Here is a 72,089-nt window from a genome sequence, read left to right on the forward strand (position 1 = left end):
CAAATTCCAAAACATGAGACATTTTTGTCTAAAAACGACTCTGAGAACCTAGAGAAGAGTGAGACCAAAATGCTTATATATCAGCCCAATGTGTATGGTCAGTTTGCCTGACTTTGCTGCAGCTCCCGATATGTTCTTCCCCAAGGCAGCACATTTTGTTTAGTATTCCTTTGCCAAAAGGGCATCTAGCCTCCTGGAACTCTTGTCAGCTACAGCCACCTGCCTCGCCCTGCTGGAGATTTTCAACTTTCAAAAAAGTGACTAAGTACGAACGTACAACTTTTCACTGAAACTTCTTCAGGTAGCTCCCCAATAACGATGCTCCCTCCTCGGATGCCGCTTACAGCTCTACTCCGCAGAACTCTACTTTCTCAGAACTTTTTTCAAAAATGTCCTTTAAGTCCTGACAAGGACCAATCCACTTGTTGTACCTGACCCATGCCCCATCATGGCCTGCCTTTTTTTTTCACTTTGACCCAGTCTTACCAAGCTAGATGTCCTTGGTTGGTACTTTGATCTTTTAGGTGCTAGTTTTTATATATTTAAAATCATAACTCCGGGTTCTACCGATTGGATTTTTGTTGTTTTGGTGTCAAATAATTTATTAAAATGTACTCTTTTTTCTAAATTGGTGGAGGATTGTTCTTGTGTTGTGTGTTGGCTTTATTTTTGTTTGTGTGCTGCACAAATACTTTACACATTGCCTATAAGTTAATCCTGACTGCTTTTTGTTATACTCACCGGGGGGTAGCTGTTCCTATAGAGAAGAGGATGGATCAACCTTTTAAGGTTGGGAAGGTGTGATTCTCTCAAGAAGGTTGGATTTTGGAAGAAGTGGGGTATTGCTCCTTTTGGACTTAGTGCCCTCACACACCCTTGCGAGTGCCATGCTTCATCATCGGACGTTGCTCCTCGTGGGGTGGCGCTGCTGTTGCCCACGGGGCCCGCAAGAGGGCTCTTTAGCGGATATCTTTTAAAGAGATGCTGCAGTTGTGCATGTGGGTGTGTGGCCCAGAAAGGTGAGGGGGTGGGTTAAAATTATCTTATCTTAGGGGTCCCGAAGGTAAGGTTAAAATATCTATAGGATGTGGAGATCCTCCTTCAAACAAATGTGGAGGAGGTTTGAGTATTCTACCACTGCTCTCGAATCCGTGAAGTAAAATGTGTGTGAAAAGTGGTGTTTAGGTCAACATGTTTTGCGCTATGGATGGTCCCTAATGGATCTTGGAGCGCTTTGTCAGGACCAGGTGCAAAAGTGACAATAGAGTGATAAAAAAAGTAGGAATCAGGGAAGAGGCGCCCTATACTCCTGTACCTACAATGTGGTCACAGTGCGTAATAGCACTGGCTCGAATAGAATCCTGTGTTCCAACCCCTATAATAAGGATGATCGGCGTTCAACGAGAGGTGCGCGTGAACATATTCATTCACTCCGCAGAGTGCCATGTGCCTACCCCTCCATCCTTGCCGCTTTTTGTGCCAAGGTTCCAAGTGTTAAGCAGAGATTATTAATAATATCTTGAGATCACAAATACAAATATTACAACCTGAAAATGATGATCAGATCATAAATCGAAGCCACAATCATCATCACATAGGCAAACAACTCACTAAAAAACAAAAATCCATCATCACAGACATTCAAACGCACACTTTCAAACTTTTTCTATTAATCATTACACTTTAATTCATTTAGAACCACACAGTAGCACAGCCTGTTACCCCACAGAAGAATCAAGCACAGGAAAAGTTAGCAAAACTCTTTAACACTCCTTTATCCTTAATTTTTGGTGCTTAAAGCACATCTTCCTCCAAAACTCTTTCGGTGACTCCTTAAAGAGGAGGTGCTCTAACACTAGCCATCCTCTGCTACAAAAATTGTGGAGCCGAGCCCCCATAATTGCCTGAGCCTCAATATTCGACCACCATCTATTTTTACTGAAAAAATTCATCTCTAGTGTTTCCAGTTGGTCTAACGGTTGGAGACTACATTCCTCATCAGCAAAACACAGGCAGCATTGCCTTTGAAGCTTCCCACCTTAGAATGCCATTCAGGCTTGGGGGAGGTGGAAAGCACCTCCCCCTAAAGCAAGCATTGTGTCCGGTCTCTGAGAGCGCAGGCTCTCACCCCAGACGGTCAGAAACATGGCTGGTGGTGGCAGACTGGCTAAGACTAGTCAGAGACAACAACAGTGTTTGGTAGGGTTTCAGGGGGCAACTCTAAGGTTCTCTTTGTGTGCATTTAATAATAAATCCAACTCTGGTGTCAATGTGGCTTTATTAAGAGGAGATGTTTGGGACCAAACATCTCTAGGTATGGGGGCGCTAGAGGGCGCACTGCGGAATGGCTGGCTAGTGTGTCAGCTCCGCCGGACGGACGCAAATATAGCGGCTTTTTCGTCCTTCCAAACCGCCGCTACTGTCGAGACACGACCAGCATCAGGCGTCGGAATACGAGGCCGACACAGACATGGCATTTATGTGACTGGATACGGGCTACAGATCGACATTGCGGCGAAAAGAAGTAGCGTAGCCGGAGAGGATCCAAAATGGCCGCGCCTGACGCTCACCGACATCAGGGTTGAATGCGTGCAGTTAAATGCCAGAGACGGAGCGGACTCAAGGTACCGGGTGCTTTACGGAGCTGACAGGCGGCGGGGGACTGAGGCTGCAACAAGAAACACACCGAATATCGCCGTGCGTTCCAGCGGCAACAAGATGGCGGACGCGCTGGAACGCATATGAATCACGGCGACGGCTGCCCTAGTAGCGGGACCCGCGGAGCCTCTCTACTCGACTCAGCGAATGCAGGCAACACTAACAAGGTACACGCAGGGCAGCGCACTTCATGGTGGGATCCAGGAGGGCTGACCAGAGATCCCCAGCACAGCGCGCCTAAGGCAACGAGCGCTCGAGGGGGGAGGAGATTCGCGCCCGCTATGGGGAGACGCATGTGACTGTTCCCGATAACACATGGGCATGCACTAACCACCGGCGACAGCCCACAACTAGCAACGCTTCACATGCCCGTCACCGAAGGGGCTATGCCTCTCCAAAGGCGCTACTCACATGGAAGACCCCAGTAAGCAGCAACCATTAGGACAATAGCGCTGTTGGCACGACTCCTAGCAGCTAAAGAGGCTGATGAATAGAGGAACCCCCGAAGTGGGGAGCCACAACACCAGCACACCGCACTGCCCCAACGGCCAACACTCCAACAGCTGGCAGCCCGAGGGCGAACTGACACGACTCGCCATTGAAACCCAGGGACATGGGGAAGCCAGAGAAACAGCAGACCAAGCTCCCATTTGAAACAAGGAAACAGCTTAAAAATACCGCAACCACCCCAGAAGTGGAAGGCGACCGGGAAATGGCGGAAGGGACGGGCATGGAGTCGGTGCTGCGAGCAATCCAGCAGTCTGCAGGAGATGAATGGCAAACTAGATAACGTGATGCAGAGGGTAGACAACATGGCGGCGAAGATAGAGAAACACTATGAGCGGATTGTTGAGGCAGAACAGAGGATTTCCAAGGTGGAAGACGACCACAAAACCACGTCGAAGGTATGCGGAGGTCTGGAGAAGACGGTGGAGACCCTGCGCGCTAAGGTGGAGGACCAAGAAGCCAGGTCCAGGCGCAACAACATCCGAATTTCGGGCCTGCCGGAATCCACCAACACAGGCAGAATGGAAACTTACATCGAAACGCTACTGCAGGAAATATTTGGAACTGACAAGCTGTCTTCTGTGTTTTTGCTCACTGGCACCCGTACCAAAACCTGGTGCTGCCCCGCGCATGATCATCGCCCGTGTGCTCAATTACAGAGACAGAGACACAATACTACGGCTCGCCAGGGAAATGGGCAAAATCGCTTACCAGGGAAACACCCTGGAATTCTACCCAGACCACACCATGGCGGTGCAACTGGCAAGGAAGGAATTCGCTCCGGTGAAGAAGAAATTGCGAGAACTTGGCCTGGAGTATGCCATGCTATATCCTGCAAAGCTCAAGATCACAAATGTGGGAAAACCAGTTATTCTGCAGACGGTGCAAGCAGCACAAGACTTTCTCAAAAAGCAAGGGAAGCGGCGAAAGGCTCAGGAACATGCTGAACCGACCAGTGATGTGGACTAACAGGATATACTGAGAACAATACTTGACTGCTCTACGAACGGTATGAGAGCGGAGTAGGCCTGAAGTTGCAGCAGCCTGCTACGAGGCCTAATATATGGCGCGAAGAAGGTGACTGGCCCGGACTAGAGACTGAAGGCAGCCTCAAAGGCACACCGCACAAACTGTCTTTAACAGTGGTAAGCCCCGGGAAGGGCATTCACGCAGTGAGTATCCAAAGGGCTAGCAATATACGGAGAGTGTGAGTCAGAACACAGGGCACGGGTGGTATACACTAAGCCTCTAGAAGACTCTGTTGTTTCATGTGTCCCTGAGCTAACAGTCCGACAGGACAGGCCAATTAGATAACACAGGCACGGACTGCTGCTAAACTATGTGACTGGGATATGGTGGGTCTGGCAGATCATGTTTGCTCTGTGTAATACTGTTATCTCTTTTTGGCGGTTGGTGAAAGGAGGGAGGATTGGTACGAACACAACATTGATGACGACAAAAGCGTCTGTCCACGTCCACTCCGTGGATGGAGATGTGTGACCCTGGCAACACCCCCAGGCGGGTGCGCCCCAACCTCAGTTTTCAACTACAGTTACAGGTTGTTGAGGGATAGCTTTGGCAAAGTTTGGGTGCTAAAGTGGGAGGGGGGAGGGCGGGGAACCGGGGTTTATTAAGCTACAAACTCTGAGTCTGAGAAGCATGGCGAACTCCTTAATCAAATACTACCGTGCAGATGTCTGATTCCTTTACTCCACATTATTGTTGTTTTTACAATGTACATTACTGTGTCCAGTAGACGCGTCTTACCTGATGCCAAGATTGCACCTAAAGAGAACTGATGTCATGATTACAACTGTAAATGTCAAGAATTAGTGAGTTGACCCTACTCACATGGAATGTAAGAGGTCTAGGTAACCCGAAAAAGATCAGGCAGATGTTTGCATATTTTGACCGACTACATGTAGACATAGTTTTTTTGCAAGAAACGCACATGGCAAGCACCGGCACATCCACGCTAGGCAATAGATGGGCAGAATCGGTAACCAGCTCGAACTACTCAACCTACTCTAGAGGGGTCAGTATTCTAATACGGAAGGGGACGCACTTTGAGATCGCACGCGTACACAGAGATACGGAGGGGAGAAGCGTTCTTGTAGCAGGTACGGTCAGGGGACGGAGGATCCTGTTGGTGAACATTTATGGCCCTAACATAGATGACCCGGGGTTCTTCAGAAAGGTGTGGCAGAGCATTGCGGATATGCAGATGGATCACGTACTGTGGGGTGGTGATTTTAACGTGACACTGCAGGACAAGCTAGACAGGGCAGCACACACCACGGAACAACATGGGAATGCAAGGTGCATGCTGGGGGACGCCATAGACGACCTCCACTTAGCAGACATATGGAGGGTTGGTAACCCGGGAGCGACAGCAGCGACACACATTAACGCAGCGAATAATAGTTGGTCCAGGCTGGACTACTGGCTGGGCACACAGGAGGTACTAACATGGGTTACGCATGTTAAACACATGCCGAGAACACTGTCCGATCACAACCCGGTGTTGCTACAGATTGCAATCCCACAATATGAGCCACCGCCCTTCACTTGGCGTTTCAACGCGACTGCACTACGGGACCCCTTATATGTCACAACCATACACACAGCAATAGTAGACTATTTTGCGCTGAACTGCTCGACAACTGACGACCCATGTCTTCTTTGGGAGGCTTTTAAGGCCACGATTAGGGGGGTGTGTATCAGTACTACCTCGGGTATCCTGAAGGATATAAGACAGCAAATACGCACACGAAAAGAGCCCATACATGACTTGGAACAGGTGTACACACACACATGGGAGACACTAAAGTACTGGGAGAAATTCAAACCCTTTTAGTAGAACATAGCAACTTTGCCTCTGACGAGCTTAATTATGTCTCTAAACGAGCGACCGCCCGGCATTATGGGGAGGGAGGTAGACCGGGCAAGGCACTGGCTGACAGAATATGCTCAGGGAAAGCGCCGCAAAATGTAACATCCATTTGTACGCCGACAGGGGAGGAGGTAGGAGACATTAAAAGGATCACAAAAGAATTTATGACATATTACGGCACCCTATATGCAGCGCGCCCGTCACCCTCGCAGGAAGAATTGCAATCCTATATGGCAGATGTAGAGATGGCATGGCTGGCTGATGGCCACAGGGAATATCTGGCTGGACAGGAAAAATTCATATCACAACTAACAGAAACGCAGTCAATATGTACTACGTGACCGCGGGATTTATGTACCAAAGCAAATTTATTTTCTTTTTTATCTAGTTTATCAAAATTTCAAAAGCACAGGGACAAACCAAAGACTGTCACGACAGTGAATTCATGAGTACAATATCTACAAATATACAAGTTTACAAATATACAATACTTACAAGGTGAATGACGCAGAACAAATAAGAACAAATAGGAATGACACACCAATAAACAATGAAATAATTCAGTATTCAAAAATCAATTGCATTTATATACAGTGCAAAATTCGTGCAAAAAGCAAAGGTACAACCAGTCCATGGGACTATGAAACCAAGCGACAGGCGGGGACAGATGGAATGGGACGCCTGCCTGCCTAACAGAACCTGTGGTTCAATGTTTGTATTGGGTTGCACGGCTAGGATCCAAAGTAGTGGAAAAATTATTTTCCTAGATGCACCCTTTTGAGTAACCACAGGGTGGAGGTGTTAGTTGTGATATGAATTTTTCCTGTCCAGCCACCTTGTTCTGTTTACTCTGTTGTTGAGATCCGGGATGGGCAGACGTAGGATCCAAAACCTTCACTGCTTCACAACACAGGGAATATCTGGCAAGGCCTATTACGGTGGAAGAGGTCACCGATACCATAAAGCGCCTACCCAACAACAAAGCGCCGGGGCCTGATGGTTTCGTGACAGAATTCTATAAAGTGTTTGCAGACCTGCTCGCTCCGCACTTAGTGAGGCTTTATGGGGCGGCACATGAGGCCCAGACACTGCCGGAATCTATGAGAGAAGCCATGCTCATTGCGCTCCTAAAGCCGGGCAAGGGAGAAGACAAATGCGACTCATATCGACCCCTATCTCTCTTAAACGTGGATACGAAGATAATTGCAAGTTTACTGGCAGACAGACTGAAACCGCTTATGCCCCTCTTAATAAGACCTGACCAATCCGGCTTCATACCTGATAGAGCCACCACACATAATACACGCACACTATTTGCCTTAGCACATTATCTAGATCCTGAAATGAAAGCTGTGGCAGTGTTACTAGATGCCGCTAAAGCGTTTGACACTATTGGGTGGTCCTTCATTCAAGAGGTTCTGGTCCGTATGGGGTTTCCCACCGATATTTCTGGGATGGATCTCCATGTTGTACACAAATTTGTCAGCACGCATTAGAATAAACAAGTATATTTCGGGACCCATTCAGATATGCCGAGGCACCAGGCAGGGATGTCCGCTCTTGCCGATGCTTTTCCCCTTAATCTTAGAACCGCTGGCTTGTAAAATCAGACAGCATCATCATTATTCTGCCCTTCAGATGCCTACACGCCCAATACACATCTCACTATACGCGGATGACATGGTGCTATATGTTAAGAATCCAGACCAACACTTGAATCTGCTATTAAAGGAGTACAAAAATTTTGGGCAACAATCGGGGTTACAGATCAACTGGGATAAATCTCTTATCCTATCATTAACGGACAGCACACGGCCAACACCCCTAGACTACCCACTAGAATGGCAAGAGGAACCAACGAAATACTTAGGAGTGTGGTTACATAGGGATCCTGAGTTGGTTATAGGCACTAATTATGGGCGAGTTATAGCGTCCCTCGAAGATAAAATCAAAAGATGGAATAAACTTCCTTTGTCCCTGGCAGACCGAGCCGCAATTGTGAAAATGGTACTCTTGCCCAAATTCCTGTACTTGTTCAACAACATACCGATAAAACCGCCCGCTGCAGTATTCCGCAATATCAACACACTGGTGCTTAGCTTGCTCTGGGCAGGGAAACAGGCGAGGATGGAGCTACACACCATGACGCTGCCATATGCTAGGGGAGGTTTCAAGGTGCCGGATTTCTATCTTTACTATTTATGCGCTCAAGCGCAATTTGCGCACTACTGGCACCACGAGATACCCTTCCTAACGCACGTAGCTGTGGAAGCGGGGGGCACAGAGCCGATCCCGCTGACTAGCATACTACCACACAAGCGCCCCAGACTACACGACCACGACATAAATCCTGTAAACACTACCACGGAGGCGTGGAGACTAATGGGAAAAGCGGCGGATGCTCTACCACTCTACGCACCTGCACTTCCACTAGCTCACCACCCAGCTATCTCGGTTACACAGGAACAGGTTGGCATGGATCTGTTAAAATGGGCAGGTATAGACACACTAGGCGACCTATATGTCAATGGGGTTTTTCAATCGCTAGACAAATTACAGTACATCAGCAATCCGTCCCTACTTTTCAGTTTCAACTACTATAGGTTACAAAGGGCACTTAAGGAGCATTATCCCACACACCCAGAGGAGCCAAAGCAACTTGCACCGTTACAACTTCTCCTCACCACGCCTACGGCCTCTCACCTGGTGTCCAAACTATACACAAGCTTACAAGGAGCTATAGGTAGTAACACAGACAAGGCTAAGGACAGGTGGAGTGCAGGTTTAGAAACACCGCTGACTGATGAAGAATGGGCTTCCACTTGTATGCTTACTGATATGTTAACACCTAATGGTAACTTGAGAATCATCCATTATAAGTACTTCATCAGGTGTACTATACACCTCAGAGACTACACAATTATGGTTTGAGAGAAGATTCACAGTGCAGCAGGTGTAAGCAAGACAACGCGGATTTCATGCATCTGGCTTGGCACTGTCGTAAGGTGGCGGGATATTGGGAGCAAGTAATACAGGAGCTGAATGAAATGCTTGGGACTTCCATGAGGTGCGAAGCGAAGGGCTGTCTGTTGGGTATAGTGCCGCATCTGAGAGCGCGGAAGCGCAAATTCTGTGCTGTTGTGCTATTATTGGCCAAACGGAGGGTGTCCCTACATTGGAACAGCAGGGAGGGCCCAGAGGTAAAAAACTGGTTAGAAGACATGACGTACTGTCATGACACACTGACCACATACGAGGAAGAGTTGCCGGTCAGATCTAGGCCCAAAGACTACTGGGGTTTCTTACGAGACTATTTACTAGAACATGGTGTGACGGAGGAGGTGACCGTTAATAATTAAAGTGTGGGCTTAAGGGTGAGCGTATACACTGTAAACATATACTGTGGAATGGTGGAAAAAAGGGGAAAAAAAACCAAAATGGAAAAAAAAGGAGGGAGGATGCTGTGACACGGAGTACTTGTAGCTGAAGGACACTAATAAGTTACTTTAAGTATTGTTATGGTTTAATTACCTTATGAAGAAAATGTGACAAAAAATAAGAACGTTAACCTGTATGTAAACGAGTATGGCACTTTCTGACAGATCTATGATTATCATGCACGATGCCGCCGGTCCGCTGGATGTCGGCTGGTGGGCTGTGTACAACAACGGCGAGCCTTATCGGAAGAGCAAGACTGTAGCCGGCCTGTTAAGGTTGTAGGCGAATCGAATGTAATATTTTTCGTATGTAATAAGTGCAATAAACTTCTTACACCAAAAAAAAACATCTCTAGGTACAATGAAGCCCTCACATTGCTGGGGAGCTCATGCTGACAAGTATCCAGCCAATGGTCACTTTATGGCTTCCCTGTGCACACACAATTTCCAAGAATGAACTTGGAGATTGCTGAGTCATATCCACTCAGGCAGACATGCCCACACATGGGATAAAGGGCACCCTGCCTTAGTGCTGTAAAGTCTTCTGTAGGGTTGGCTTACCTATATCTCATGCAGTGTCTGTGGGTATGGCAAACAGGGATGTGTGCCATGTTGACTCTTCAGTTTTTTCTGCACCAAGTAATGCACCCTGCACTGGCAGTGAGCATGAACTTGGTGAGGGGGTCTCAAGGGTGGCACAATACATACCGCAGCCCTAGTGGACCATCTTCAGTTCCAATGCCCCAGGCATCAGAGGTACCATTTACTAGGGCCTTACAAGGAGGCTGAAGTGTGGAACGAATTTAAGGACGGAACACTGGTACTTGGAACCTAATTAGAAGGAACACTGTACACCTAAGTCAAAGTTGTATTAAAAAACAGACAAAAAAGTGAGGGGTACTGCAACAAGAGCCCAGTTTCTCACACTAGGGGCCCGGATTATGATGGCATTGGGACCACCACCGTCAGGCCGTCAGTGGCAGTCCTACCGCCATCCAACCCATTAGATCTGACTGCCTCATTAGGATGCAGTCGATTGGAACTCGGCTGTTGGGGGAAAGACCACCGCATTCGACTGGATTAAGGATCTTGTCATGGCGGCAGTTGGACTCCTAGTCCCTGCGAAGATGGTGGTGCCTGCTCAGGCACTGCCGTAGGGATTAGGATGTCCCTTTCCACATGCCATTTCATGGCGGTTTACCCGCCATGAAAAGGAAGTCGGTAAGTGACTTTGAGGGCCCCTAGCAGGGCCCCTGTACCTCCTGGACCCTTACCCCTTGGCCATAGTGGACTATGAGGCCTGGAGGGCCCTCCCTAAACATCCCTGTATCATGTGTCAGGCACTGCATGGTGCCTGCGACAGAGTGCAGGAATGTTTCAAATGTGAATGATTTGTATTGGGGCTTGTTCTACAAGCCGCACGACTCGCCACAATGCTAAATATACACATTACAGCCACCGTGAAGGCGGTTGCAACATAATTCGGACAGCAAGACCGCCAACTTCTAGTCAGGCGGTCCTGCTTCGGCCACGGTGCCCAAACGAGAGTCCAACCAGCTTCGTAATCAGACCCAATGTCTCATTATCTACCCTTCTAAGTATCTTGGCAAATTCATTTTAAGGCAACATCATTAGTTTATTGGTTACAACTCTTTATTATTAAAGCATATTTATGACAAATCATTTGCACAAAAATGTGCAAATTTTTCATATTTTCGAAAAGGCTACCACACTAATCCCTAAATTGTGAAATTGCATGTACCACTGTCCTGGGGGCAAGTGTTTCTGCATTTCTGTATATGTATTTTCAGTTTCATCAGTCTCCGAATTAAGTGTTCTGTCTCCAGCATCCTCTTACTTAACTGAGAATAGCTTAAACGAGTTAGTTACCTGTGGTTATAAGAGGATGAAAATGGAAGTAAAACGCATAATAATTTCAACATTTAAATTTGACATATATTTTGAAGACAAACTGCAATTATATTGTCTTGTTACTTTTTTTGTCACCACGATGCTCACTTATACATTCATTTAACAACTTGTGAAATTAAACACTCAAATGGCCCCGAACTGCTTTTGCACCTAAAACTGTTGAAATCAACAGCAAGCTAGGAAAAAAAAAGGCTTTCGACAAAATTATGGGTAATTACCGTTTCCCGCCCTTCTTCTATCTGAAGGTTAATGAGGCATCGCTAATTAAACATTCACCATGTGTGGTCAGATGCCCCCGAGACAGTATCCTTTTTCGTGTACCCTTGGAGAGAAAAGCTTAGCTTGGAAAGATTTACTATCAGGGTCTCATTTCAGTATCTTTGTTCTGAGCAGACCTTCACTGAAATAAAATAGCTGAAAATGGCAGAGGCGACGGCCTCAAGAAAATGTCTTGGTTCTTCTGTATGAGGTACAGCACTGATTGTCTGTGATAAGGGGGTGCAGTGAGAGATGATGAGACTGGATGCGTTGAGTGGAACAACCCCGGCCTTTACCAGAATATACTTGTTCTCGCTGGAGTTAGTGTTTCTATTTACACATTGATAACACCGCTCACAGGAGCAATGGATTTTCCAAGTAGATAAGCAGGGGAATTTGACTTCCCAAATGTCAGATTGTTTCTTTTGTGAACAACAGTGCAAGCCTTTATAACAGAGAATATAGATATCTTTGTCAACAGTTACGAAATGCAAATTCGTCTTGTGATTTTCTACTTTGCACTCATTCGGGTAAATTCAGCTACAGAAGCCTAAAACAGTTCTGAATGAGCATGGTTGCTTTCTTATCATTTTCTGAAATTATGCCTCCCTGCAATTTGAACCTTACTTGAGATGGGCGGGGTCTCTTTATTTTACTTGCGTTTGTGCATGGTGCTACCATGCGAACACAATGAGAGCTTTGGGATGCTTTGGGCCTTATTTATGAAGGATTTGCGCCGCCGGTGCGTCACTTTTAACATGGGAAAAAGTGACGCACCGGCGGCGCAAGTCCTTCATAAATAAGGCCCTTTGTTTCTTGGGGGCAGTATCATGGGCGGAAGAATAGATTTAGCCACCGGAGTTCACACCTTGATGTATAGAGAGGAACAGATATTGGAGGAGAAAAACTGAGCCTATATCAGGGATTAAAACATAATAAAAAGTTGAAAAGATGTTTGGAGAGCATTTTTGTGGTGTAACGCCAAAGACACTAAATGGCTATTGTATTGAAAAATAAACATTAATACTCTTTTCTGAATAGAAACAATAAAGGATTTACACAAATTGAGGTTAATGACCACTGTTGTTCTTTTAATAATAATGGTATTTACAATAATATTAATGATGACATATTTCTACTTAGCAGTAGCACTCTGTACCACAACTGCCATGTTAAGCCGTGAACAAAACAGGCATTATTAGTACAAAATCAGCGATACTCATATTACCAGTCTAGGAAAGATGAAAATCTTAGTTGCCCTTCACAGAGTTCAGGAGGAAAGTCGGTGATTTGGACAACCTGCTTAGCCATGGAAAAATAACTTGATACAGAGATTAAACACTTTTTTTACAGAATGAACGGAAAACTAATTATAACTTAGGGGTATTATGATGGAACAACGCATGCCTAAACAATTCTTGCCTGAACCACACAGTCTTAACCACGACCGTATCTTTACCACGCATACCGTAATCAAGCATGCCTTCACCACGCATGCTCTTACCACGCAATTTCGTGGTAAAGACATGATTGATAAAGGGACATCATCACACTCCTTCCCCTCTGCCCTAAGCCCTAAAATGTGGCCCTCCTGTGTTCAGTTCTACCCACCCAGCCCTATAAACTTCCCCAACCTCCTATCCTGAACCTTAATACTCGAACCCCAAGCCTCTAAAAACTACTCCGACCACTGATGTCTCCCTGAGCACTAAAACAAACTCCCACCCCTAAAACCTACCCCTACTTATCCGATGACCCAGACCAATTGCCCCCTCAACCTGAATACTGCCCCTTTCCTGTGCCCTACCCTGAGCCCTAAAACACAGCCTCCTAAAAACTACTGACACCAACCTCCTTCCCTGAGCCCTAAAACCAGCCCCATCCCTAAAATCTACCCCTCACCTACCCCCTGACCCCTGCTTAATTGCCCCCATAGCCTGTAAACGGCCCCATTTCTGTCCTCTGTCCTGAGCCCTAAAACGCCCAAACGCCCCAGCCTCTAAAACTACCCCAAACCAAAGAAACTAACCCCCACCCCCATCCCTTGCCTGATCATAAAACTCCAGACCCTCTCCCAGCCCTAGAAAGTACCCCCACACCCTACAAACGACTCCCCAAATCCCCACTTACTTCACCGCCTCCTCCCAATCGTCCCTCTTCCTGCTCTTCCGCTGAGCTGTAGCCACCATCTAGACCACACATATACCTTAACCAGGCACCCTTTTACCCGCCAGTGCTACAGCTCCTCTATGCACTCAACACTGGCAGGACAACAACTGCTAGCTCTCTACACCTAGCGACACCCACAAACCCCTCTCCAGTCGACACTGGCCCCACTCCTTCGCCATGACCCAGGACCCACCGCCACCCTCCAGCAACAACTCCATGGCACCCCAAAATCTGTAATGCATACTCCCCAACGTCCGCTACCTCTACAGACATCCAGCGGAAATCTGGGACCTCCTAGACAGCACCATCATTGGTGTCGCCTTCCTTATCGAAACCTGGATGAACGCTGCTTCAGGATCTGACATAGAGATCGCCATCCCCGGAGTCTACTAGATCACCTGGAAGGACCACCCCAACCGCTCCAGAGGAGGCATTTCCATACCTCACACGTCCAACCTCTGGCTGATCACCTACCCCGACGGGCCCACAGACCTGGTGGAACACCTCCACTTCAAGATACAGACAACTTGACCACCACCCTTTATGGCAGCCTTATCTACAGACCCCCCAGACTCCCCCGCACCTTTTGCCGACTCCATCACCAACATCATTACCACGCAAGCCATCACCTCCAACAACTACACCTTGTTGGAAGACCTCACCTTTCACCTTCACAATCTTCAAGATCCCAACTCCACCTCACTCCAGGACAACCTCCTCAACAACAGACTCAAACAGATGGTACCAGAACCCACTCACTCAGCAGGACACACCCTCAACCCCATCTTCACAGCAGGAAACTCTATCACCTTCAGCCACACCTCCAAACTCCCATGAACGGACCATTGCTGCGTCCATTTCACCTTCAATACAAACATCACTCGCAAACGTCCACACCAGCTCCAGTGCAGGAAGTGAAAAAAGATCTCTGATGACCAGCTCCCCACCTTAGTCAGCAGCGCTGCTTCTACCACCACAGATGATGACCCGACCACCGCCGCCCGTACCCTACACAACTGGATCACTGGTTGCACTAACAGCATCGCCCCCTCAAGAAAACTACCAACCACACCCCAAGAAAGCCAGCTGGTTCTCCACTGAACTCTGAGAATCTAGATGAACCTGCACACACCTTGAAAAGCAATGGAGGACCTCCAAAACCACAGCACACCTTGACAATTTCAAAGCAGCCGCTGCCGCCCACCACAAGCTCATCAGACACTCAAGGAAGAAAGCACTTCAGGACAGCAAGGAGCTCTTCAGCACACCGGCATCCCACCCTCCCGGACCTCTGCGACAGACTCAGTTCCTTCTTCCATCACAAAATCAAGACCTTCTACGACAACTTTAACAACAACAACCTACACGTAGAACCCACATCCACCGTCCCCTGCACCATGTAGCCGACACTTGAAAGCTGGACCACAGTCACTATCGAAGGCACCCTGAAGACTATGAAATCAACACACTTCAGGGCCCCAACAGACCCCTGTCCCAGCACATGTACCACAGAGCAGTACACATCATCACAGCCGAGCTTTGAAGAATCATCAAATGCTCCTTCGAGACCGCCTCCTTCCCTAAAAACTGGAAACACGCTGAGGTAAACCCTCTCCTGAAAAATCCCTTGGTGGACCCCACCAACCTCAAGAACTTCAGACTGATCTCCTTACTCACGTACCCAGCGAAAGTCATTGAAAAAGCTGTCAACAGTCAACTCGCGAGAGACTGTGGCCCTCATCCTCCTGGACCTCTCTGCAGCCTTCAACACAGTCTCACACCGCACCCTATCCCACAGACTCCACGATAAAGGAATCCAGAAGAAAGCCCTCAACTGGATCTGTTCATTCCTCTCTGGCAGAACGAAGTGAGTCACACCCCCTCTGTTCCTCTCGGATCCCACGCCTACCACCTGTGGTGTCCCCCAAGGATCCTCCACCAGCCCCACCTTGTTCAATGTCTACATGACCTGCTTGCATCCATTGTCAGATCACACATACTCAACATCGTATCGTACGCAGATGACACCTAACTCATCCTCTCCCTATCCAACGAACCCAACATCTCTAAACACAACTTCCAGAAAGCAATGGAGGCTGTCGCCAGATGGATGAAAATCAGCTGCCTACAACTGAACATGGACAAAACCGAAGTACTCATCTTAGGCCCACACCTCGATGCCTGGAGCAACACCTGGTGGCTCCCTGCCCTCGGGATCCCTCCCACACCCACCCACCACACATACATCCTCGGAATCATCCTGGACTCTGAATTCAAGATGGACTGTCAAAAAAACGCTTTCACCTCCTTCTGTTTCCACACCCTCTGTCTCCTGTGAAAGACCTTCAACTGGATTCCCTTCGAACACAGGAAAAATGTCATCCACGCCCCCATCAGCAGCAGACTGGACTATGGCAATGCACTCTAAGCCGGGATCAACCAGAAACTGACCCACAAACTCTAGAACGTTCAGAACACCTCCGCCAGACTAGTCCTCAACCTACCGCACCACTGCCACATCTCCCAACACCTGCGTACACTGCACTGGGTCCCTGTCGAGAAGAGAATCACCTTAAAACTTCTCACCCATGCCCACAAAGCCCTCCACAATATCGGGCCCGCCCTACATGAACCAACACCTCTCGTTCCACGCACCCCAAAGATCCCTCTGCTCAGCCGAGCTCTCCGTGGAGAAGTGTGGCTCACTGGTTAGAAGCAGCAGACCTTGAAGCTGAGGTCAGCCCGGGACCAGGGTTCAATTCCCGACACGGCAGGGTCTTTGGTCAATGTCCGCGGACTCGATAATTCTCGCCTAGGTGCCTACGCTAACCATGGGTCCCACTCTGCAACTCTGGGCAATAGCTTGCTTAATCTCCACAACGGCCCTAGCAGCGCCGGGGATGCCTGGCTTCAGCTTGGGGGTGCCCTCTCACAGAGAAAGCCAGGACGGGTTCCCCAGCGGTATACAGCGCCAGGACGCCACGCAATGAGGTAACAGTGTGCTTTACAAGTATACATACATTACATTTTGCTAAGGTACCTCATATCAGGACGACAAGAACAGGAGATGGCATGGAACTCCCTTCCTTGCCACCCCCGACAGACACCAACACTCCCAAAATTCCTGAAGGACCTTAAGACCTTGGTCTTTGACGAATCACCAGGAACATCTAGGAGCTGTGTGCCCCCCTCAATGCTGTCAGTGCCTTGTGACCCTTCTGGGTGAGCAGCTGTGCTTTTCAAATGAGTGATTGATTGAGGCATATGCGTGGTTAAGGTATATGTGTGGTTAAGGCAAGCGTGGTTACGCCTGCTATGTCGGGTCACACGTGTCTGAGGCCGCAGTGCCCTGAGTGTTCTGACTTGGGCAGTTCTACACTAACACAGCACAGACCAAAGCCATGCATGGTCTGCTCCCCAGCTTAGGTGTTCAACTTGTGTCTGGCTAGTCTTCTTTTGCCATTCCCATGGAGTTGCCCTGAAAACGGGCATAGCATTGGGAACGCAAACACAGTTCCAGCACGGAATGGAGTGTGAAGTCAATGCTTTGCTGGAACTTGGGGAACATGCAAACAGGGGCCACATGTTGTGCCTCCCTGAATGCATCCCCAAGGTGGCAGGAGCCCTTTAGGGCCCCCTTTGTTTCCCCACCGCCAGCCTGGGCAGTCCTGACTTGCATGGTATATACCCCTATCCACTGCCCTACTGCCAAGGCACTGCAGTTCCTTGGCGCAAAAGTCGCAACAGTCAATATCTAAATGGCTTCCTCATAAGATGGCAGCCACAGGACTGCCATTGCTGCACCACCACAAGGAGACTTGTAATTTGGCCCTAAGTCCTATGTGTTGGCTAATGTGAAACAAGCATGTTGATGTGCGAGCAAATGCAGCTGCATCATGTCTTCTCAGTTCCCCTAAGATGTATATTTATTTGGGCACCAACAATTACTAAATAGTTGTCCTAATGAGACTAATTATGGCCTACCTGAAATATCTTTGATGTCATTTTACCGATTGGCTGAAAAAGGAGGGAGTTACCCCAGTGCTGAGCAAAGGGACGGGTTATACACAAGGAAAAAAACACATAAAAGTTCCTACACTTTGATATAAAGAGGGCAGACGCCTCACCATGGACCAAGTGTCTGTCTTAGTAAATTGCTAATCTAGCATAGGAAATATATAATAAACATTATCATTTTAGAGAGGAGAAATAATTTACTCTGAGTCAAGAGTCTATATAAGCCTACAACCAATCCAGCATGCGAAATATCCACCGCAAAAGTTACTATGAAATATGTATATATATATATATATATATATATATATATATATATATATATATATATATATAAAAAAAGGGAATTTATTAGGATAAAAAGTATATTTATAAACATACAAAATAAATCACATATTCATTCAATGGATGTAATACCTCTCCTCCCAACGGAGGTTACAATCTATATATGGACAATATTATATATTACTCATGCTAGATTAGCAATTTACTTAGACACTTGGTCCATGGTGAGGAATCTGCCCTCTTTATATCAAAGTGTAGGGACTATTGTGTGTTTTTTCCTTGTGTATCAATCATAGCATTTGTAAAGTGCACTCCATACCCGTGAGAGTCTCAAGGCGCTTGTTGGAGGGGGCACTGTTACTGTTTGAAGGACCAGGTCTTGAGGAGTCTCCTGAAGGTTAGGAGGTCTTCGGTCTGCCGTAGGCTGATGGGTAGGGTGTTCCACATCTTAGCGGCGAGGTGGGAGAATGATCTGCCGCCGGAGCTGGCGGCCGGGGGTGTAGAGGCTGAGTCGGCTGTTGAGGTATGTCCCTTTGCTCAGCACTAGGGTAACTCCCTCCTCTTTCGGTCTATTGTGTACAGCTTGTCAGCTGGGGAGCCTTTTCTATCTCCCCTATACAATAAGGGTTTAAAAAAAACAATCGATAATGGATGCACTTAAAACGTATGGTTTCTCGAAGAAAAATTTAACAAGATCATAAATGGTACTTCAAAAAATGTTTCCTCTATTACTTCTAACAATTGCGATGGGGAACAATGGAGAGATTTATGGAATGATAAGAAAAAGACCAATAGAACTGAATTACATGGCGAATTTTTGATCGAATATTGCAAGAAAGGGATAATACCCAGAGGACTGCAGGTTAAAAATGAACCAGGCATTTTTATAAAAAATGCCAGGTTCATTGAAAACTGGACATTCATTGACAACAGATGCAGTTGGGATTGGATGGTATTGATCATAGAAACGGTCCATGAGATACTAATTATTGAGAGAAAAGAGATTGAGGAAATGGAAGCTAAGCTAAAAGAAAGTGTAGGGATGTTTGAGTGTTTTTTTTCATTTTATAGATTGGTACATTCCAGGCAATAATGAAAAACAATCATTGGCAGAGGCAAAAGGTCTGGCCACAGTTGATAGCTTTTTGGCTTTTTCATTGCTTGTTTTGATATGCCATGGTTTTTGTAAAACTTTATTACTGGAGGAGCAGCTGGTGCCTCAACAATATAGATTAATTAAACATTGGCTAAAGCAAAAGTAAATTTTGTACTCAAAAAGGACACATTCAAACAGTAGCCCTTAGCACTGAATGAAAGTACATAGTGCTGAGATGTGCTTCTTGCAAAAATTTAGCCAACCATCACTCATACTGAAGCTAGCAAGTGGCTAAAGTGGTCTCCCCATTCTATATATTTATATTTATATATATATTTATATATATATATATATATATATATATATATATATATATATATATATATATATATATATATATATATATATATACATATATATAATTCTAGTAAAATCAAAAGGTGTTGGCGAACGCCAGACTTAAATTCTGTTGGGACACTTGGGATACTGAAAAAAACATATACTTTAACCTCTTGCCTACTGGCATATTGGCTCCAAGTTCGCCTTCTCGGACATCTGTGACAGGACAGTTCTAACTATTTTATATACAGATGTTGAAAGCTCGATATTCAATTGGAGAGCACTTCTCAGAGGGTAGTGTGTATGAATGGATATCAATGAGGAAAAAACAGACCTTCCACAAATTTACCGGTAATTAGTGTTTCACATTTCTCCTTCTAACTGAAAGCTGATGGGGCATCGCTAATTAAGCATTCGCCATGTGTGGTCAGCTGCCCTTGTGTATACGGTACAGCATTGATTGTCTGTGATTAGTGTGAGCAGTGAGACACTATGAGGCTGGATGCATTCAGAGAAACAACACCAGTCGCTAATTCAATGTACTTGTTTAAGTGGGAGTTTGTGTTTCTATCTCTATCAAATTGATAAAACCACATAGAGTAGGGAGCATAGGTAATGGATTTAGCAATGGATAGGCAGCAGATTTGGCTTTGAAAATGTCAGGTTGTCTCTGTTGCAACAGCTGGTACAAGTCATTTATACCCCAGGACCTTGTCTTGTTACTCCTGGGCTCAGGGATGAAGAAGGACGTGACAGGAACCTACAGTAAACTGACTTCTAGGATGTTCTTTACTTTCTAAACTTTCTCCTGCTTGGCTTTTCATAGGCACCTTACACAAACATTGACAAGTTTGGGTGGCACGAAGAATGAACATCAATTGTCATTTTGAGGTTAACCTTTGCAAAATTTCACAAAACATACCTATGGCATTTTCTCAATCAGTGAGTCTGTGCTTCATGAAAACCTGTTTCATTGTGAGCACCAGAAGACAGGACAATGTATCGAAAATACTAGCAAGTGCAGCAAGACCAACATTACCAAGGTATTTTACTAGACTAACGGGCCCAAATTTCATCTTAAAATGATCATGTTTCAAAAATTATTTTCAAACTTATCGACTCATTAAGTTAATAAGAGACAATTTGCACCCAGAGAAGCGATGCTAGTAAATCATATTTATATGTTTATTGACGCTCAAGGTACAAGTAACGTCTGTGGCAGAATTTCAGCAGACACGTGGCATCACAGAGCACCTCTTTTTTGACCATCAAGAAGCATGCTGAATGCAGTGTCATTCAACCTTAAGGAGACATGCTTCATCATGGGTATCTTCACATACCAATTATGTAACCTAGTGGTGTAGGCTACAACTCTTCAGCAAGTGAAGAGGGGCATTTTAGGAGGTGTGTGTGAGACATGGTCCTACGTGATTGGTTGAAAATGTGAGGGTGCATGGTGCAGAGTGTGATGTGGTGGAAGACAAAGTTAAACCTACCTCTAGTTGGATCCCCCTAAATTGATTTCTGTGCGCAAGGGATAGGTCTAAAGCTCACCGAACACCCATAAATAGTGTGATACAGCAATTACCAGGTCCAGCAATCTGCCACTAACCTCTTCCACTACTTTAAATCTTTGAAAGATTACACTCAGTTTTTCTCTGCTGGAGTACCATTGAATTGGCATATTCCTAAATGGTGTTTATAACTTACTAATAAGTCCCTAGTATACTGAACAAGATGTATCCAGGGCCTGGAAGTTAAATCTCACTAGTTAACAGTTGGCGTCATTGTGCAATCTACTACAGTGGCAGTTCAAACATGGCTTCAGCCCTACCACTGTAGCCTGACTGTGGCAGTTTAAATACTGCAATCTTACCTGTCAAAATAAACCCTTTTAAATATTAATACATCACCCTTTGTATGCCTTGTAGTTTACAAGGCAGGCCCCATGGTATTTAAAGGTATAACTGTGGAAATTAATGTTAACATATCCTTGCAGTGACTAGCACCCAAAAGCTGATTTTCACTGTGGAGGGCCTATGTAGAAAACCAGATTACAGATTAAATCCCTAATACACTATCACAGGAATTGGACTAGCTAAAAAAATAACTAGATATTTTTTAATATGTATTAAACATACGATTTAATGGTGAAGTCAACATTTTTAATATATATTAAGAAAAAGTAGCCTTTAGAAATGTCCCTTCTCCCAGCTTGAAGTTCCTGGAGGTTACATTTGTTTTTACTGTCTCACTTTTGGCAGCCAGTTAATTAGCATTTGAATAGGCATGAAAATGTGTTAAAATGCCTTCCTGGAACAATCAATAGCCTGACCTGAATGGGCAGACAGGACTTATCTGAACCTGTCAGAGCATACTGTGTGGGCATCCTTTTTAACATTACAGTGTCATATCTTACTTTAATTTGATATCCTGCATGACAGAGAGAGAGAGAAAACTCTGTTTATTTAGACCTTAGTCTTTAACCCCTTCCATGCGGCCGCGATTCCTCTGGTGTGCTGTAAACAACACGAACAGGGGCGGGCCTTGACGAACCCCAGCCGTCATCAGCACACGAGCACCGTAGTGCATGACGGCTGGGGTTCGTCATCAGCATGGAAGGGGTTAAACAGAATCGAATAAAATTCAGGACATTATACAAAATCAATTATTAATAAGACAATGCACAGCTTTTAAAATCTAGCGGTTTCTTCTATACACTCTACCTAGCTACTTAAAAAACATTTAAAATCTTTTAGACGTATAAAATCATTCTATAGATTCTAAGTAAAAACTAGGCTTCATAAGACTTTTAAAATGATGGCAGCTCTTTACATTATGCAATATTCCTTTCCCGTAAAAGATATTAAAACCCTTAGTGCTTGTTCTGCTATTTTACCCTTCATCTTTTACTAGATATAATGTAACGGGGGTTCCTCACTGCGCTTCCTTGAGCTTTTCCCTAATCAATTGATTAGCCCCTTTCAGATAGTAACTCAGTGCTATTGCTATTTCTAGGTGTTCCATTGTTAACAATAATTTAATTGCTTGGGCTCTCAGTCTTATGTCATATTTTATAAATATAGGTCGCAGAATCCGTTTTCTCCCTTCTACACACATGAGACAATCAAGTAGAATGTGCATTATATCACACTTAGTCCCCATACCATACTTGCATATACCATCAGGGTGCATCATTTCTGCCATGACTTTCCCCTTCACTCGCCAGGGGATGATGCCAATTTTCATTTTTAAGATATCCCACCTAAATCCATAGTTCGGGAGTGCTTCTAGGTAAGGATACCCTGGATCGGTTTTCCATACTTCTATCATGTTTTTCCCGATTTTGTTTGTTTCTAAAGTATCCTAAATCATGTATTCTGGAGTGCTCCCTTCCTTGTGCTCTGAGTGCCCCTTTTGTACAGCTTACATCTAAGGAATTTTGAGTTGCACCCACATGTAGGCAACAAATTATCTCCTTTATCTTCTTTTTTGCCTCAGTTGCCCATCTTAGGCTACTATGTCGGATTTCCTCACTACACCAATGTGACACCTTTTGGGCTTCCCCTTGGGATTGGCGTTTCCAAAATCTTGCCACCGCCATTATGGCCTGGGTATTCCACCCTATCAATCCTGTTTCAAGTCTGATTGCCTGTAACATGCCTGAGATTGGCATGGACAGAAGCGTTTTTACAGCCTTACCTTCCTCCCGATTCCAACCCCCTTTACCTCTAAAGATGAGCACCTCTGCACCATACACCATACAGTACTTGGGGGGATGGCTGTAAAAACTTTTATCACAAGTTTGTGTGACATATCTCCATAGTTCTTATTAAATGTTTTCAAACCGCAAATGGAGGAAGAGGCTTTTGCAATTTGGTTTTCTACATGTTTATCCCATTTTAAGGAGGATTCGAACCATAGGCCCCGATATTTATATTCTTTTACCATTTCTAATTTGGTTTTATCTAGATACCAGCAAAAGCTCTTTGTCTTTTTTCCAAAGCACATAACCTTTGTTTTATCCATATTTACTATTAGCAATTTACTCTTACAGTATTCATTAAAAGCATTTAATTTCCTCTGTAGCCATAGCTCTGTCTGGTCGGTAATGACAAGATCGTCTGCATACAATAAGCATGAGCCTTTCCTTCCACTCATTCTGGGACTAGCGCTTTTTTCCACCTCCAAAACTGCAGGCAAGTCTGCTAAAAAAATTGAAAAGAGAAGAGGGGCCAAGACACAACCCTGTCATAGCCCGTTACCTATAGCTATTTTCCTTGTAAGTGCCCCCTGGGTGTCTTTTATTACTTGGGCCCAGTTTCCTCTATGTAGTTCTTTTAGTATCACTAGTAGGTCAACTGGAATATCGTCTTTAGTCAGGCACTCCCAAAGTGTCCCACGGTCCACCGATTCGAAGGCTGCCCAGAAGTTGACAAAGCAACAGAACATATTTCCCCTTTGCTCTATCGACTTCCGGGCCAGTGCCCAGAGTGCATAACAGTGGTCCACCGTTGAGTGACCTTCCTTAAATACCCCTGTTCCACAGGGATAATTAGGTTTGCTTCTACCCAGTTTTTTAATTTGCCTAGCACTATTTTGGCAAAAATCTTCTCCCCAATGTAGATTAAATTGATTAGTCTATAATTTTTAGGACTATACATATCCCCTTTCTTGTGTATGGGCCGTATTATAGCCCCTTTCCAGGTGTCGGGGAGTCTCCCAGTTTCAAGAATTATTTGGAACATATCTGCAAAGAATTTTGCCCACCAGTCTGGTTGTGTTTTAATTATCTGTGCTGGGAGGTTATCTGGGCCTGACGCTCTTGTAAGGTTCAAACTATTTATTGTTTTTCTAACCTCAGAGACAGAAAAATCGGGTTTCATATCTACTACCAGACCGCTCCAGTCTATGTACCGATTCTCTTTCTGATCTGTTCCTGGGCTATACAGGTCCTGTAAATATTCCTCCCAAGCAGCTTCTTCAACAATACAATTCATTGCCCCTGGGTGGCAATCTGCTGCTAAATGCACTAGTTTCCAGAACTGGCATAGATTCTTTGTTTCAATCGACTCCAGAAGTTTTAACCAACAACCTTCTTTAAATTCTCTTTTTACCCTCCTAGTTAACATATTATACTCTCTTTTTAGGGCCACTAAAGCATTTCCACTATCCTGATCCCTATTTCGGGCCTTCCGGCGTGCATTTCTCCTGACTTCGCTTTCCTTCTCCTGACATTCCCTTGTAAACCAGCCTGTTAATTTCCCTAACTTTCTATTACTCACTTTGGTTATGTTTTGTCCCCATTTCAATCTCTCAATCCTTTACAGAGTGTTTGGACAACCTCCTCGATTTTTGTTACGTACCAGTCAAGAGTTTGGCCACTAACTGTCTCCAAATCTAAATTTTGTTGTAACCTTATTAATCTTGAAACATATTCTTCTGTTAGCCTAGTTGTGCAACATCTAGGATAATCCATCTGTTGTTCCATCACTTGTGGGCGGGGTTCTAACTGCGCTTCAGGGAACTCCAGGGATAGCACATTATGGTCACTCCCTTCTCTATTGATGATCCTAAACCCAGATATTAAATGGAAGTTCCAGGGTGCCCAAAAAACATAATCAATAGGTCAGCTTTGTGCACCCAACTTAAAGGTTCTTTTAGCGGGACACTCTAGGTGGCCTCTTCCATTTAGGCAAAAGAGATTTTTAGCTCCCAGGAAATTAACCAACTGTGTATCCTTTGCTCCTATTAAACATTCAGGGAATGTTGATTGTGGTATCTCATACGCCTCTAGTATTTCTTGGAAACAGCAATCTACATTCTTTGGATGTAGTTTATGATTAAAATCGCCAAGAAGTCAGGTTTTCAGGTCGGGTTTTAATGTCTTTATTTCGATGATAAAATCATAAAAGACAATTTTGACAAAACATTTAAAAACAGTTTCAAAATCTCCACATGTTACAAAATCTTATAAAAATAGTTATATCTAAGTGTTATCAACAAATATACAGTAGATCTAGAATCCACAGTTAAAAAGTTATTAAACCATTGTTGAAAAGAAACAAGACATTAAATATGGCAAATCTTAAAAATAAGTTTAACATTTGCTACAAAGCACTATACAGTTAACACATTTTTTAATCATGTGGCAGTTAAATTCCTTCTAGCTCTGATTGCCCATGCCCAACCTAAATATTTGGCCAAGCATATCACGGTAAAATCAGATGTGTTTGTTTTTAAAGCCCATATTGCGTCCGAGGATTTTTTACAATTCATGCGTTTGAAGATGGGTTTTAGCCATTTTGAACGACGTTCTCTATATTGAGGACAGGCGAACAAAAAATGGCCCTCGGTTTCCTTACATCCGGGGCAACGACTGCAAAGATTAGTAGAGTTATTGCCCCAAGATGAAGTAAAGGTATTAAGGGGTAATGAGCCCACCCGAAATTGATGGTACAATTTTTTGTCCATTGGCCTGGAGATAAGGTCCCAATATGTCTCACGAGCCGGATCCAATTTAAAGCTTAAAAAGCGCCCCGTCAAATCTTCAGAACTAGAGGCGTGTACCAGAGAAAGGCGAGTTGAGGCCCAAAATAAACCCTTAAATTCTTTTTTCGAGGGGAAGTTGTTAGTGCCTGGCGAGACCCACAGATGACTCAGGCCCATATCACACAGGCTCTTTTTCACCGAGCGAAGCCAGGGGATTCGCTCAGAACCCCCAATAGCCTTCACCTCGGTTAGCTCCTTTGCAAAAAGTGCCAAATCCTCCGAGGTCCATAAGCGCCTCCAAGTGGACACTACTCTGTATCTTGCCATGTCCGTTATTGGAAGGCAACCCATGTCGTGGCAAAGAGGGATCTGTGGAGTTGATTGGGGCAGCCCCACCAGGTTGCGAAGAAACCTACACTGGATTCTGTACAAGCTCGAGAGGTCCATGAATCCCCATAACTCTGCCCCATAGAGTGTCGCAGCATTAATTTTAACGTCATAAATTTGTAAGGCGGGGGCAACCCTTTTAGTGATAGATTTCTTTTGCTCACGCAAGAGACAACCGGTCAGTTGGGCCAGTTTTAACTGTTGGGTCTCTATTTGTGGTTTCCAGGACATTCGGCAATCCAGGGTGACCCCCAGGTACGTCATCGTGTCAACTTGTTCCAGGTTAACCCTGTTTAGTTGTACACTACTACGTATTGGTTTTTTTCTGGAGAAAACCATGAACTTAGTTTTCCCCACATTTATCTGAAGGTCATTTTGATTGCAATATTCCTCAAAGTGATTTAAAGCCCTCTGTAAACCACCCCTCGTCTTTGATAAGAGGAGGGTGTCGTCAGCAAAGATCAACATTGGGAATTTAGTCCCCGCCAGGGACGGTGCATCAGTGTTGGTAGACACAAAGAATTTCACTACCTGATCTATAAAGAGTAGGAATAGGGTGGGTGCGAGAACGCACCCCTGGCGGACTCCTCGTGAAACTGGAAATGAGTCCGTGAATTGCCCTTGTGCCCCCCATCTTACCCTAGCAAAGTTGTCTTCGTGTAGTCTAATAATCATTTCCACTAGTTCCCCCGGCATTCCTAGGTCCCTTAATACCTGCCATAATTTTCCCCTCGGCACCAAATCAAAAGCTGATTTCAAATCTATGAAAGCAGCGAAGATGGTGCCACCGCCAAGTATGACGACCTTCCAAAAGATCATACAGAACCTCAAGACCTGGTCAATGGTACTTGTACCAGATCTAAAGCCCGCCTGTAATGGGGACAGTATTCCTTCAAGTTCCATCCACCCATGAACCCTCGCCAGGATCATGCGAGCAAAAACTTTCTGAAAGCAGTCAATTAGGCTAATCGGGCGATAGTTCCCTGGGTTTGATCTATCTCCCTTTTTGTGTATGGGGAGGATCTCCGCCCCCTTCCATGTCTTAGGGATGCGGGCACCTCTCGCTATGGTATTAGCTATGCTTGTTATGTAAGGTACCCAAAGGCCTGTATTAGCTTGAATAGGTCTGCTGGGATTTGATCCAACCCAGGAGCTTTCCCCCTCTTTGTTAACCCTAAAGCAAGCTCCGTTTCCGCTTCAGTAAAAGACATGGTCGTATTGCCAGAGGGTATTGCCGACAACAGGGTCGATCCGGACATGGAGTCAACAACTACTGGGCAGAATTGAGTGGAGTAATGTTTTATCCAGTCTTCCGGGGAAACATGGTTGGACGGAGTACGAAACTCGCCATCCTTTCCACATTTAACAATATCCCAGAATTTGGTCTGGTTATTAGATTTACTGGCATCCAGAAGGTCTGCCCAAAAATCATCTTCCCATTCCTTCTTTGCCTCCCATTGAACTCTTTTATACCTTTGCCTGGCCACTTTTACTGCGCTCAAGTCTCTAGATTTAACCTTCTCTATAAGATAACTATGGGCCTCTCTGCACTCTTTGTTGTACCATTTTGCTCTTGGTGCTTTCAGGTGCCCAGTGTTAGACTTACATGGTTTTGATAGGATATTTTTAAGCTCGGAGAAACATTTATCATGTATGCCCATCATCTTATCTAACTCGCCCTGGCCCCTCTCAACAACAACAGACCTCATGTTATTTAGAGCATTCATCACCACGTTTTCAATGTTGGCCTGTATCGTTACATCATTTGATATAATTGACCATTTCAGTCTCCTCCGGTCGTTTGATATGGTTACAACCCCATGCCCCCTCGGATCTGGTTCCCCTAATCTTGTCAGGTCATACATTTTGAATTTCAGGGACAGGGGGTTATGGTCACTTTCTGGGCGCATTACAATTTCCATATCATCAATTACGCTCCAATATGCTATTTTTATAAAGATGTAATCAATACGACTCTTCCTCACACCATTGTCAAAAGTGGGGTTAGCTCCAATGTCTAATTTGGTGCGACCGTTCACGGCCCTTAATCCCCAAGTAAGGCAAAAAGCTGTCCAATTCAGAGCAGCCTCCGTTGCTTTGACTGGAATTTTATTGGAAAGTTCAGGGATTTTCCACGTGGCATCTTCTTCAAACCCCCAATTATCCTCCGGCAGATACAATGGCTCAATTGTACAGTTGATGTCACCTGCTAACATAATGAATGTGCCTTTATTCCAGCCCGTTAATAGTGTGTCTAGGGCACCTATCAACTTGGGGCATCGTCCGCCAGGGAGGCCTCTGGAGTATATGTTGATAATGAGCATATCCTGCCCCCCTGCTTTGCTCAACCTTATAGCCAATATATCAGGGTTATCCACATACAATTCAGAAACTGAGAAACACCAGGCCTGTTTTACCCATATGGTTAGTCCCCCTGACGCCCGCCCTTTTATACCTTTTATGGCTGGTTTGAAGAAGTTTATAAATCCAGCCATGTAAAACGGAGCTGTAGCCCAAGTTTCCTGCAGAAGCACAACCTCGTATTTGCCTATGAACTCCAACCAGTCCTCAGATACCAGGCGGGTCTTGGCTCCAGCAACATTCCAAGACACCATATGTGAAGTTAGTGGATCTATCTCTACATGGTTGTTGCTGACAGAGAGAGGGGATTGGGGACTCGGTAGGCAGGCATCTGTAAATCTGGTTTCTTCTATGTTGGAAATGGCAGCATTTACCCCCACAAGCCCCCTCTGTGTTCTGATTTTATTATGGGGCAAGGACAGTAGCTCCTTTGCTGGTTCTGAGGTGGGGGTGAATGGGATGTGCACTCCTTCACCTTCCACTATAGCTGGGTTTGGTGACTGAATCGGTGCACATAGTCAGTCAACCCATTCTAGGTCTGACAGTGCCTCAAAATGGTTATAGAGGGGAGGGTAATATGGAGGGTGGTGAGTTGTGGGCTCTCGAGGCCTCCCCCCTTTGACTTTCCATAGATTTGGGCGCATATAATTATTTGGGTATGTGTGGGGGTAGAAGTAACCAAGGTGTAAGGTCTGGACATCACCCAAACGAGCAAATCTGGCTTTCCTTTGGATTCTATCCACTACCCAGGGGTCTCTGAAAGAAATTAAAATTCAGTCCCCTTCCAGATACTTTTCGCCCTTTCCTACCCATTCCACTCTCCTCACATGGAGGATTTCGGTAGGGGATGACGGGGGGAGTGGGCGATGTTTATTCAACCAGAATATGACCTTGTTCCGCAAGTCCCCTTGAGATTCTTTAATACCCTCTCTTAGGGGGGCCACTCCTGTTAGTACGATGGTGTATTGTGACGCTTCTGGAGGTAGGTTAACCCTAGGAGGATGGCGTGTATTTCTGTTATCTGTCCTCTTGTTCCTGTCTGGATAAGGGGTTTTACTATCCCTACCCATTGTAGGTGTATGTGCTGGGGTGTTATTTAGTTGATTTAATGCACCATTCGCTAGATGTTTTTTCCCCTGGGCATTATTGGCTGCCAATGGATGTTTAGCCTTGGGTGTATCTTTAGTAAGGACTCTGTTGACAGTAGTCAACGTGGCAGATGTTATTTTTGCCCCTGTTAATGGTTTCTTATTTATATTAGTAGTTGATGTCCCTGCGGGGATGGTTGTGGTCGTCCCCCCTTTTTGGTTAGCTCCCCCTGTTGAATTAGGGCCCCTTGACTTGATGCCGGTAGCTGTTAGGTTTTGCAAGAGGTCCATATTAATATTGACCGCTGCTTCCAGGACATCTATTTTAGCGGACATTATCCTGGTACTTTCTAAGACCGGAAGCAATAAGGTTTTAAACATTGCTTCCATCTTTGCCAACAAGACGTCATCACTACTAAAACATGTTGGGCAAGGGTTAGAAGACCCAGAGTGGGCCAAAGATGGACAGTACACTATTGGGGGTGCTTGGATGGTCTGGGAGTGGGAGGAACTATTAACGTGATCTATTTTGGGTTGTTTTTGTACCTTGTCTCCCTGTGGGCTTGAAACATGTTTTCTTTTTCGGGAAACCTGGTTGGTAATTGCTGGTAGCAGAACGGGAGTACTGGGTAAGGTAGGAACATTTGATTGTGAGGTTCCAGGCGAACTACGCTTGTCGTCCTCAACGAATTGGCTATCCGCTTCTATACTGGTCAGGTTATTATCGGAGTTCAGTTCCATGTTTTCGTTAGTCGTGGGTGTTGTGGCTTCGACCCCATCCACATGGACTATTACATCGGCGTCTGATGTAGAAATACAGTTAAATGCTGCATTGGTTAAGGGGCTTTTAACACGGGCCAAGGCACCTATTGAGGAGCGTTTCCCAGTGACTAAGTCCAGGGACAATCTGTGCTCAACCAGTTCAATTTCTTTTTCTAATATTCCTGTGGCTCTAGTGATAAAGGCATCTAGGGGGCCTGAAACAACACCCTTTGAGGTTTGGATATGTACTAGATGCTGTTTACCAGATCTTAGGGCCATAATTAGGGGCTGGTGTTAGAGCCTCAAGATGTTAATAAGTGGGGTATAAAGTGTGACAAAATACCAAAATATGAAACGAACCAGGACTCTAGGCCCAACCCAACCTCGTCCGACCCCGGACGGCCACAGACGGTCCCGCCCTTGTCCCGGGCTTCTCCCGGCGCCCTCCCGCGCGCTCCCGCGCAGCGGGGATGATGCTTCCCTTTTGTTGCAGTGAGATTGGTCGAAAGGGGCGGAGCCGGCAGGGAGAGCAGCCCAGGTGGACACGGGCGCGCGGGGACTCCTGGAGCTTGGAGTCCACCGCTTCACGCTCGCAGCCCTGACGGTCTCAGAAGAGCAAACAAACCCCTTCCAAACTCCAGATGACCGCTCCTAGCCGCGAAGCGGGACCCGCAAAGCGGGTCCGGCGAGGCGTAGCGGCTGAAGCAGGCAGGCAACAACAGGCTCCCTCAGCTCCCTCCTCGGTTCTTCAATCCGTTAGTCCGTCGATATCAGGCAAGTGTTTTACAAGAAGTATAATCATGTCCTTACAGTACTTTTCGCACAAAAAAACCAAATCCTCTTTAAAAAGAAACATTTCCTCCGCATATTGCTTCATAGAGGCCCATTGTATATACACATTTATATATAAACAACAAAGGAGCGTCATAATTAAAGTAACTTTTAGGATAAAACCAGGTTAGTTTGTCAGCAAGTGTTCTGGTACAGAAGGAACCATGTAGGTTTCTATAGAAGGCCCTCACTCACCACTAGTTGGTGACATGCTTCATCATTGGGCCCCAGCGGGAGTGGCCGAATGCCACCCCAGTGTGCTACAACGCCAGAAATACTGCAGAGCTGGTTCGTGAAGGTGAAGTGAGAAATTTAAAATGTCACGATTAGGTAAAAAAAAGTATTTTATTAGTTTGCCAATTGGACAGTATAAAAACAGTGGAGGGTAAAGGACCACAATTATAAGTCCAGATTTACCCCTGAGTGTAGTGATTTAGGTCAACATGTTTCTGCCTATGTGATGTAATTTAATCAGGTATTCGTCAGGACCAGATGTGAGTGATTAAATAGTGTCTGAACCCTGGCGGGATGAGCGCGCTAAGGCCCACCCTGACCAAGGGTTACTAGTGTAAAAAATACAAAGAAAACATTTTTTGGTTTCAGAGATTCCAAAGTGTTAGAGTGGAACCGAGTTTATTATTGGGCGCTACAATTCTGAATGCCATCGGTCACATAGCGAAATGGCACACCGCCTCCTTAGCTAGGTACCCGTTATTGCACCTGCATACCCCTGCGCCGGACCCCGAGGATACATTTATAGTCAGAATTGTATCCAAATTTATGCACCCTGATAGCAGTATTCTACAGACGGATTGGTGTCACTACAACGCAGGTTATTACAGCGCCTGCTGTTACAACGCGATTTTTACATCGCATACCACTACAACGCATAGTGCTTTTAGGCGCTGGATAGTGAATTATTTAATTTACTATTCCAACTCCAGTCCCCGTGGATAGTAGGGAAGGTGTTGGATAGTAAATTAAATATATTCCCTATCCTAGAGCGCCCCCCAGCGCAATGCTTTGTAATGGTTTGCGTTGTAATGGTTGCGATGTAATGGTAGTGCGTTGTAATAAATGCGTTGTAAGTGATGTTCCCCCTACAGACTAGCAGCCATTTGCATTTTACAGTTATTTCAATTAATTTTTTCATACTTTTTGTAGACACCAAGGTCATTATTCCACCCGCGGGACGCCCAAATCTTTTCTTCTTGGCGGGTCGATTTAGCTGGCAGAATCCATCGAAAATTTGGGTCTTGCCACATAACCAAGTCTCCTGGATACACATGATCTCTATATTTTCTCCAAGTTCTCTTACATTTTTTGTTTCATCATCTCCTAACCCATTTATGTTCCAGGAGGCTAATCTTATGCCATGTGGCGTACCTTTTTCCTATTCAATGTCATCTACCCAACCTTCCTCCCCCTGCTCTGTTCCACAAATTTCTTTGAGGAGTCCGCCTGGCCTAACTCATTGCTCCAGTTTCCCCACCAATGATCAATATTTGAATTGTTTGCTATTATTTTGATGTTTCCTCGCGTCACTCCATCCTCTTCCTCGAGCTCACATAACCTGACCTGTCTCTTTCCTAAGCCTGCATGACATTTAAAAAAAATGTTTCCCTGCCATCCCTTCTCGTCTACGTCTGCCAGTACTTCGTTCTCCTCTAGCAGTCTAATTGCCTCCTTCTGTAACTCGTTTGCTGCTTTCTTGATTGTCTCTTTTACCAGATTGGAGTACAGTGTAATTCTTGTAATCTCCTTCCCTTCTCTTGCCTGTCTGAAACCCACTACCCTTAGGTCGTTTGTTCCTATTGCTTTCAGGTTCTGACATTTTGCAAATCCTTGCAGCAATTGTGACCTATTTAACGGCGGCCTCTTTCCTAGTTTCTTCCCCCCTTTTCTTATCTGGATTTCTTCAAAGTATAACCCCATTTTCTCATTCTTCTCTTTTCTTAACCTGCTTAGTGGCAGCATTTCTTTCATCTTGGCCTTTCCTACTTGTTCGTTCGGACTATTAAGTCGAACCTCCCTTGTAACCCAGGCCTGCAGATTTCCACCCAGTTGTCTCCCAGCCACCTTGGGCTATACTACGGGGTTGTTACTGTCTATGTTCTTCTGTGTATTCAAGATCTTAGGTGGAGGCACAGATTTTAACTGCCATTTTGATGTTTCCTTCTTTAGTACACTACTATGGTGAACGGATCCTTTTATATCCCTTCCCCGTGTACCTCCTTCCTTTACCATCCCTGGTTCCTCCTCAATGGTTTGGATAATTTTCCTTACAGTTTTTTTACCTGGGCCACTTGCTCTTCTAGTTACTCTACGTGTTTGTCCACATCCAGTTTGCTCTACTCTCCTTATTATCCTCATAGGCCACTTTGATATATATACCTGATGGCTCTCTTTAGGGTTGTTTATCATTTTGTAACTGACCTTTCCCCCGATTATCCGGGTCTGGAATTGGAATTTTATCTACCATCTTAGGCGTATGCTCACTTCGTATAGGAGGTTCATTACTTTCCTCTTGTGTCTGTATTTGTGGCTCATGGTCGGGGATTTGTCTTACCATATCTGGCATATGAGCCCTTATCCCCTGCAGCTCCCCCTCTATTTTGGCTAAATAAACTTTTTGATTTTTTAAAACCGTGTTATTAGACAGAGTTACTTCTAATAGACCTTGCAGAGTCCTTTGAAGAATCAAGATTAGATCCAACATAGAGGCAGCAGACAATTATGATAAGTCCCGATTTAATTCTGGATTTAGCTCAGGTGTTGTATTCAGTTCGTCGACCTGATTCAGGCTGTTATCTAGGGTTCCCAGCAGACTTTTATGATCCTTTCTTTTCTGGCTTGTCCTGCTGCTCAAGGAAATTTCTGGTACTCTCTCCTTCCCTTCCGTGGGAATCGGGCTGTCTTGTTTAATCAGGCTGTCCAGGGGGTCTCTCTCCAATTCGTAAGAGAAGAGGACCTGCGGTGAAGACGACAACCGTGGCGATGGTAGGCCCCCCTGATCCAATAATAACTGTAGAGAGTGATTGACCATGTTAAGGGAGTTGGTACTGTGCACCTCCACCGGTAGGAAGGCACATGCTTTCTCTCCCCTATCAGAGTTCCCATTCATGGGTGTTAGTTTACTTATTGTTTTTTCATGGTTTAGGTCTTGTTCATGTACTTGTGCAGGTTTAACAACTTTTTAAAAATGTCTCCCCACAAAATCCTTTATTGCTGTGTCTCTGCCTGGGGGGGTCAACCACTGCTTTGGTCATCTTTACCCCTTTTTTTCTTTTCCCTTTTGCTGGGGACAGCTCTATACCCCCCCTGCTCCCTTCCAGGGAACCCAGGCTTGCTGTGTTTGCTGCATTCAATTTTGACCTTAGGTTATGTTCTGCCACTTTTTTCCCTTTTTTTGAGACCATTTTGGTGATTTCCCCAGTACTGTTGTTACTCCCTGGGGCTAGTGTCTCTTTCTCGTTGTATAGGAGGGGTAGTATTATAGGTAGTATAATAGGATCCCCTAGCCTAGGTCAAGAGAGCCTTATTACTTAGGCTCTTCGTGTGCACTAGAGTTTTCCTCACTGGGGGTGCCAGTTCAACCACCAATTTGTGGCTGTATTGTCTTTACCTGGCCACCCGAACTCAAAGTCGCCCGTCTGTGCAGGCAGGGTGCCCACAATTGCACACGATTACAGGAGATTCACACTCCTCCTCTCCTCTCCACTCACTTACCTCTGCGTGTTTGACTCGCTTGAAATGCCTCATGCCTAGCCCGACTGCCTGCCGCTGTGCGCAGGGAGCCCTCTGCACCGCCATGTCTCCTCCGACTCTTAATATTGTGTTTGATGTAGCTTTCCTCACTTTCCTCGCGTTAGGTACTAGGTCCTGTCCTCGGTGCCGGTTAGCTTACTGCTCGCCCCCGCTGGTGGCTTCACTAAGCCTGCTCACGCTGTCACGCTGTCACGTCGGACGTACGGGGGGATGTCTGAGGCGGAGGCAGAGGTGGGCTACGACACGATCAATCAGCACCTGTGGAGTTCATGTTCCATGACAGGATTATTGGGTTTATATATAACACTTTGAGCTGCACCCGAAAGGAAGGAAAACATGATCCCCAGACAATTTATGTTTATCCATTGTCTGGTTGCTGGGAAATCCTACTTTTTTTCTCCCAGACTTCTGTCTCTGGATTTATTGTGGTACATTAATAACCCCAAAATGGATGTTAGTGCTAGATAGGGGAGGACACTAGGATTACAATAGTACACTTCATATATGCAACCCCCAGCCCTCATAGCCCACGATTAGTATAGCCGAAGACTTTTCCAACCTTGAAAATGCCCAAAGTATGTAGGGTTGTCCCTGGTAATTGTTATCGCAGTGTTTAGGTCATCCCAGGATTCATTCCACCCACTAGCTTGTGCCAGTCTTTAATGTGGCATCTGTAGTCACACACTTCAGAACTGTCCTGGACCTGAGAAACAACAGAAGTGGACTGGACCTGCTGTATGTGAACTAAGAGGAGCCAAAAAGGACTGAATCGGCTTCCTCTTGTACCCAGGACAAAGTAGGAGCCTCTAAGGGTCGGAAGGTTAACTTGCACTTCAAGCGACAATGATACAACAAGCTTCAAGAGGCCCTTGCTCCAATTACTCAACTGATCAGTGGCAATTGGACAAGGAATTGACATTGTCTGACCACTTATGATTTTCCAAGTGCCTCCTCTGGGGCCCTGGGGGCTTTAGAAATATACTCCTGGGGTGGATTGGGACATAAAAGACAAAAGGCATGATTCTGAGTTTGGTTGATGGATTTACTCTGTCAAGGCGACTGAGTAAAGTACTTCATCGCCCTAGGGAGGTACCCGCCTGCCAAATTTCGAGATGTCCTTCTGCCCAGCGGACATCTTTTGCAGGAGCTGCCATCATGGCGATTCCTGCCAATGCATTGAAAGATTGATGAATGGCTATGTCAACTGAAATAGCAATACAGCAAACTTTCAATGTTTTTTTTTTATTTTCAAAAACAAAATCCCAACATGGGATTTTGTTTTTAAAAACAAAACAATAAAGCAATGACAGTTTTCACTGCCCCCTATCACTAGGTTTTACCTGCTGGTGACGAACAGTTAAAAATTGCCATTTGTTTTTCCACTCTAAATAGGGCGGGCAAGTGGACAATTGGCAAAACCTCTGATGGCCTTTAGTAGGTGATCAAGTTAAATGTCAGCAGCAAAGATGGAGTAGTCGCTATCATCAACATAATAAAGGTCTGCCTGTATCTAAATGAGGCAGGCAGACCTTCAGTTTTGTGGAGAGTGTTCTACTTGGCTTTTTCAATGGGTTCACCCCCATACTTTTTGCTTTTTGACCTCCTGTTTTTGACCTTGTTTTTGCTGGTTTAAGGGCTCTGGGCACAGTACCACTGCTACTCAGTGCTAAGGTGCATATACTCTCCAAGTAAATTAAGTATTGATTGATGATTCATGATTGACTTATTTGGTTTACTATGAAGTCCCTAGTAATGTGCCCATGTGTGCCCAGGGCCTGTAGATCAAATGCTACTAGTGGGCCTGTAGCACTGATTGTGCGACTCACACAAGCAGCCTTTCAAAGGTGTCTCAGGCCTGCCACTGCAGTGTCTGCGTGCAGATCTTACTGCGTGTTGACCTGGTGAGTGCCCCCACTTGTGGTAGGCCCAAAGTACCCCGCTGGGCAGGGTGCAGGGTATTTGAAAGGTAGGGCATGCCCTGGTGTGTGTGACATGTCCTGATAGTGAAATAGTGACAATTTGGTACTTCACTATTGCAAGGCTATCTGTCCCATGGGCTAACATAGGAGTTCCTTTGTAACATTTTACCTTTTCATTGGGACAAGATAGAGAATGGACTTCAGGTGATCTGAACTCAGAATTTAATGACACATCTTTTTAAGGAGACGGTTTTTAAATTGTGTGTTTACAAATTACACTTTTAGAAAGTAGGCCTTTTTTACCATTCTGTGTGCCTCTGCTGGTTCGCGTATTGACTGTCTGGTTTTGGAGTGACAGGGGCTAGGGATGTGCCTTCACTGAGGATAGTCACAAAGGGGGATTGAGGTGTGTCCTGCATTTCTTGGGTGACACCTAGCAGGGCTAAATAGGCCTGTTCTGCATTTAGAGTGCTGGGAGAAGTTTTCACTAGCACCTGGATAGGCAGAGCCTCCTCTGCACAATGCTGTTTCCACCTCCTGTAGTGAAGCTGGGCCAAAGAGGGTAGAACCAGGCTGAGAGACCCTTTCCACAAAGAGACAATGTAGTATAAATAGTGGGGCTCAGACCCCAGAACTTTAGAACTCCTTTGGATCAAGGAACCTTCCAAGAAGAAGAGCTGGAAGAACTGTAAGGAAGAACTACCACTTTGCTGTGTGCTTTGATGGGTTGGCCTGAAGTTGTTGCTTCTGTCTTAGGCAGGGAAGAATTTGACTGTTCTTTTTGCATTCTAAGTGTCTTCAAGGTCTTGATATAGAGCTACCCTCCTGTTGGAAGTCTCAGGGAAATCAAAGACTTCAACATCTTCTGGGTACCTGCTTCATGTACTGGATGTTTCAGCTGCCACAGAGGAAAAAGGTAAACCGATGCCGTCAGTGACCTGAAGGCACTGCAGAGGGAACAACAACACCACAACCCTAGTCTCACAGAAGGTGCCATCGAATGCCACCACTGAGGTGCTGCTTGCATCATAGCCTGTGGGCATTGCACTCCGCACCGTTTTGCTTCACACCACATTCTTTGCTTCCCCAACAATGCTGTGACCCCATAACCGAAGCCACTGCACTGACCATGACCTGTGGACAGCACTCATGGCGAACACAGACTACCGTCCCACTTCGCACAACAGCCCTGGTGTCACCGACGATGCCGCTCCAAGCTGACATTGACGCTGCTGCCTGGACCATAGTTTGAGGGCACAGTTCGTAAGTTACATGATGCACTGCCCCATCCCACACCACAGCCTTGGCCCACCGATGCCTGTGCCATCAACTCCAGTTTGTCAACTAACACCCCTTCCTGCACCATGACCTGTGGGCCTCACACACTGCATTGCCCCATCTCGCACCGCAGCCTTTGGTCTCCCGAAGACAGCGCTTCAGCAACAACAACACCGCGGTTTGCACCATGAACTGTCAGCACAGCAACGAGCGCCGCCCCACTATGCACAGCAGCTGGACAACCATCACCGAGTCGCTGCCTGCACCACGACCTGAGGGCACCACACATCGCACCGTTCAGCTTCACACGCCAACCCTGAGGCCTGCTGATGCCGGTGCTCCTGACTTCAAACTCAAGGAATTTGTGTGACATCAAGGGACTGATGATTCCATCACTGACTCCTGGAACCGAAGCCTGTGAACACCACTCCACCAGGGCGCACCACAAGGTCCAACGCCCTATATCTCCAAAGGTACTGTATTACGAGTCTCTCCAATAACGTAGCTGGCCCGTGATGCCATGGTCGGCCTGAACTTTTTTTCAAGGAACTGTATATAGAGTTTATTTTTGATTTCATGATATTGTGGTTTACTGTATATTGGATTTTTATCATTTTGGTCTTGTGTTACACAGATAATATTGGATATTTTTCTAAAACTGGTGTGGCGTACTTTTGTGTATTACTGTTTTTTATATTCAAATGCTTTACACACTGCCTCTGATATAAGCCTGACTGCTCATGCCAAGCAACTAAGGGGATGAGCAGGGATTATTCTATATGTGTAATTTTCTTGTCCTGACTAGAGTGGTTGATTCTGTCTGGCTTAGGTACATATACCCCAGCTAACTAAGAAAAACCATTTCCAACAAGCTCCACCAAACTCTAATCGGGCCCTAAGTCAGAAGGTTAGTTCTTTAACTGGACCCATCCTGGTTGTGTATCCAAACTACACACCATCCCAGTCAGAGTTGAAAATGTGCCTTGGTCCTGATCAACCTCGACCTTTGACTATCATTTGCACCTTATGCTTCTTCCTACTTAAAACTTTAGAAATGTATATCTTCTGTTCCCCTAATTCGATTTTTATTATTTTCTTTATTAAATGTGACTCTATTTTTCTAATTTGAAATTTTTATTTTCCATTACAACTTTTTTTATTTTGGTACTGCATAAATTCTTTACATTCTGCCCTAAGTTAAACATGTCTGGTCTTTGACATGGCTACCAGGGAGTGGAGCTCAGGTTAATTTAGTAACTTTGAGGGTTCACTCTGACAAGGGTTGGATTATTCCTTCAAGTGGGTAGTCACCCATCCCAAATAACGATCCAGGCTCTGACCTGTGCCCTAGCCCTGTACTAACAATATATTCTCCACGACAGCGATAGGTTTGGCTGTTCCTTGAGGATTATGGGTGAAGGTTCTGGGAAAATCTCGACATTTTCCCAAGAAATATCTAGCAGGCTTTGGAAGCATCTCCTTGGGCAGTAGGCACCAGCATATTAACATGGCCAATGTGCTTTGAGAGTTCAGTATGAGCTTCAAGAAGCACTTGCCCTCAGAATACTTGCATTAGATCCTACTGAGTTTATCCTTTGATATGTCTAAATCCTGAGTTGGAGGTCAGACACCACATTCTGCCCCTGTTCCCCATCGAACATAAATAATGCAATTAAAAATATTCATCGTGATTCGACATTTAATTTCACCCGTTGTCTAACTGATTATGTATTAGGTGTTGTCATATATGTAGCCATGAACAGTGCATGGTGTAGAAGGGTGTAACAGTAACAATTTTCTAGCTACCTATTTACTATTATTTACAAAATTTAAAAATATTTTAGTTGTCATATAAACTGCATCACAATAATTCAGTATTTGTTTAGTAACACCATTCAACTGCATCCATCAAATGTGTACCTACATCTTAAATCATTTTTCAGTCAATTTGTATTTTTTTCAATAATACATCCTATTCCTGTGCCCACAGAACCAACTGAGCAGAACATTTTGGCATGTGCGGCAAGTTCTGATCTTAGTTTGAAATTCCACCATTCCTAGGACCCATGCTCATGATGCTCTTTCAGCGCTTCAAAGCCTTCGACTGTGCATATTGCCCACTGAATGTTTGGCACAGTTTTCTTCCATGTCAAGTTCCCTGGTCGTGTGCTTCCAAAGACATAGGGCATATAATCAAGAACGGCGATAAAATTATCGCCAATTTAGAGGCAGGAAACTGCCGCTAAAGCGGCGATAATGGGCTTGATAATGTGTCCTTGTGAATTCCCATAGCAGCCCAGGTTCTAGTGTTAACCTGGACTGCTATGGGAATTCACAAGGGCATATTATCAAGCACATTATCGCCATTTTAGCGACAGTTCCCTGCCGCTAAAGCGGCAATAATTTTATCACAGTTCTTGATAATATGCCCCTTAGACCTGATCTTCATGCATATACAGAGGTCAGTGGCAGCCGGAAGGGCCTTAGACACATCCTTGTCCTAATTTATGTGCCCATGCACTGACCTGAACAGTCGTCCAACAATACAGAAGTACAGAAGACACACCATTCCCCCAGTACTCATTGGGGACTGGGTGCAACAAATGACCTCTAACAATGCTATGCTCGCAATTTGCATTTCCCCAATCCTCAATGTGAACAGCTTTTAGCACAGTATAGCCGTTAAATGGTGCAGGACATTGGCTCTCGAGTTTAGTCCTCTTGCTCCAGTGTCCATTGTGCACAGCCTTTGTGCACACTTAGTAATGGTTGAAATGCGTGGCCCTTGGTCCGGCTCAAAGTCCAGTCCACAGGTTCCTGGATACAAAGCAGGTGGTTTTAGGCCATGTACTTAGGCTACTAAGCAAAGGGTACCCAGGAGGAATACACACAGCTTTTGACTATGTGTAGCAGCCATTTGGCTTGGGCCATGGCCCACACTCAGTACATGTGTCCTCCTCAACAAATGGGATCTCAACTCTACTGCATCCTCTCCAGTTCCAGTAGCTTTAATATCTCGAACCGACCTGGCATGCACCTGACTACGACCATGTACGGACGTCATTCGTAATGAATTAGTAAATTCATCGTAGCCTCTCACCAACGTTTGCCCTGCTAATTTCCAAGTTATATTGTTTTTGCGCAAGGGAGTACATTGTACAGCTACTTGTTATTTGTGTGAAAAGGAGGGTTATACTATTGTTGTTCTCTTTGTGTTTGTGTCCCCTTGTCCATGCTGTTTTCGTTTTGCATGTGTCAGTGAAATGTTTATTGTTGCTGTCCCTGCTTTACCTATCCTGTTCATGAGTGAAACTAAGATTCTTCTGCCCCTGCTGTTTCTTTGTCTCTGTGCTTTAGGTATAGGGGGGGTACGTTTGTGCTTTTGTGTGTAAAAATTGCACTCTATTGACAACATACACCTTATTTTTTTTGGAAGGGTGGTCTTGAAATGCTGTAGGTCGTGCTGTACTCATTCTGTATAAGAGAATGTAGCACAGTTGCTTCTTGTTTTGTTTGAATGAAGTTTTCCGTCATGTGGTTTCTGCTGTACATCGTTTTGAAGTAATTCTGTGTGTGCTATATCAATTATGTGGCTGCTTGTTGCCTGTCCAGGGAAGACATGACTTGGCAGTTCGGGCTGGACTGTTCCCATGAGACACAGGGTCAGACTGATTTGAATATGGCCATATCTAAACTGGGGTGGCTGAGTGAGCTAAAGAATGGTGATGGAATAAACCCAGATCAGTTGACTGGGGGTGAGTGTTTGTATTGTCAACGCTCCGTCCATCATCCCTTTGGTTTTTCTTTGTTCTCCCTAAGTTGGCAGGGTATGCGCAGACGTGAGTCCTTTGCTCACTTGGCCATTGCATTCAAGATAGCCTGGCTGATGAGGATTATGAATCCGAAACCGGTCCCAGGATGCTTGTTTCCGGTCCAGGGAAGACATGGTTTGGCAGTTCTGGCTGAACTGTTCCCATGAGGCACAGGGTCAGACTGATTTGCATATGGCCATGTCTGAACTAGGGTGGCTGAGTGAGCTAAAGAATGGCGATGGATTAAACCCAGATCAGTTGAATGGGGGTGAGTGTTTGTATTGTCAACGCTCCGTCCATCATCCCCTTTGGTTTTTCTTTGTTCGCTCTAAGTTGGCAGGGTATGCTCAGACGTGAGTCCCTTGCTCACTTGGCCACTGGTTTCAAGATAGCCTGGCTGATGAGGATTATGAATCCGAAACAGGTCCCAGGATGCTTGTTTCCGGTCCAGGGAAGATATGGCTTGGCAGTTCGGGCTGGACTGTTCCCATGAGGCACAGGGTCAGACTGATTCGCATATGGCCATGTCTGAACTGGGGTGGCTGAGTGAGCTAAAGAATGGTGATGGATTAAATCCAGATCAGTTGACTGGGGGTGAGTGTTTGTATTGTCAACGCTCCGTCCATCATCCCCTTTGGTTTTTCTTTGTTCGCCCTAAGTTGGCAGGGTATGCTCAGACGTGAGTCCTTTGCTCACTTGGCCATTGCATTCAAGATAGCCTGGCTGATGAGGATTATGAATTCGAAACCGGTCCCAGGATGCTTGTTTCCGGTCCAGGGAAGACATGGTTTGGCAGTTCGGGCTGAACTGTTCCCATGAGGCACAGGGTAAGACTGATTTGCGTATGGCCATGTCTAAACTAGGGTGGCTGAGTGAGCTAAAGAATGGCGATGGATTAAACACAGATCAGTTGAATGGGGGTGAGTGTTTGTATTGTCAACGCTCGTCCATCATCCCCTTTGGTTTTTCTTTGTTCGCCCTAAGTTGGCAGGGTATGCTCAGACGTGAGTCCCTTGCTCACTTGGCCACTGGATTCAAGATAGCCTGGCTGATGAGGATTATGAATCCGAAACCGGTCCCAGGATGCGTGTTTCCGGTCCAGGGAAGACATGGCTTGGCAGTTCAGGCTGGACTGTTCCCATGAGGCACAGGGTCTGACTGATTTGCATATGGCCATGTCTGATCTGGGGTGGCTGAGTGAGCTAAAGAATGGTGATTGATTAAACCCAGATCAGTTGACTGGGGGTGAGTGTTTGTATTGTCAATGCTCCGTCCATCATCGCCTTTGGTTTTTCTTTGTTCCCCTAAGTTGGCAGGGTATGCTCACACGTGAGTCCCTTGCTCACTTGGCCACTGGATTCAAGATAGCCTGGCTGATGAGGATTATAAATACGAAACCGGTCCCAGGATGCTTGTTTCCGGTCCAGGAAAGACATGGCTTGGCAGTTCGGGCTGGACTGTTCCCATGAGGCACAGGGTCAGACTGATTTGCATATGGCCATGTCTGAACTGGGGTGGCTGAGTGAGCTAAAGAATGGTGATGGATTAATCCCAGATCTGTTGACTGGGGGTGAGTGTTTGTATTGTCAACGCTCCGTCCATCATCCCCTTTGGTTTTTCCTTTTTCTTTGTTCGCCCTAAGTTGGCAGGGTATGCTCAGACGTGAGTCCCTTGCTCACTTGGCCACTGGATTCAAGATAGCCTGGCTGATGAGGATTATGAATCTGAAACCGGTCCCAGGATGCTTGTTTCCGGTCCAGAAAAGACATGGCATGGCAGTTCGGGCTGGACTGTTCCCATGAGGCACAGGGTCGGACTGATTTGCATATGGCAATGTCCGAACTGGGGTGGCTGAGTGAGCTAAAGAATAGTGAAGGATTAAACCCAGATCTGTTGACTGGGGGTGAGTGTTTGTATTGTCAACGCTCCGTCCATCACCCCCTTTGGTTTTTCTTTGTTCACCCTAAGTTGGCAGGGTATGCTAAGACGTGAGTCCCTTGCTCACTTGGCCACTGGATTCAAGATAGCCTGGCTGATGAGGATTTTGAATCTGAAACCGGTCCTAGGATGCTTGTTTCCGGGCCAGGGAAGACATGGCATGACTAAAACTGTCACTAATCCAATAGTGAATATCTCCAAATACAAGCTATCCGAAGAAGAACAAAAGGTGTTGAGCAAAGGACTTTCCTATGTTCCAACCACTCCCCTTAACAGGTTCCAATAGAAAACAGAACTATATAACTATTTCAGAAAGATCCCTTTGAGATACTTTTTCAGACATTCGACTGCCCAACTAAGATCATCTGTGACTGGATTGAGGGAACCTTCCACCTTCATTCCACCATCCTACGCCATGAGCAATAAAATCCTCGCTTTTGAAGATCTGGTCATCCAAGTTGTAGAAAATGCTGTTAATAAACCGAAATACTTCAGGTTTAACTTGAGTAAAAATCAAAAGATGGCGTTTAAAGGTTTGAAGGAGAATGCTGAAATAGTCATCAAGCCCGCCGATAAGGGCGGGGCAATTGTGATCCAGGATACTGCCTCCTATAAAAACAAAATGTACAGACAATTAAGAGATGGAATCAGCTACAAGCAAATCAATAGTGACCCTTCGAAAGACCTGGCCTCAGTGATTTTGCAAACAACACAAAAAGGTCTTGACAAAGGTTTTCTGTCTGAGCAAGAATTTAAATTCCTGAATCAGAGTCATCCTCGCCTTGCGACAATTTACACCTTGCCCAAGGTGCATAAAGGCCTAGACAACCCTCCCGGACGCCCAATTGTGTCAGGGTGTGGATCCATGCTGGAACCTCTCTGCCAGTATATTGATTTCTTTCTAAACCCCTTACCATTAAAACCAGGGGGTACCTCCGCGATACCACTCAAGTCATTAATTTGATTGATCAAAGAACATTTAATCCCAATACCCAGTTACTAGTAACGTGACATTGTGTCACTGTATACTAGCATCCCTCAAATGGACGCAATTGCGGTAATGAAAAAGGCCTTAGACACCAGGACTGCACCAGTTCCAGTTCCGACCTACTTCATTTTAGAACTTTTAAAAAATGCGAAGATGAGTAATTTCTTCATGTTCCAACAAGATTTTTTCCTCCAAACGAAAGGAGTAGCGATGGGGGCCACTTTTGCCCCCAATCTGGCAGTCCTATATATGGATGATTATGAGAACAAATTCATCTTCAATAATACCAATCCATTCGGACACCACATGGCTATGTGGGTCCGCTACATAGATGACGTGCTGTGCATTTGGGATGGCACTAAAGAAGACCTTACATCGTTCCACACTTGGCTCAACACCAACAGCACAGACATTCAGTTCACGCTGGAAGCCAGTAATGATAGGATTCCCTTTTTGGATATCACGATCTATGTCAATCCCAAGACTAACCTGTTGGAAACAACCTTATTTCGTAAACCATCAGAACGTAACTCCTTATTAGAGTACAATAGCCATCATCCGAGGGGATTGCGCGACAACCTTCCTGTTGGCCAATTCTTCAGAATCCGTCGCAATTGCTCCTGTAAAGAGAATTATATGACTGAGTCACAAGATCTCTCGAGTCGCCTATCAGCACGTGGGTATCCAGCACGTTTAGTTAAACGTGCACGGAAAAGGGTTTGGTATAGCCCCCGAGAAAGTCTTTTAAATTCTGAACCTAAAGAGAACTCAGCCATGGAACGCATTATATGTGTAACCACATTCTCTACTCGCAGTAATGACATCAAGAAAATTATCAATCATCACTGGAATTTAGTGGCAGATGACATTGGACAGAATGCCTTACCCTTGCACTCTTTTAAAAGAGCATGCAATATTGGAGATCAAGTGGTACAATCATTCCTACCCATACCAAAGAACCCTACAATTCAATCATTATGGCACCTCCCACCAATTGTGGGTCACACTAGATGTGGCTCTTGTGCAGCATGTGACACAAAGATCCAGACAAAAGATTTGACATATAGAGGCAGGACCTACACACTCAAATCCCATACCAACTGCAATACGTCTAAGGTAATTTATTGGATAAAATGCCCATGTGATTTGGCATATGTAGGCCAAACTCAACAAAAAGTTAAGGTCCGCATATTACAGCATGGCAGCCGGATTAGATGTGGAGTACAGGCGGCCCCCTTGGTAGATAATTGCACTAGGAAAGGCCACACTCCAGATACTTTGCAATGGTTAGTCCTAGAGAAGATTAACCTTGGACCCAGAGGGGGTGATATAACACAAATCCTCACCTTGAGAGAATCCAAATGGATGACCACTTTGGATACCATCCGTAATGGACTAAATGAGACTGAAAGTAGTCAATCACAGTTGGCCAGATTTGGCCGTTGAATATCTAACTGCAAGATCTTCACCCTCATGTTTGAGAGGTGCATCTTTAATAATCGGATTACTGTATTGTTGATTTTGGTAAACTTAGACCTAACCGTCAATAATACAACTTTAGGCAATGTGTCCTTGGTTACACTGAATATTTCCTCTCTTAATAGAAATTGTCCTTTTGAGTAATTTCTGATACGTCTGTAATGAGTAATTTCACAATTCTCTAAGTTGTTTTCCAATATGCAAACATTTTTATTAACATGATGTATACTGCTACCTCACCCTCCCGGGTAAGACTCAGACCTAACCATCTATAATACAACTTTAGGTAATGTGTCTTTTGTTACACTGACCATTTCCTCTCTTAATAAAAATTGTCCTTTTGAGTTATTTCTGATACGTCTGTAATGAGTAATTTCACAATTCTCTAGGTTTGTTTTCCAAATATGTTATTTAAATTTTTTTTAACATGACGTGTTCCGCTACCTCACCCTCCTGTGTGAGAGGTGTGTGGCGTCCTCCCCCTGTGAATGTCTGTACATATGATACAAGGATTGATGAAATCAGGATCACCAATATCAACATTATCTGTTGAACGCTGTTCTCTAAAATATCAAGAAGCCATACTTATCACGACATAATGGTTAGTTTTCAGTTAGATCGTATTAATCTATTATGAGGGTAAGCCTTTGATCATTTGATCGTTCATGTCATTTTGAAGTGGCCACATTGTTGTAGTAATGAGAACGCTGGACCAAATGAAAGTCCCCTCTATCTGCTCAAACGGACCTTACCAATGCTCTTAGAAACAACTCGGAACCAGGGCTATAGATACAATAAAAGTCAGCATTAATTGCCAAAACGGGCTTCACCGTTGCCCTTAGAAACGACCCAAAAGTATCCTACGGGTAGTCCCTTCTTTATATCGGCAGCACGCTTACTCGGCTTTGAACGCGAGCACAGAGAGGTTACTCCTCCCATTACGGAGAACTTTGTAGGAATTCCACACCGGTATTAGGTAAGAAACTATTTCAGAATACTATATCGTCTTTACTAAGGCCCGTGCTTCCTTAGCATTGATAGTCACCTTCCTGATTACAGATACCCCTGATGAGAGCGATTTGATCCAAATACGACGCATCCCAGTGCCCCAATTTGGTACGTGATTGTTCATATTGGGTGCCTAAATGATGGTAATGCTTAATGGTTTTAGACGATAAGACATGAGCAACACACCCCTTGTTTTCATTTTCCATGGGTCGGGGTTCTTCATTCATCCATCATTGTTTGGCAATACGCTAAGATTATTAGACGCCACTTGTGCTTTACCTTCAGATATGTCTTCTGATTATCTGACAAATGCCACATGAGAGGTTTATTAGTTCTTGATTCATTGCGATGTACGTCCACGATTATTAGAGACAGGAGGTTCCCGATCATTTTTAACCCACAGGGTCCGATGTACTTCCTGGTTTGAGCACCATTCAGTATGGAGTCAACCGCAGAGTAACACCTTCGGAAAGGCGTACTCATTATAGTTTTGTGCATTGCACTCTATTGTGGTTATATAATTTTTCCTATTCATTATGCCCTAAATATGACATTCATGATCATAAGTATTGGCTAAGATTGAATCTTGGTTTCTCCTGGTCCACGGAGGAGTGTGTGTATGTGTTTTTTAACGTTTGTAAGAGCAATCATGTATCATTTACTGATAGAGAGATGCTATATGATCTCATTTTCTTAATTAAGATATGATATAACAGCACTTAGCAAATGATTGTTCATTTTCTAGATTTTGATGAATAAAAAGTGGATTTCTTCAATTGATTACCGTATGAAAATACCTCTATGTACCATGGTGATTTTTGAATCAATTACTCTACCGTTCGCTACGGTCTCTGATATTTATTATCGCTTTTCCCCCAATTCAAATGGGATTTCTTACTTATATTATATTATTTACATTTCTACAGAAATTGTAGTGCACCCCGTTTACACCCTTGTCCTGATAAAAACCCCGATGTAAGGCGTGGGGTCGAAACGTCGACGGCTACCTCCTTTCTTCCTCAGTTGACACGGCCCGCATTTTTTGGATATTTACATACCAGTGTCAATATAGACAATTTTTATAAGTAATGGGATATGTTATGAACCCTTTCTTTGGCTCAGGGACCTGAAGCCGATTATTGTGTGTAAATCTCAAGAAATTGGATATACTTATTTGTCACAACTATTATCATTTCCCAATATTCTTTTCCTTTTTCACAGCATCACGCTATTTCACTTCCTTTCCTTTGGGGCACTGTTACCAAAATTTATAAATTGTATTATTTGCTCATTTTGATTAATTTACAGTGTGTTTACTGTCTTGTTACTATTGCTTTAATAAATGTGAATAATGTTTATACGGGTCACAGGGACCCTCATTTTGTGCACTACATAGCACCCAGGTCCCTTGTGGATTTTCTTGGGTATAACCCCCCCCCCCCTTTTATCAATCGGACTGTTCCCATGAGGCACAGGGTCAGACTGATTTGCATATGGCCATGTCCGAACTGGGGTGGCTGAGTGAGCTAAAGAATGGTGATGGATTAAACCCAGATCTGTTGACTGGGGGTGAGTGTTTGTATTGTCAACGCTCCGTCCATCACCCCCATTAGTTTTTCTTTGTTCGCCCTAAGTTGGCAGGGTATGCTAAGACGTGAGTCTCATGCTCACTTAGCCACTGGATTCAAGATAGCCTGGCTGATGACGATTTTGAATCTGAAACCGGTCCTAGGATGCTTGTTTCCGGGCCAGGGAGGACATGGCTTGGCAGTTCGGGCTGGACTGCTCCCATGAGGCACAGGGTCAGACTGATTTGCATATGGCCATGTCCGAACTGGGGTGGCTGAGTGAGCTAAAGAATGGTGATGGATTAAACCCAGATCAGTTGACTGGGGGTGAGTGTTTGTATTGTCAATGCTCCGTCCATCATCCCCTTTGGTTTTTCTTTGTACTGACATTTTTCAGTGATGTGGCTATTCTGTGTCAGTCAGAGAGGCTCCTTCCAAGCCACGCTTTTCTCCTCCTTAATCAAAGGGGACTTTATCTGGGGCTCAAGATCCTCACACCAGATAACCAGTCTTCCTTTGCCATCTGTCCATTGACATTTTAGTATATTTATCTCAAGTTTATGCATGATGTGTTCGAGCGAAAGACATAACTGGAAAGAAATTGTACCATGTTTTTGCATTAATATATACCATCGTTTGCAATGTTCATAAACTGCTAAAAAATAATCATATCATGTCAGAGGTGAACTGATGTTGCTTTGAATTTGTAGGCGGTTGCTAAAGCATGTAATAGAGCGACCACTGGAATCAATTCACACCATTCACCAAAGAGCTAAGATATTCAATAAGTCATTAACAAGATTAATGCGTTTAATAAATAAACGCAAGACCCTTTTCCATAATATGCTGAGTTCACGTTTGCTGAATATTGTGCTCTCTGAGTTTATGACCTTTGTTATTTCGTTTTCTTGAATAGCTCATTGTTTTTACATTAAAATCGTTTTGTGAATATGTTTCTCAGAAACAAATACTAAAGTTTTTCTGACGTGCAATTAATTTAGAAAGAAATCTACAATTCAAAAGGCGCTTATTCCCTAAAATGAAGTAATAGTTGGCAAACTGCTCCAAAAGAAAATTGGTCGGACACAGATGCTCCTGTAGCATACTGTTTAAGTGTGAACTGTCAAAGGAACATAGGATGGACATTTCCTTTTCCCTAAGTAAGTCCTCTATAAATGTAAATGTCTGATAACGATTTGCACTTACTGTGAAAGTAATTTTGAAATTGTTGTGAAATCTGTAAATCGAAAATACAGATGGGTGTCTTTTACCGTTGTCTGTGACAGAATTCTAATGCAAAATGATCGAATAAGTTGTGAATTCATAAATTTTGTATTCAACATGAAGGTTAAGAAAATGACTCTTATCAGAGTCAATAGAGCTACCAGAGTCCTCAAAGCAATGTGAATTTCTCGTTTCTTTGTGTATCCGCAGAATTTTGAGCACGGCCTCGTTGTTTAAGGAGGTCACTCGTATGGAAGAGGAAGAAGAGCTGTCAAAGTCTTCCATGAGCAACGATCCAGCTTTCCACATATCCAAAATTAGCTCTATAATGTAACCATGTGTCTTGCTAGGCTGAACCTCCTGTTTAATTTTGCAATTTGCATTGTGTTATGTAGTAAACAGCTAATCCGTATTAAAATAGAACCATGCAAAAGAAATTTGCAAAAAAGTAAAACTGCATTAGTGCAAAATTACGAAAAACCCATCAAGGGATCAAAAGTAAATGCCATACCCCCTTCCACGGATAATATACAAATATATTTTTGTTGTAAAACTTTTTATTAAAAAAGGCTTGGGGCTGTCACGGGGGTAAGATGGTGTCTGCATGGCCGGACGTGTGAGCTGGCTGCTCCCAGGTGCTCACACCCGCACGCCTCTGTAATCAGGGGCGGCTCTAGGCTCATGGCGGCCCTGGGCAGGGAGCGTAGGTAGGGGGCCCCGGAAGAGGGGGTCCGGGCGGGGTGGAGCACGGAGGTCAGAGAAGAGGTGGGGTCTGTAATAAAGTGGGATTTCCACAGGATGTGTTCATCAAGTAATATTTATTCAGCCCCAACCAACAGTCAGCTGGCAACAGACACATATGGAATTTACAAGGCTAGGAACATTGGTGTAACATGGTTCCAAGCTCTAGGTTCCAACATGGAACCAGCACACCCAGGAAGACAGGTCATTACACTTCTCCCTCTTAACCACCAAACAGGTTTACATGTCCAGCAACGCAATAGGCAACAAAAAGGAAAGGAAAAACAATGAAGAAATAACCTAGACATAATCACGCAAGTGAACAGGAGGCCTGCGTACTCTCACACTCTTATGAGAATATTTAGAGCTCAGGTCAGGAGCAATAACAAAGTCATCACATTTCTCTTTTCCCCCAAAGTGAGAAACACGACTATTGTTCCAGATACGACCATCCTCCGTCTTTACAGCATTTTTGAAAACTTTCACAATGGTTCTGGGAACAGAGAACTTCGACCAGTTTTGACAGCCCACAGGAGCCCTAATCTTTACTACCTCCCCCACCATGAACTTGGAATCTTTTGCAGAATTTCTCCTGTCTACATATATTTTCCTTTTCCTTTGTAGACTCAATTCCCTTTCTCTCCAAGCACCCAGATCATTATTTTTTACCCCCTTGTCTGCAACCATCCAAGCAGGACATAAATAAGTGTTAGGAGCTCTACCCTTTAAAAGCTCAAACGGAGTTTTTCCTGTGGTAGAGTGGGGAGAGAAACGATAAGCTGAAATTCTGTTCTGTAACTCCTTTCTCCAGTCCAAATTGTTAACCCTTGCCAACTGAATGCTCTCCTTCAAAGTTTTGTTGAGTCTTTCCAAAGCACCATTTGCCTCAGGATGATACAAAGAAATCTTCTTGTGAATTATGCCACACCTACTGAAATACTCCTCAACTTTCCCTGAACAAAATTGAGGCCCGTTGTCAGAAAGAATGGAGTTCGGTAAACTCTCCCGTTTAAACACAGACTCTAAAAAAGAAATAACAGACTCACTTGTAATCTCCCTTACCAAGCTAACCTCAACCCACCTAGAATACAAATCCAATAAAACCAACATAAATGGAGTTTGATGCTCACCATGTAAAGGTCCCACAATATCAACCGCAATTTCATCCCATGGGGACCTAGGCAATCTCCTGCAAACCATTGGAGAAAATCTTGTTCTCAAAACTTTATCACTGGCCTGACAAGAAGAGCAATCCCTAACGGTACGTTCCACCAACAAATCAATACCAGGCCACCAGAAGTCCATTCGTATACGTTCTTTCGTTTTTGAGATACCCAAGTGCCCCTCATGAGACATGTCCACCAAAACACTCCTGAGATTAGCAGGCGGAACTAGCCTAGTACCTCTCATGAGTAAACCATCCACCACTGCCAACTCATCAGCAATCAAAGACCAAGGTTTCTTTAATTTTCGAGACTCTCCACCTTCCAACAACTTAATGACTTCCTTTAAATCTTCATCCTTACTCAGCTCTTCTCTCCACGCATCCTCCTTCACCGCTCCCAAGGTAACCTCACACACCTTTAACTGAGCCTCCAAATCATCATCCAAAGTTTCTTCACCACTCTCTACAACATCCACCAGCCTAGACAAACAATCAGCCGAGACATTCGTTTTTCCTGGAATATACTCAAACTTGAACACAAACTCCTGCAAAGAAATTACCCATCTTCTAATTCTCGCTGAGATTGAGTCTAGCCCCTTCTTTTCAAACACCTCTTTTAGCGGCTTGTGATCAGATCTTACGGTAAAGAAGGAACCCCAAACAAACTTCCTGAATTTATTCACAGCCCAATATATACCCAGCGCCTCTTTCTCTATGACAGAGTAATTCAACTCCGCCCCCTTCAAGCACCTCGAAGCACAAGCTATTAGGACCTCTTTGTCTCTCCTCACCTGTAACAACAAAGCACCCAGACCCTTACAGCTAGCATCAGTTACAATAAACGTCGGATCCCCTGGAACAAACGCCTGCAGATTTGGTGCATTCCTCAGATCCATCTTCACCTGATCAAACTCTCTGCTACACTCCTCAGACCAATTGAATACAGAACCTTTACACATGATTTTCCTAAGATTAACGGTCTTATCAGCGAAATTTCTGACAAACTTATTATAGAATTCTGCCATCCCCAAAAATGATGACACCTCTTCCTTTGAACATGGCTCCTTCAACTTTTCAATTGTTTCAACAAGATCCTTCTTTGGACAAATGCCCTTCCTTGAAATGTGGTGGCCCAAATAATCCAGCTCATTTACTCCAAACTTGCACTTGCTCTGACGCAGAGTTAATCCAACATCCATCATCTTCTTCAACACCAGACAAACTCTCTCATCATGTTCCTGTTCATCCTTACCAGAGATAAGAACATCATCCTGATAACATCTTACTCCCGGTATTCCTTTGAACAGATCTTCCATGATTCTCTGGAATACCGAGGCTGCCGAGACCAGACCAAAGGGCATTCTTAAAAACTTGAATGCACCCATTGGTGTGATAAAACTAGTAAGCTCTTGGCACTCTTCTTTTAGCCGAACCTGGTGATAGGCTGAAGCCATATCCAAGGTGGTAAAATAGCATGCTCCATCTAGTGAAGAAACCAACTCCTCTATGTTTGGCAAAGGGTACTTGTCAACTATGACCTCTTTATTTAAGGCGCGGAGGTCAACACACAGCCGAATCTCATTATTAGGCTTCCTCGCGACCACAATTGGTGCGAGCCATTCAGTAGCTTCCACTGGTTGTATGACCCCAGCCGACAACAACTTTTCAATCTCTTTACCTACAGCATCCTTCACACATATTGGAATACGCCTTACTTTAGCAACAACAGGCACCGCACCCACCTTCAGTTTGATGTTGTGATTGTAGCCCTTTATACATCCTAGTTTTTCACTGAACAACTCTTTAAAATTCTTTACGAACTTGTTCTCACCATTGTCTACAGCCTGCACTTGAATAACTGGATGTGCATTAGGATTGAGACTCACACCCAATCTTGCCTGATGAGTCCAACTCAACAAGTTGTCACCTCTGTTTACCACATAAATTTTTGCTTCAGCATACCTCCCCTTATATTCAATGCAGTCAAAAAAATACCCCATTATTTTTATGGGATGTTCCTGATAACCTGTTGGTCTAATATCAGGTTTACACAAAGATTTTCTTTTCCCAAACACATTTTCAAATACATCGTTTGAAATGAAAGTAACATGTGAGCAAGAATCAAATTTCATCAACACCCTTTCTTCCCCAATTAACACAAAATCAGAAGGATGTTCTATCACACCATCATTAATCTGAAAACTAACCAACCTAGTCTCAGTCCTCGTATCTCTCCCAACTCTTGTTCTGCAATTTCTTCCAATGTGTCCTTTTCTACCACACACATTACAATTGAACTTAAGGGCAGGACACTCTCTCGCATTTGCCATATGCCCATATTTCCCACATCTATAACACGTTCCTTGAAAAGGTGTAGTGAATTTTTTACTTGACTGTGTTTTAGGAATACTACCTTCAACCTCCCCTTTCAACTTTTCACCCTCGCTCACTTCTTTTTTTTTTTTCTCTTCATCCCTCTTTACAGCCTGACACACCACCTCTTGTGTTGAAGAACAACCTGGCTTTTCTTCCTTTTTTTTCTTGCTCAGTTCTCCAACGCATTTTAACATGTGTTCAACTCTTTTAGCAATACCTACTACCTCTTCTAGAGCAGGTTCATCCTTTAGCCACAACTCTTCCCTTATTTTATCACTCACACATCTCAAAACAAACTGATCCCTAATTCGTTCTTCCACCAAACCCCCAAACTTGCAACTAGATGCCAACTTTCTTAGTGCAGTAATGTACTCTTCAACACTCTCTTCCTTGCCTTGCTCTCGTAACCCAAAATAATACCTTTCCATGATGGTACTCACTTTAGGAAGATAATGTAAATCCTTCTCCGCCCAAAAAATGCATCAATAAGGCATGTTTCCTCTCACCACTCAAATTCGCACCACACACTCTCGCGTAATTTTCGAAAATTTTCTTCCATTTTTTCCACCTAATAAGTGGTTCACCAGGTTCCATTAGAAAGAAAGGGGGTGCAGTTACATTTTGCATCTTGCTGCCCCTATACCACTTAACACACTAATTTTATTCACTTATGTTCCTTTTAAAACAATGTTCCACCTCCCTTCCCTCTTTAAGGTGTGCCCATCACCGTTGACAGGCTTCAAGATGTGAATGTAGGACTAAAAGAATCGAGTCCGATCCTCCTTTCCAGTCACTGCTTCAAGTGTGTGACACTTACTCTTCTCCATCAAGCTCCTCCGACATTGCTCTTCCTCCCATGTTCACTCGTTTTTTTTTTTGGGTAGAGCAGATCACACAGTTCTCTTTTACCTGAAGAATTGGAGTTCCTTCAATGTCAATTCCAAACCACCGCTTCACACGTTGTAGTCTTCTCGAAATCCAAAAAAAACGAAAGAAGAAAAAAAATCCAAGATGGCCGCCACTAATCCTTCACCAACATTCAGTCTTGTTTTCAAAGAAAATTGGGCTTCTTTTTTTTTTAACCAAGCCAAAATGGCCGCCCCGAAACCGAAGCACTTGTTTCTTTGGCAGGTTGAGCTTGTTTCCTTTTTCCCAACTCAAAATGGCCGCCAACAAACAATCGAGTCACTTTCTGTTGTCAATCTCGCTTGTTTTTTTCTTTTTGAAAACGCTCCCATTCAAAGATGTCAGCCAAGTTTTCTCCAAACAAAAGGTCTATTTTCTTAGGGAGATTGCCCTCGAAAATCGACGTCACTTTCACACTCCGTTTTTTCAATTCTCTTTCAAAAAAAAACCATTGAAAATGACTACCTTTGCCAATTTTCTTCGCGTTTTCGACTTTCTAGAGTCCCTTCACCGCGTTTCCTTCGCTGATCCACGGTTGACCCTTGAGGATGAGGATAAATCTCCCTACATCGAAACAGCAGTCATGTGAGTTCTTTTCTTTTCATTCAGCTAATCTCCTGTTGTTGAGGCTAGTCTGCACGAGTGGATCCCATCCTCCAACGTCGCCAGTGTAATAAAGTGGGATTTCCACAGGATGTGTTCATCAAGTAATATTTATTCAGCCCCAACCAACAGTCAGCTGGCAACAGACACATATGGAATTTACAAGGCTAGGAACATTGGTGTAACATGGTTCCAAGCTCTAGGTTCCAACATGGAACCAGCACACCCAGGAAGACAGGTCATTACAGGGTCAGGGTGTTTGGAAGTGGAACAGAGCCGGAGGCCGCCAAATCCCTGCCAGGGACCGCCAAGCAAATATGTATCCATCCTCAAAGGATTATTATATTAAGGATATATATTGGCGTGGTGGCCCCTGGGGTTTGGTGGCCCTGTGCAGGTGCACAGCTTGCACATGCCTAAGGCCGCCCCTGCTGTAATGAAGATATAATTGGAAGGAGAAGGGGAAGGAAACTGGAAGCTACTCACGGAACTCGACCTTTGATTTTTCTTCTTTGAGTGCCGATCCCTTTGGCATGCTGGGCATCGCGGCTGTGGTGATTTCGGCAATGCTGCTGCCTCATCTACACTTGCGCTTTGGAGACTTTCCTAGAGCCAGCTTTAGTGCTGTTGCTCGGCTCTGGCACGCTACAAAGGCCGCAGAGTGGAGGATTCTGATGTGTTAACAATGCCTCCCAAGGCAGCGAGAGGGAGGGCTCGCCCTAGAGTGGATACTGCCGGTACCGGATATAAGGGACCCAAGATCTCGGCTAACGTCGGCAGTGGCAGTAAAACTGCCAAAAATGACTCGGCTACAAAAGGAGAAAAGATAATGGAGAACATGGGTAAGTGCACTATCCCGCTTCTATAAGACAAGGGGAAAGGCACCCGGACCCCTCAGGGCACTCCATATGCGCTATCAACAGGAGGAAAGAAAACTATTGACTCTACTACAGAACAGGGAGGGAGAGAGAAAGATACTACCCTCAGTGACATTGGCAACTCTAATGCAGGACTTTCACATATATCTGCTCAAGTGATTGAATTGGTTGAAGACATAACTGGGGGGAGGGGGATTTCTTGATAGCTCATGTAGGACTCCTACCCCGGATAGTGCTTCCAACACCAACCCTCCGGAGACATGCTACACATCAAATGATTCAATGGCTGATAATCAGGTGCAAACTGGCATGGGTGCATAATCTGATGCTTCAAGCCTCAAATCTCTACTGAAGAAGTTAGAATCTAGGGACTACTTCTATTCACTTTCAGATCATTCAAATTCATCAAGCAATGACCTAGAGTCAATATTTAAGGCTTCTGCCATGACTGGTGCGCAAGGTGATGGCGGCAGTGATCTTAGTAGTGCACATCTAGAGGACACTGGTGATTCATCGGATGGTAGCCCTTGGACATTCCGTAAAAGATCAGATATTAGAGGTTTTGCCAATTTTACAGATGTGGCAATGGTAGCAATGCTTTACAGTTGGACTATTCTTGCTCAACTGATATAGGCACTGATAATAGGCGTAACCCTGGGACCGTTCTAGAAAGGCCAGCCAACCTATCTGAAGATATTAAGCTAGCCCTGATCTATCAAACTATCATGACCCACAGGGAGGAGACAGGGGCAGAGAGTCAGAGAGCGCAGGGATCATGCTGAAAATTACAGAATTCAGTAGAACGCATAGCTAAGACCTGTACAGAGTTTACATTCAGGTTGAATTAAGCAGAAGCTCAAATTTGTTGTCTCGAAGATGAATTGGTAGCACAGAAGACTAAGACTGAGTCTCTGCGAGCTTTAAAAGATGGTACACAATGGAAGATAGCCAACCTAGAAAATCGCTCCCGTAGGAACAATCTCAGAGTTTGCAGATTCCCGGGAGGATGGAAGGATAGAACCGTCGCAAGTTCATTATTGACTTGTTCACAGAAGACTTCCCTGAGTTGAAACAGTGAGATAGCAGCGATAAGTAGAGAGAGCACATTGCTTCCCATTTGCTCTCCGCCCTAGATCTGGTCAAACCCCAGACAGACCCAGAGCAATTTTGATATCTTTTAATAGCTTTTTCGCGCGGGAAGATGTGTATATGTTGGCACGTCCTGATAAAAAAAAAAAGGGCTGGGAATGGGGTGGAGTTCTTCGTTAGGCCTGACTTTTGTCATTAAACTGTTGAAAGGTGATGACATTTATGGGAGCTTATCGCACCTTTCAGGCCAAAGGGGCTCAAGTTTTATTACTAAACCCAGCAAAATTAAAAGTTATATAAAAAGATCATACCCGATTTTTTTACTTCTGAGGTGTTAGCAAAAGAGTTCCTACAATCTATGTAAATCATTTTTAACTGGCCCGGCTTCTGATACATGTGCCGGAATGTTTATAGCCAAGCCATTCTGCGGGTACAATTGTAACTATGTGCCTTTTCTTTCTTTTCTTCTTTCTCACCTCTCTGTATTAGAAGGACTGTGGGATCTATAACAGGGACATGCTACCTCCCTCTCTTTCCTTGTATTATCTCACCCTATGCAGAACTTTGGTTATACGCATATTTGGATATTGGTAACATATACTATGTCTATAGAATATATTGAATTATGTTTTGTCAAACTGTTGTTTTGTCCTGTGCATAGGGTGAGGGGTTTGTTGCGGAAGTAATCATCTGGGTGGCGGGAGCTTGCCATCACAAGGACCATCGGTCCTAAAGCCTCTTGAAAGGGTAGGGGTGGGGGGTGGGGGTGTTCTTGGGATGTAGGGGCGAAGGGGGGGCAGAGTGGGGTGGTCAAGCTGGGGTAGAACAAGAAAAATAATCCACAGTATTGTTAAGTTTTTGAGCCAGATAGATTTAATGTTTTTCTTTAGAGAATTAAGCAATGGTTCACTCCCCTATCTCTCTAATGGTTAGATTTGCACATCGATTGTGTTCTCTAAATGTATGTGGCTTAAACAACTATAACAAGAAACAAAGGGTTGCCGCTGACATCTGTCTGATTCAACCCGACTTGGGGCATATTATCAAGAACGGCATTAAAAATTATTGCAGGTTTAGCGGGAGAAAACTGCTGCTAAAGCGGCGATAATGGGCTTGATAATATGCCCTGGAGAATCCCAATAGAAGTCCATGTTCACACCACAACATGGACTTCTATTGCAATTCTCAAGGCCATGTTATCAAGCCCATTATCGCAGCTTTAGCTGCAGTTTTCAGCCGCTAAACCGGCGATAATTTTTAACGCCGTTCTTGATATTATGCCCCCAAGTTTGCATACAAGAAACTCATGTGCCTTGGGGAAAGCGGAAAATGTTATCCGAAATGGGTTTTGGTTTATTAGCCGCTTCACAACAATCCTCAATGACTCTGGGGGTCGCGGTCTTACCTAAACCTGCTGTACAAACCTCGGGACGGGTTTTAGCAGATAAGTTAGGGCGTTGGGTTATTTTGGAATGCATGATAGGGGAAGCAAAGTTTATGCTGTGTGCTGTTTATGGTTCCAATTTCGATGAAGCCACTGTTATGGAACAACTATATAGGGAACTTGCCCTTTGGCCTACTCCTCTGGTGCTGTGCGTGGATTTTAATATTAATTTGATTAATAAGGAACTCCAATTTAGTATACAAGACTATAAAGGAAGGAAACCCATGGTCTTCAAGGCACTATATCACTTACTGGTGGATCACGGCTTGGTCGATGTTTGGGATTTTCTATGCATGCCCGATCCTGAGTTCACGTTTTACTTCCACCCCCATCAGAAGTTAGTACGTCTCAGCTATTTTGTTGTATCTCCTCTATTATTCACTGAAGCCAAAAAATAAGTATTCCCAAGAATTACCTCTGATCAGGCACCAGTAGTTTTGGTAATCCCAGCATTGGATTCTTGTATTAACCCAAGAGCTTTTACCTTCCATAGGAAACTTCTTCTTGATCATACCTTTATAGATCATATGAAGATCTGAATTAAGGATTTCCTTCAAAATAATTGTGGATTACCCTTAAAGCTTGCTTCAGAGGGGAGGTCCTGAGCTATGGATTGTACCTACAAAAGAAAGCCAAACGTGTAGTACAGGAACTGTATACCAAACTTAAAACTACTGAAGAAGGCCTTGCACAGGGGATTTCGCCTAAGAACAATATTGTTGTAAGGCTAATATCAATTCATCTTGGAGTAAGAAAAATGCAGCTAAATATCTGGTATATAAAAAGGATTGTTATGAGTATGGGGAGGCTGTAGGGCGCTGCTTAGCTCAAAGGCTACGTTCTAAGGAGGCCACTCATAGAATAGCCGGCATGAAGAATGCTCTAGGTGAAATGGTATGTGATCCCCAAGAGATCTTTCAGATGTTTTTTCATTTCTATGAAGATCTGTACACGGAAAAGGAGCCGGGCAGAATAATAGGAACCTTGGGCTTCCACATTTAGTGGAGCGGGTAGATCAGGAGGAGGCAAAGATAATGGATTATCCCATCACTATGGAGGAGTTAGAGCTGGCTATTAATAGCATGACAATAGGCAAGGCTGCGGGTCCAGATAATCGCCCCTCGGAGGTTTATAGGACCTTTTTTCAAGATCTTAAAACAGATATGCTGGCCGTCTCCCAAGCAGCCCAAACTGGGGGTGCAACACAATCGTGGGATGAGGCTAATATTGTCATCTTTAGGAAGAAAGAAAAACCACCAAATCTGCCAGGGTCGTATCGCCCAATCTCTCTCGTCAACTGTGATGGGAAAAACGACACCAACATTTTGGCAAATCGATTGGTTAAAGTCATCTCTTCCCTGGCCTCCCTAAAATAACACGGTTTATCCCAGGCTGGGGGGACAGTGAGTCATACTAGAAGAATCATGACGTTATTCGATACCGCTCAGGTTAAGTCAAAGGATTTAGGATTGATTTTACTCGACGTCTAAAAGGCGTTTGATCGTGTTGGCAGGGACTTCCTTCGGGGGGTTATGCAGTGGATGGAGTTTGGTCAGGGTTTTTTTCCGGCTATACGGGTATTATATTGATCTCCCATGGCCAGGATTTGCTCTATGGACCTTGTATCGGACCCTATAAAGATTTCTAAAGGCACACGGCAGGGGTGTCCCTGTTTCCCCCTGCTGTTTCCCCGATACATTAACCACTTTTTAACTAAGCTGGAGAGAAGCACCCAGATCAAACCTTTTCTTGTTCAGAAAGATCATTTTTGCATCCTTGCATATGCCAACGATATAGCTATTGTAACATCGGCTCCTGTCATGGCTATGCCTGAAGTAGAACGTCTGGCTTATGAGGTTGGAACTGTCTGTGTTTATAAGCTGAATACATCCATAACTCAGACCCCGGTATGAATAATATCATGGCCAACTATTCTAGAGTGGTCAAGGAGGTCACGTATTTTGGAATTAAAATCTGGAATTGTTTGAAAGAGCTGGTTGCGGTCAACTGGGCGGATATCATTGGCAATGTGAGGCAATCATTAGAGAGATGGGACTGTCTATACCTGTCCTTGGTCGGTAGAGCCAACGTCTTTAAAATGAATATACTCCCCAAGGTTTAGTATTTTTTTCTATCAGTTCCTTTGCAAGTATCCCATGGTCAATTACAACATTTATAAATTCCTGTGGGCTCCGGGGAAACCACGTAGGGCTTCACGATTTATGACTCTTCCAAGAGAGAGGGGTGGGTGGTCGGTTCCCGATTTCACACTATATTAGTATGCATGCCTTTTATTTAGTATCAGATATTACTGACTGGAGCTATTAAAAAACGCACCTTAAAATCTTGAGGGCAGTTTTTAAGGTTTGCAGCACAGTCTGAAAAAACGTACAGATTCAGGCATTAACCTTTTATATACCTACCACTGCCTCAGTTATACTGCAGTAAATTGTTTGGGACCACTTGGTTGCTAGCTGGAGACGTAGGGGCATCCAACAAATTGTTTTTTTTTTTACGAGGCAGGGGGGTTATATTCTTCTTTTGCAGACTTAGCAGACAAATATCTTCTACCTAAGAATCAGTTCTTCAAATTTTTATAGATTCACGATTTTCTGGTTAAACAGCCCACCTCAATGACACCTCATAAATTAGTTAAAGCTCTTAGGCGCCAGGAAAAGATAGGGGTCCTCTATAAAATCATCTTAGCCTCTAAGATGGATGATTTGGATAAGCACAACCTCAAATGGGCACTTAAAGCGGGAGAACAAACTGTATCTTTAAAGAAAGCAATTGCTATTCTAGGGGAAATCTTTTTATCAGCGAATCTCAAAGCCCAGTATTTTAAAACAATATTTGATCTCTACCGGACTCCAGGTAAGATGATGAAATAGGGGGGTGGGAACGATGGTAAATGCTTTTGGTGTGGTATAGATAATGCTGATAGTCTCCGAATCTTTTATGTATGTGCTAAACTGGCACCATTTATAGAATATATTGAGAAGTTTTTGACAGAGGTTACCGGTGTCGTCATTAAAATCTCCGCTTCTATGGTGCTACTTGGGACTGGTGAAGATCTGGATCAACGGAGTCCGATGTATAAATTCTGGTATTTGCTCTTTATTGCTACAGCTGTAGCACGGTTATGTTTAGTGGTTTCAGGGCTACAGTCTGAAGTAACATCTTATGAAATGTAGCATGCCTGGTTTCACAATATATATAATCTGGAGTTCAGTTTTTATTCTGTTAACGGGCCAAGAAAACGTAAATGAAGTATTTATGTATGGGGGGCGATGATCAATCATACGAACTGCTAAAATATCATTTTGGTATAGTTGAATGAAATGAATTGTTATTATGCTTTGATACTAGATCTGTTTGTACTTATTGATGTTTTGACACTGTGGATTAAATAAATAATATAAAGAAAAAGGCTTTGCGCATGGTATGCAGAATAAATAAACCAATTGTCATCTTCACTGCACAATTCTAATCTAAGCATTTTGTTTATACTTTGGAAACACAAAGGCAGATTCCCCTGCCAGGCCTCAATGCGGTGCAGGCTCAACAGAGTGCAACTAATTGTCCATGGTCAAGGCTCTGGGTGGGCAAGTTTCAATATAGATCCCACTCTGTTCCCCCCAGCCTTTCCAAATCTTTAAGTATTTATGGGGAAACCCCTAGACTAGTGCATCAGGTGCTCCAGGCCTATGCAGACATCCATGCCTTTTGCCCATCCATCCCAGGTCGAGGCTCCTACATCTCTCCGCTCCCCTGCAAAGTCTTGCTTGGCCACGAGCAGTCCCAACAACAGCAGTGCCTTCCGATATCTGTTACCCTCAATATCATCTGCAATATGGAGCAAGACTAGTTTTGATTCCCTAGGAACCCTCCATCTCAGCCCCGTCCCCATTGCTCCCAGCACCCACTCCAGTTCCAGAATGTGTTTAATAGGTCTCCAGTAGCAATACCATAGGGCAGGCAGCCTCCAAACCCACCAGCACCATTCTCAATTGTCGTGCCCGATTGAGGTGCATGCAGTGTAGGATTTTGAATTGGATAAGATGGAACCGAGTGGCCTTCACCCCCTCTCTTGTGCTGGTAATGCTTTCCTCCAGTCCTCATCTTAGAGTTGGCCCACGTCGTGTGTCCACGCCTCCCTCACTGCCACCATAGGATTTGGTTTTAGGTTGTTTGATATAATAAACAACAGCTTGTGGGCTTTAATGTCAGTGAAGAGAATTCTGGCCTCTAGTGGTGAATAGGCTGGGATTTCAGTATCGACAGGCAAATAGGGGGTGAGAGCATGTTGTAGCTGCAGGTAACGTAAGAACTGGGAGAGATGACTTTGGTATTCCTTCCGTAGCTCTGAGAAAACCGTACAGATCCATTAGAGAGAACATCTCCCTGCGTTGTGATGCCAATGGCTTCTCACTAGGCAAAATCAAACCCTGTCCCCTTCCACAACGGAGTCTCCAATGTCAGTCAATCAGCCCATCTTGCGGCCTTCGTGGCCTCTTTCCATATGGTCAGTGCCACCCGTGTGGAGGTGATTGCAGTGTGTGGGAGGGCCCCACCATATAGCAAGTGTGGACGACTGTCACAACCCAAGACTCACCCCTCTACTGCAATATGCCTGGTCCTCAAATTCCTCGAACCACAAGCCGGTTAGAACCAGAAGATGTGCCACTCTATAATATTGGGTCAGGTCCAGGGTGACAATGCCTCCTTCAAGAGTAGGCCTACACCATTTTGTGAGGGTAATATGGGGCAATTATCCATTCCATAGGAGCCCCAGCAATAGGGCCTTGTCCTTGGGGAAGGAGGCTTTCTTCACTGGAATGGGGAGATTCTGGCATTAATACAACAGTCTTAGCAATCAGACCATCTTGAAGATGGCCGATCGACCAAGCAGAGATCATGGGAGGGAGTAACGAAATGTGATGTCACCAGCCAGTCTCTCCAGCTGAGAGTGGAGGTTACGCTCATAAGCCAAGGCTTTGTCCACAGTGATATAAACACATGGTATTTGAACCCCAGTGGTAGTACTCTCAAATCCGAGGCCCGCGACATGTCAGTCGGGCAAAGAGCTATGGAATAGATAGATGACTTTGCTTTGTTAATCCGCAGGCCTGAATAAGCCCCAAAGATGAATAAAATTGGTGGGCCGGCATTCCTAAGCTGTAGGATCATCCAGAAAAAGCAGGACATCATCTGTGTACAGGGCTATTCTGTCACTTACTGTTGGGACTACTCGAAGCCCCAGAGCAGAGCATCGACCCTCACCAATGCTGCCAGGGGGTCTATCGCTAGGGCAAAAAGCAGCGGAGAGAGCTTGCATCCCTGATGTGTGCCCCTCTTCACAGGGAACCAGGGGGAGAGGGCGGCACCAATCTGCACTCTGGCCTGAAGTTTGGTGTAGAGCAACTTAACATGTCCAATGAATTTGGGCCCAAACTGCAGATGCACCAACAGTGAGAAGAGGTATTCTCAGTCCATCAAATCAAATGCTTTCTGTAAGTCAACAATGAGTACAGGTTGATGGCCCTCTAGGCCGGCACTCAACTCTTCTAATGTTATGCTTAGTGGCCCACTGAGGCATAAACCCTGACTGACCAGGATATACTAGTCTTCTAATCACCCCGACAGTCTATTGGACAATACCTTAGCTAGAATCATAACTTTCATGTTTCATAGTGAGATCAGGGGATAGCCCTCACAGTGTGTTTCTGTGTGGTGCGGTTTCAGGATCACTACTAAGTCAGCCATTCAGAGGTACTGGTAAATAACACTTCTCAAGGGCCTGTTGTAATGTTTGCAGCAGAAGTGGACCCACCTGAAGCCATAAGAGTTTTCAAAACTGCATAGGATATCCATTGAGGCCCGGTGTCTTACCCAATTGAAGCTAGGACAGGACCTTCCCTAACTCCTCCATGATGACACCCGCCTCCAGCAATGCCCTGTCTGCAAGTCCCAGCGTTGACACCAGATGGTCTGCAACCAAACGCTTCAGATCTGTCCGCTGCCCCTCCCGGCTGACAAGATAGAGCTGTTGATAGTAAGTGGCAAAAGCACATGCTATATACTTACTGCTGTGACATGCACACTGTTCTCCTTTTCGGGGTTACCAGTAGCATGGGGTGTGCACAGCAAGTGACGAGTCTTTTCAGCTTTGTATGTCCACTGGGAGATCTCACTGTGTATAGCTAGCCACTGCAGGTGTTGCTGTTTCCGGATCCTCTGTGTGTGCAGAGAATCTCTTAGAATCACGTCCTTAGCCCCCCCCAAAGGTATTGCTGTTCCAGCTCGGCAATATGAGATTCCAGGTCTAAGTACTTTGTTGGGAGCTTCTCCTCTGGTTTTCATTAAAGGTAAATATTTTTCCTCTCAGGGCTGCTTTCAAGGCTTCCCAGAGAGGATGTATGTCACTACAATGCATACTATTACAACGGATGCTATTACAACGCATGTTTTACAATGCTAGTGCCATTACAACGAATGTTTTTACCACGCATACCATTACAACGCAAAATAGGAAAAAAAAGGAAAAGTACCAATACAACGAAAACAAATACAACGCATACTATTACAACGCATATTTCAATAAAAAAAAATTATTCTTTTGTAAAATAATGATGCAGGGAAAATAGGGGTTTTGGGTGGGGAAGTTTTTTAAAAAATTAGTAAAGTACTGAACGTATATTTAAAAAATGTGCATGTTTTTTAATTAATACTCGACCATTAAAAAAGGTACTCGGGTAATTAAATACGTACTCGAGTATTAATCAATTTTTAAATAATATGAAAATGTGTTGAAAATATTATCATTAATACCGAAAAAAATATTATTAATCGAAAGACTATGCACATTATTTAAGAAAACAGCAAAACAAACACATAGCCGCCATTTCGGAGATAATGCCAAAATTGAGTCCTACAACTATTTTCATGAAACAAACCCAGAAGCACAGTAAACAAAATGGTGGTCAAAACGAGACACTGCACACAAAACACACACTTTTTAAATAGCATTTTAAATCACACGTTTTCACTGCAAATCAATACTTTTAAAAAACCAATCCTAACGATACTTTTCTCGTAAATTATGATGAGAATCATAAAAACATATAAATACAAGTAATACTCCATTTTGAATTCAGTAGTAATTCTACTACCAGAGAGAGCAGTCGCGTCTTTCTGATCCTCTGACCTCTTGCCACAGTGAAGTACTCCTACTTAAAAGATACAACTCCTATCGTACAAACAAGTAAGTTTAAACAAAAACCCAAGTAAAGATCTGTAATTAAAAAATGAATTAATAACATAATAATAAAACAAAAACATTATTATGTTTTAGATTTTGACAAACATTTGCCATCACTATAAAAAAACTCTATTCATTTTTACAAAGTCAGAAGAGATGTAAGTACGTTTAGTATTTTAATAAAACATAATTTCAACAATTTTTTAAAGTGTCACATAATAAAAAGTTGTCGCTATGTATCTTTTAAACTACAACGTGATTAAAATAAATCCAAAATCAAATCTAATGTGTACAATCAAAAACATTAAAAATATTTAGTGAGGTTTATGTTGTTTAATTCAATTTTTTCAGCTTACTGAAATTTTCTATGAGGACAAAACATCGCCATCCTTAAAAGATTAAAAGAAAAACGAACAGATTCCAAAATTACTTCATAAACTAAGGTAACCAATTAAAAGTATTGGCAATGAAATGATTTTTTCCAAAAATGCTTATGCATGTCTCCAAAAAATAAAAAAAACTATGTTTAAAAAGAAATAAATATGTTGATTAATATTTCTCAATTTCTGACACAATTTTAAATAAGTTCATAATGTTTACAATAACTACAACATTTTTCACTCAAAATAGTAGGTTTTTTAAAGAACGAAAATAACCTCCATAAACTCATTTTTACCCCACACAGATAATACAAGTGTTTTATAACGTTCCAAAGAATAAAAAGGACCCTCATTTTCAAAGCATACAAAGACTCAACACACCAACATCAAAAACACTACTTGTAATAAGGTAACATTTTGGGAAAAAAGTACCTTAAACCTGCTTTTTATTAACAGCTTTTTAATCCACAAACAGTTTGCGAACGCTATTACACCACAGTAAAGTAAAAAAACTACAAATATATATATTTTTCAGATTGTGAAAACCCACCATTTGCAATCCATTTATAACCAGTAAATCCTAAGAAGCTATAAAGCCACCAAAACCTAACTTCCAAAGGTAAGAAAAGTGAATTAATATATAAAAGAAATCCAATTTGTAAGATTCTTTAAAAAAACAGACCTAGCAAAAAAACAATGCCAATAGGTGTTTTTTAAAGTAAATGTTGTAAAACTCTTTTGAGAACAACTGCATATTCCGTGAACATGAATCAAAAGAAAAAGAACATTACATTTTCTAAGGTCCAATATTTTTTCCAACATTATAAATAGAATATTTTTTACAATGCAGTACATTAATGACATTTTTTAAATAACAATACAGACTGACCATCATTTGAAAAAAGAAGTGCAACCAACAGCAAGAACAGAAAATTCATTTGCCAGCAAAGCGTCTACAAATCCATTCCAAAAAGGTAAAATTATCAATTTGAAATGTAAATAATATAATGATAGATAGTGTAAGATTGTAATTTACTATTCTAACTCCAGGAAGGTGCAGCAGTAGGGAAGTGAGGCATAGTATAGGGGTGAAATTTACTATTCTAACTCTAGGAAGGTTCAGTAGTAGGTAAAGTGAGGGATAGTGTTGGGGTGTAATTTACTATTCTAATTCCAGGAAGGTGCAGCAGTAGGGAAAGTAAGGGATAGTGAAGTGGTGTCATGTACTATTCTAACTCCAGGTAGTTGCAGCAGTTGGGAAAGTGATGGATAGAGTAGGGGTGTAATTTACTATTCTAACTCCAGGAAGGTGCAGCAGTTGGGAAAGTTAGAAATAGTGTAGGGATGTAATTTACTATTCTAACTCCAGGAAGGTGCATCAGTAGGGAAAGTGATGGATAGTGTGGGGGTGTAATTTACTATTCTAACTCCAGGTAGGTGCAGCAGTAGGGAAAGTGAGGGATAGTGTAGGGGTGTAATTTACTATTCAAACTCCAGGAAGGTGCAGCAGAAGGGTAAGTGATGGATAGTGTAGGGGTGTAATTTACTATTCTAACTCCAGGAAGGTGCAGCAGTAGGGAAAGTGAGGGATAGTGTAAGAGTGTAATTTACTATTCTATCTCCAGGAAGGTGCAGCAGTAGGGAAAGTGAGGGATAGTGTAGGGATGTAATTTACTATTCTAACTCCATGAAGGTGCAGCAGTAGGGAAAGCTGAGGGATAGTGTAGCGGTGTAATTTAATATTCTAATGTCCAGGTAGGTGCAGTAGTAGGGAAAGAGATGGATAGTGTAGGGGTGTAAGTTACTATTCTAACTCCAGGAAGGTGCAGCAGTAGGGAAAGTGAGAGATAGTGTAGGGGTGTAATTTACTATTCTAACTCCAGGAAGGTGTAGCAGTAGGGAAAATGAGGGATAGTGTAGGGGTGTAATTTACTATTCTAACTCCAGGAAGGTGCAGCAGTAGGGAAAGTGAGGAATAGTGTAGGGGTGTAATTTACTATTCTAACTCCAGGTAGGTGTAGCAGTAGGGAAAGTGAATGATAGTGTAGGGAAGTAATTTACTCTTCTAACTTCAGGAAGGTGCAGCAGTAGGGAAAGTGAGGGATAGTGTAGGGGTGTAATCTCCTATTCTAACTCCAGGAAGGTGCAGCAGTAGGTAAAGTGAGGTATAGTTTAAGGGTGTAATTTGCTATTCTAACTCCAGGAAGGTGCAGCAGTTGGGAAAGTTAGGGATAGTGCAAGGGTGTAATTTACCATTCTAACTCCAGGTAGGTGCAGCAGTACGGAAAGTGATGGATAGTGTAGGGGTGTAAATTAATATTCTAACTCCAGGTAGGTGCAGCAGTAGGGAAAGTGTTGTATAGTGTAGTGGTGTAATTTACAATTCTAACTCCAGGAAGGTGCAGCAGTAGGGAAAGTGAGGGATAGTGAAGGGGTGTCATGTACTATTCTAACTCCAGGTAGGTGCAGCAGTAGGGAAAGTGATGGATAGAGCAGGGGTGTCATTTACTATTCTAACTCCAGGAAGGTGCAGCAGTAGGGAAAGTGAGAGATAGCGTAAGAGTATAATTTACTATTCTAACTCCAGGAAGGTGCAGCAGTTGGGAAAGTTAGGGATAGTGTAGGGGTGTAATTTACAATTCTAACTCCAGGTAGGTGCCTCAGTAGGGAAAGTGATGGATAGTGTAGGGGTGTAATTTACTATTCTAACTTCTGGTAGGTGCAACAGTAGGGAAAGTGATGGATAGTGTGAGAGTGCAATTTACTAGTCTAAATCCAGGAAGGTGCAGCAGTAGGAAAAGTGAGGGATAGTGTAGGGGTGTAATTTACTATTCTAACTCCAGGAAGGTGCAGAAGTAGGGAAAGTGAGAGATAGCATAAGAGTATAATTTACTATTCTAACTCCAGGAAGGTGCAGCAGTTGGGAAAGCTAGGGATAGTGTAGGGGTGTAATTTACAATTCTAACTCCAGGTAGGTGCCTCAGTAGGGAAAGTGATGGATAGTGTAGGGGTGTAATTTACTATTCTAACTTCTGGTAGGTGCAACAGTGGGGAAAGTGATGGATAGTGTAAGAGTGCAATTTACTAGTCTAAATCCAGGAAGGTGCAGCAGTAGGAAAAGTGAGGGATAGTGTAGGGGTGTAATTTACTATTCTAATTCCAGGTAGGTGCAGCAGAAGGGAAAGTGATGGATAGTGTAGGGGTGTAATGTACTATTCTAACTCCAGGTAGGTGCAGCAGTAGGGAAAGTGATGGATAGTGTAAGAGTGTAATTTACTATTCTAACTCCAGGAAGGTGCAGCAGTAGGGAAAGTGAGGGATAGTGTAGGGGTGTAATTTACTATTCTAACTCCATGAAGGTGCAGCAGTAGGGAAAGTGAGGGATAGTGTAGGGGTGTAATTTAATATTCTAACTCCAGGTAGGTGCAACAGTAGGGAAAGAGATGGATAGTGTAGGGGTGTAATTTACTATTCTAACTCCAGGAAGGTGCAGCAGTAGGGAAAGTGAGGGATAGTGTAGGGGTGTAATTTACTATTCTAACTCTAGGAAGGAGCAGCAGTAGGGGAAAAATTGAATAGTGTAGTGGTGTAATTTACTAATCTAACTCCAGGAAGGTGCAGCAGTAGGTAAAGTGAGGGATAGTGTAGGGGTTTAATTTATTATTCAAACTCCAGGTAGGTGCAGCAGTAGGGAAAGGGATGAATAGTGTAGGGATGCAATTTACTGTTCTAACTTCAGGAAGGTGCAGCAGTAGGGAAAGTGAGAGATAGTGTAGGGTGTAATTTACTATTCTAACTCCAGGTAGGTGCAGCAGTAGAGAAAGTGTTGGATAGTGTAAGGGTGTAATTTACTATTCTAACTCCAGGAAGGTGCAGCAGTAGGGAAAGTTAGGGATAGTGAAGGGGTGTCATGTACTATTCTAACTCCAGGTAGGTGCAGCAGTAGGGAAAGTGATGGATAGAGTAGGGGTGTAATTTACTATTCTAACTCCAGGAAGGTGCAGCAGTAGGGAAAGTGAGGGATAGTGTAAGAGTATAATTTACTATTCTAACTCCAGGAAGATGCAGCATTCGGGAAAGTTAGGGAAAGTGTAGGGGTGTAATTTACTATTCTAACTCCAGGTAGGTGCCTCAGTAGGGAAAGTGATGGATAGTGTAGGGGTGTAATTTACTATTCTAACTCCAGGTAGGTGCAGCAGTAGGAAAAGTGAGGGATAGTGTAGGGGTCTAATTTACTAATCTAACTCCAGGTAGGTGCCTCAAGAGGGAAAGTGATGGATAGTGTAGGGGTGTAATTTACTATTCTAACTCCAGGTAGGTGCAGCAGTAGGGAAAGTGATGGATAGTGTAAGAGTGCAATTTACCAGTCTAACTCCAGGAAGGTGCAGCAGTGGGGAAAGTGAGGGATAGTGTCGGGGTGTAATGTACTATTCGAACTCCAGGAAGGTGCAGCAGTAGGGAAAGTGAGGGATTGTGTCGGGGTGTAATTTACTATTCTAACTCCAGGTAGGTGCAGCAGTACGGAAAGTGATGGATAGTGTAGGAGTGCAATTTACTATTCTAAATCCAGATAGGTGCAGCAGTAGGGAAAGTGTTGGATAGTGTAGTGGTGCAATTTACTATTCTAATTCCAGGAAGGTGCAGCAGTAGGGAAAGTGATGGATAGTGTAAGAGTGTAATTTACTATTCTAACTCCAGGAAGGTGCAGCAGTAGGGAAAGTGAGGGATAGTGTAGGGGTGTAATTTACTATTCTA

This window comes from Lissotriton vulgaris, chromosome 3_1, assembly GCF_964263255.1.
Source record: "Lissotriton vulgaris chromosome 3_1, aLisVul1.2, whole genome shotgun sequence".
In the NCBI taxonomy this organism is placed as follows: domain Eukaryota; kingdom Metazoa; phylum Chordata; class Amphibia; order Caudata; family Salamandridae; genus Lissotriton; species Lissotriton vulgaris.